The following is a 72,089-nucleotide window of genomic DNA, read 5'->3' on the forward strand; positions in this document are numbered from 1 at the left end:
TCTTTGGAACTGGTAGATTGGGAAAAGTGACCCTCAATCGAAATTTGAGAACTTTTTCAATGTGAATAATTGTGTAAACAGATGTAATAATAATTATATCAAAAGTAGGCGTGTTTAATCGATATATAAAAGTTGCACAACGATATTTTTGTGCAAGGGTGGTAGATAGATAGAGAGAGAGAGAGAGATAGATAGATAGATAGATAGATAGAGAGAGAGAGAGAGAGAGAGAGAGAGAGAGAGAGAGAGAGAGGGGGGTGAAAAATATTGACAATAGAGTTAGAAAGAAAAGAGAGGAACCGCCATAATGGAAGAAAGAAAAAGAAGAATGAAGGACCACTTTAAGGACTCGATGCAGGCATAACTCGTACCTCGTGCACTCTCGAAACAGAGTCCTCATATGTCGGAAACTGTCAAATGTAACAACAACGTGAGTAGCCACCCGTTGTGCACAATTATTGGGGGCAAGAAGTCCCATGCTAAGGCCTCAAGTATAGTATGTGAGGGGTTGTACCGCAAGTTTTTTTGACACTGCGAGTGTTAGATTTTTCTCGTTATTAAAGCACCACTTCTCATACATATATATATAGCGAGCGCGCACCCTCCTCGGTTCAATCAACTTCCCTTTGAATGCCGACATCGTTGTTCGATAATTAATGGTTCGTTTTGTGTGCACTTTAGCGTAAGACCAATCATAAAATAAAAACATGTCATCTACTTTTTTATTTGACGATTTATTTCTTTTAAATATGAGAGATTCTTTTTCAATCGCCCCAGCCCAAAAAGTCAATGTTCTGGGATTGGCTTCATACTTTGGTAAATTGTTGTCCTATATGATAGTAATAAATCCCTAAAATATAAACTAATTAAAAAAATATTTGTAGAAAGTAGAGGGGGTTGAAGTTTTGACGTTAAGGGTAACATTGTCATTTTCAAATCCGTTTAACTATGACAAAAGTTAATGGATTTTAATTTATCTATAATGAATTTTATTGCATTTTTCACGTACTTTTCAAAAATGTATACAAAATTTAAAAAAAAAATTTTTTGACCCCTTTTTTTCAAAATCAACCCTTATTTTTCGATTTTCACCCCTTCGGGAATTTTTTTTTGTTTTTTTTTTAATTTTCATTGGAAAGCTGAGGTTTTTTCCCATGAGCTATGTAAATATGAAAATGGGACAACAATAATTTTGTGAGAAACATAATATTAAATTAGGCGGTGCCTATCTAAATCCTCAAAGATGATCTCCAGGTACACCCCTTATCGGCACCGCCTACTTTAATATTCTGTTACTCACAAAATTATTGTTGTCCCATTTTCATATTTACATAGCTCATGGGAAAAAACCTCAGCTTTCCAATGAAAATAAAAAAAAAAAAAAAAAAATACCCGAAGGGGTGAAAATCGAAAAATAAGGGTTGATTTTGAAAAAAAAGGGGTTAAAAATTTTTTTTTTTTAATTTCGTATACATTTTTGAAAAGTACGTGAAAAATGCAATAAAATTCATTATAGATAAATTAAAATCCATTAACTTTTGTCATAGTTAAACGGATTTGAAAATGACAATGTTACCCTTAACGTCAAAACTTCAACCCCCTCTACTTTCTACAAATATTTTTTTAATTAGTTTATATTTTAGGGATTTATTACTATCATATAGGACAACAATTTACCAAAGTATGAAGCCAATCCCAGAACATTGACTTTTTGGGCTGGGGCGATTGAAAAAGAATCTCTCATATATATGGGTGATTCCACGTCAGATTTTAGTTCAAATTTTAAATTCGTCCAAAACTATTTTTTTTCATTCTTCATAGTAAAAAAACGTATACGTATTTTTTTTTTTTTTTTTTTGGTGCCCAAATTTTTGAGTTATGAATTTTCAAAATTTTGGTTTTTGAAAAGTAGACCTATTTTCAACGACCTACAACTTGAAAACTATTGAATTTAGAAAAATTTCATTAAGAGAAAAAAGTTTCGATTTGGTTTTTTTGTAACTGCTGAACCTCAACGAAAAAGAAAATCTCCGCGAACGACAAAATCTGGACGAATAACAAAAAATAAGTAAACAACTAAATCTCAACGAAAAACATAAACTGAATATATATAAGAAAATAATAATTATATTATCAGTATTATTATTTTAAAGTATTAATTGTAATAGATATGTTATAAAATAAAAAAAACAAATTAAAAACTAACTTTAAAAAAACACTCCTACTTAAACTAGCAAAATTCGGATTGTACGTCGCGCGCTCAACTTGCACGCAGAGTTTAAAAATTCATTTTCACCCATTAAACTCATCAGGCCCACTCCAAAACTTTGTGCAAACGTTTTTTATTATTTTCAGGTATCTAATGAAAAAAAAAATTTTTTAAAAAAAATGTCCAAATTGAAAAAAAATGAATTTGTTTATAAAAAATTATTATTTTTTTAATAAAAATTCAAAAATAATTTTTTTTTTGACATTATTAAAAAGTCGACAAAAAATCGAAACTTTTTTCTCTTAATGAAATTTTTCTAAATTAATAGTTTTCAAGTTGTAGGTCGTTGAAAATAGGTCTACTTTTCAAAAACTAAAATTTTGAAAATTCATAACTCAAAAATTTGGGCACCAAAAAAAAAAAAAAAAAATACGTATACGTTTTTTTACTATGAAGAATGAAAAAAAATAGTTTTGGACGAATTTAAAATTTGAACTAAAATCTGACGTGGAATCACCCATATATATCTGAAATGTTTTTTTTTACACCTTTGCCTTAAAAAATTTTTAAAAGCCTTTTTATACTATGTTCTAATTATAAATTGAATAGAAATTAACAATGAAATTTGGAAAATTTTGTTTAAATTTAAATAATTTTTTTTTAACTTTTTGACAATTGAATTAAATTTTAATTAATTTTCATGATAAAGTAGAAGGAAATTTTAATTATTCTCTTATAAGACTCCTCGATACCAGTTCCTTTTTTTTTATACTTTTCCCTTTCATAATTCCGGTTTGATGAATTTTTTTTTTTCATACCTGTAATTGAGTTTCACAATTCTTATTGAAAAATTTAAAGAAAGTAGTGAATAAATTAATTGCTTTATTCTCACCACTTTCAATATAAAGCGTCTCTCCATTGGATTTTAATAATTCAGGATTTGTTTAATTTCATTTTTTTTCATTAATCTTCATATATTCTTGAAAATATTGTACAAACGTTTTAATTAAAATCCTTTGTCTGCATCAATTTTTATTTTCTTTTATATATTTATAGAAAAATAATTATTAGATATTAATAATATTCTAAACTAGAAAATTTATAAATATAAAAATATTTAAAATATATTATTTAAATATTTAAATTATATATTCACGGAGAAAAAAGTTAGCTGATATAGCTTAATTTAAAATAATCGAGTTTCAAAATATTTATATGTATTTTTTTATGAAGTATCCCAAGCAGCACGGTATATTCCCTGAATATCCGTTGAATACCACAGTGGAATATTCTCATGATCTTCTAGGAAAATCAAAATGTCCCCATCATAGGAATATTCCATAGTGACATTCAGGGTTTATTCCAGTGACATTCAAGGTAATATTAAAGGAATATTCCAGTGATATTGAGGGAATATTCCACGGTTACATTGAATTTTTTTTTTAAATGTGTTTTTAATCTTCCTGGCTTATTCAAATAACATAATTTATAACATATTTCTATTATTTCAACACTTAAAAAAAAATTCAATATAACGGTGGAATATTTCCTCAATATCACTGGAATATTCCTTTAATATTACCTTAAATGTCACTGGAATATACCCTGAATGTCATTGTGGAATATTCCCATGATGCGGGCATTTTGATTTTCCTGGAAGATCATGGGAATATTCCACGATGGTAATCAAGGGATATTCAGGGTATATACCGTGCTGCTTGGGACTATGAATTTACAAAAGAAGAAATACATATCTTTGAAATTTTTCAAGTTATCCCAAAATTCCAACCTCAATCTCTCCTCGGGAAATAACTTTTTCACACTCTCCTTAGACCTCCAATGGTCCTTATTTTTTAAAGTCTTTCTTCTAATAACAAAAATTACGTAATTATAAAAAGAAATTTATTTTTAATATTTTCTTTTATTTTATATAAAAATTTTATTGTAATAATTAAATATTTAATTTTTATTTTTAGGTTAAGTGTACGAAACTGAATTCGTTATAATTACTTTCTAAGCGTTCATATATTTCTCCATGTCCAATTTTTGAATAAGCTGCACTAGTTCTTCATTAAGCATTTTTGAATAATAAATATTATTTACTTATTAATATATCATTGTATTTAACAAAACTTTTCCACGGTTAAGGTGTTTAGGTCCAAGAGGCTGGTCAATGCAAATATTTTTTTTTTCTAAAAGTTTAAATAAGAGAAAAATTTTATTATGTTAAATCAAAAATCATATTTTTAACTAATATTATTTATGTTAGAACGTAAATAATAAAAATTTTAATAAAAAAATAGTAATATTTTGACAAACATAGTGTTTGGCAGATACAGGTGTTACCAACATAATCATGAAAAGCTGATGCATAATCCTATGCGATCTGAATATGTAAAAGTTATTTTTATGAAAGAAAATTTAATGAATTAATTTAAAAATAATTAAATATATTATAAACAATAATTTATAATGTTAATAATGTTTAGAGGCCTTTTACAGTGTTTCTAGAAATGATATACATCCAAAGTAATAAATTAAACCATGTAAATTTTAATACAGACACACAAAATCTAAGCAAAATATATTTTTCAATAATAACGGATTCTCCAATGTAATTTTTTAGAATTCTTCTAAATTTTTCAAAATTACCACATTAATTCCATATAGGTTAATGTAGGACTCTATTTTATCATCAATTAATATTTTACATATATGATAATACAGGGATTTTTTTTAACTTTTTATCATAACCTCAAACACTTTTTTTCCTTTCACTTTTTCGAAATCTGCCATAACAGATATATTACCATGGAACACCATGAAACATTCATTATTCACCATGGATTCTTAAATTTGAATTTTTTTAAATTTTTAATTTTTCAATTTTTTAAATGAAATAAATTAATCAAACTAATAAATTAAAATAATGTGATCGAACAAGTGGTAAGTCATTTATTCTTTAAATTTTAATAATTTAATTTTCTAATTTAATAAATAACATTGAAATCTTTTTATTTATTACAGATTTTGTTTTACTTACGTGTTTGTCTTATGTTTGTTATACTTATACTTATTTGAAAAGTATTTATAAAATCCCATGTGAAAATTGCTCTAAGAGTTATATTGGAGAAACCCGTAGACATTTATCAGATAGAATTAATGAACATAAAAAAGATATCTCTCATAAATCAAAAAACACAGGTCTATCGTCTCACACTTACAATACAAAACATAATTTTGATTTTGAACACCCCAAGGTATTAGAAACAGAAGAAAATAATTATAAAAGAAAATTTCTAGAAACTGTAAAAGGCCTCTAAACATCATTAACAAATTTATAATAAAAACAGTTTGAAAGAAATTTAACACAATAATTTATTATCTTTCTTTTTTTTAAATTGTCAAACAATATGTTTATAAATACTTGTCTTTATTTGAATTTTCGCGCTATTCTGTATTATCCCCCCCCCACGTACTTTGCGTCACTCATGGCAATGAAAAATTTACAAGAAACTTTAATTTTTGGATAAGTAGTACTCTCGAACTAAACGGTAAATTTCACTCTCTTTGAAGTATTTTGTTCCTTGAACATTGAATTAATTTTGCTTTAATTTTGAGATGAATCCTTATTGTACATCAAAAGCTACAAAGTGATAAATATATATCAAGTTGTAAGTTTTTCGCTCGCTGCGGCCATAAGCACTATGCTAAGTATTAAGAAAAATAGTGAATTTCGGACGAGAATATCCCGAAAATCGTATTGTAAAAATTGTTTAGATTTAACAATAATGTGCATTAATATGTGATTTAATTTTGCTGAAATTTTCAAACGATTCTCTATCATCAGTGATTTTGATCTAACCATCTTAACTGTCCATTCCTTTTGACGCAAAGTAAAACTGGCGTCACTCCGCAATGTCGGCCGAATACAGGTTTTACACGCACGGAGTTGCTAATCCTTAACTCTTTGCGGCATAATGACACTCCTGAGTGTCACCTTTTTTCTTGCACTTTTTTGAATACTTCAGCCACTATTTTACACATTTCAGTAACAAAATGTATTTAAAAGGTATTTTAGAATATCTATTACAATATAACTACATTAAAAAAGTGTTTTTTATAAATAAAATAAATGTTATAAACAAATTAAGTTTAAAAATAGCGTTTTTTTTTACAATAAATGTAATTGTGACGAAACAACAATAGGAAATAACCTAACAATAATGTCTATAAAGTTTTCGGGGTCGCTGATTACGAATCTGGCATCAGATTTTCAAAATTCAAAATGGCGGATGACAAAATGAAAAATTGATCGGATTTCCTTGAAACTTATAACTCGTGGGTTTTTGGGGGCGCTGATTACGAATATGACGTTAGATTTTCAAAATTCAAAATGGCGGATCCAATATGGCGGATGAGAAAATGAAAAATTTATAGGAATGGCTTAAAACTTGTTACTTGGAGGGTTTTTGGGTCGCTCGTTACAAATATGATGTTGGATTATCAAAATTCAAAATGGCGAATGACAAAATGAAGAATTGATCGGATTTGCTTAAAACTTGTTATTCGGGGGTTTTTGAGGTCGCTGATTACGAATATGACGTTGGACTTTCAAAATTCAAAATGGCGGATGACAAAATGAAAAATTGATCGGATTTGCTTGAAACTTGTTACTACGGTGTTTTTGATGTCGCTGTTTATGAATATGACTTTGGATTTTTATAATTCAAAATGGCGCTTTTGTGTGTGTGTGTGTGTGTCTGTGATCAATTTGATCAATTTTAACAAAATTGTCCGCTATATTGGATCCGCCATTTTGAATTTTGAAAAACTGACATCGGATTCGTAATCAGCGACCTCGAAAACCCCTGAGTAACCAGTTTCGAGCGGATATGATCAATTTAAAAAAAATTGTCCGCCATATTGGATCCGCCATTTTGAATTTTGAAAAATTTTTAAAATCTGGCTTCGGATTCGTAATCAGCGACCCTCTATAATGCACTTGAAAGATAAATTCCTGTTAAAGAAAAATGTATACTTCAAAGGGTTAACTGTGGTAGCTAAGGATTAAAGCTAATACTTTTCATCAAATGTAGCAAATATCTATTAGCTGCTACAGCAAATAACCTGTTGTATCAACTAAATTGTTGGCACAATCAGTTTTCTCCGTGTCATGAATAATTCTAGTCATTGTTAAGAATTAAAAATATAATTTTATAAAATCAATAGTGTGTTTCTCCTCTTGTTGATTTATATATTTTGATTTAGTTTTAAAAATCACTGGATTGTTTTAATTATGATTCTAAATTTTAAATTTACTTCACAGTTTATAGATGTATAAATTGAAATCAGTCAGTTTTGTTGGTATTTCAATCCTGTCCTTTGAAATATGAAGATGAATAGGTTTTAAAAATAATTTCTGATGGTATAATAGTCATAAAATTAATTATAATTCTTTATAGAAATTCTATTGCAATTAATTTTCATGTCTGGTGAAAATGGTCTTTGTTTTTCTCTTTATTTAAAAAAAAATTAAATTCCATCTTACCTTCCTTGGCGCTATGGCTATTGTATTTGAAATTGTGCCTTTTTGCTGACGCTATAAATATTATAGGAAATAAAGTGCATCAATTGTTTCCAGTGTAGCAATTTAAAAGGGGGTTTGGCTCTTTCTCAAGCAATTTACGTCCAGGAACCGGCTGGTAAAACCACTAATGCCGCTTCCATTATAACATCACTTCCGATTTGGCATTCCCAAAGAGATATTCGACGCTCGACGCGCCGGTTTCAGCCCCCTGACCCCCTGCCTCATCTTTGTAGCATTTTCAGAGTGAGAGAGAGAGAGAGAGGGAGAGGGTTGCAAGTTGTGGGGTTCAAATATCTGCGTTGCAATTTCAAGACCTCGCGGCAAGAGACGCTCATTCATATTCATTGCATCAAAGTTGGCTATGGGTGTTCTGCGTATTTACGCTCTTTGATACGAAACTCCTGTAAAAAAGAAAGAAAAAAAAAAACTTTAGACGCTATCAATAACCCGCACACATCATATTCCGTATATTCATATAATACATCAATGCCTTTCATCGTTACACCTACCGGGAAAATATTATTTATACAAATATTTTTGCGCCTTTGAGTTTTATTTTTTTATCAATTGACTCTTGTATAATTTTTTTCTCTTAGCAAAACTGAATAATTTCAGGATATTTTCTATGTTAAAATATTTTGTGAATTTAATATATTGTCTTGTGAGATTGTTTTTGTAAAAATGTTATTTTTCGATACTTTTTTTTAGGAGAAAAAATATTGGCATATTAAATTTTCCGTTGGTTTAAAATAAAATCGTTACACGGAATCTTTTGGAGCGATATATTAAAGGCATAAAGAAATCTTATATTCTAAACTTTTTTACAAATATAATAAAAAGAATCTTAATATATAGTAATAATCATATAGTAATAATAATAATAACAATTTAATAAAGAAAAAAAGAAAAATTTAGATATTAATAAAGCCTTAATTGAAATAGAAAAAAAAAGAAACAGAAATTAATGCAAAAATCAATTCAATTTAACTAAGGTTGACAAATATGTATAATATAGAAAAACCCATTATTGGTTTTAAATAGAAAATCAAAAAATAATCTTTTAAATGTATATTGAGATGAAACCCATCTAACATTGTTTGGTAGCTTATTCCACATTCTCGCAATTCTCACAATAAAATTTTTTTGCATCTTACAAGTTCAATGAGAGTATAATAAATTACCAATAAAAAAAAATTGCCTTTTAGTCGCAACATTTAGGGAAGAGCGGGGTAAAGCCGCTAATGTAATGTCTATTTGTAAATATTTTCGTTATTACACCATAAATATACGTGATTTTTTTCTAATTAATTTAAAACTAATTAATAACAAATTTCAATAATAATTACATAATTTATTATAATTATTATTAATTTAATTTTATTATTTTTAAGAAGATGCAAAATAACGGCTTTGCCTTGTATGGCAAGGCAGCGACGTTTTTGCTTATATATTTTAAAGGAAGAAAATTATAGCCCTTAAAACTTACAGTAAATGGCTGAATATCATTGAAACATAAGTATTTAGTACATTTTTTTAAAAGAATTTTAGTTATTTTATAAAAAATAATCATTACATGTATTTTTAACCTCACATTTTGAATTCGATTCTTCACTGTCCTTTCTTAAAAAAGACAGTGCATGCAAAGCACATAAAAATGTGCTGTGTATGAAATATCTCAATGGTCGAAAAAATCAAATGTATGAAAAAATGAACTTTGCTTTCCAGAGCATCTAAATCAATATTCATTTTATGAAAATCACCTTAAATTATTGTTCCACATATATATTTTACATAACTTACTTAAAATTTTCTTTATTTCAATTAATTAACAAATTTTTAACTAAAATTTATTTTTAAATTATTCTTTATAAATTTAATGAAATTCTTCACAAATTAAATTATCTTAAACTATTTTCCGATTTTAAGTTTAATTAATTAAGTTTACAATTTAAAAAAAAATTAGCAAAAAAAAATTACCTACCAAAAATTTACCCCCATGAAGTTGGCGTCGACGCTCAGCGCCGAAAATTGTTTTTCACAGGACAAAAATGTGAAATTTTTTTTTTTTATTTTCGGTTCAAATAATGCCTTGAGAAATACTTTTCAACTTATTATGTGGAACCAAAAACTTTTTAAAAATGATTAGATATTTTTGGTATTAGATAATTTTCGACGCTGAGCGTCGATGCCAATTTCATATAGAGGTAAAAATTTGCATTTGAAATCTTCTAAAATTTTCCATCTAAAACTTTCTGAAATTCAATAATATCAACTATAACTCTTCCGAAATATAATTATTTTAAATTATTTTTATAATATTCTTAAAAAATTCAATTGTATGAAAGGAAAAATCAAAAATTTCGAAAAAAATGATTTATTCTCCCTAGCGCACACAATATTCAACCCAAATTGTTCATATTTGCTGTAAAACTGTATTTTTGCGTGAAAAATACAGGGATAAAATGTAAGCACGATTGGAGTTGATGATCAATTTTTATCAAATTTTTGAAGAAAAATGATAAATTTAAGAAAAAAATGTATTTTTCCGCAAAAAAGTTGATCTAAAGTGATTCAAATTTATATATTTTTACGTATTTTTACGTGTAGATTACAAAAAAAATATAGCGAGGATGATTGGAGTTGATCTTTCTGGGGCTGTCAAGAAAAAACTGATAATTTTAGAAAAAATCATGAATTTTCTCCCAATAAAGGAAAAAATTTTTTCTAAAGGGCTTCAAATTTACTATTTTTACGTATTTTTATGTGTAGATTATAGAAATAATTTAATAAACATGATTGAGTTTATTTCTTCAGTCGTTACAACTCTAAAACAAATAAAATCGGACAAGTGCGAGTTACACTCGCACTGAAATCGAGGGTTCCATACTCGAAGCGAACTTATTTGGTATAAAAACAAATGTTTAAAAAATATGTGTTGTATGACAACTAATATAAGTGATACGAAGAGGAACTATTTTCTTGAATTTTACAAAATTGTTCCTTTTTGTATCACTTATATTAGTTGTCATACAACACATATTTTTTAAACATTTGTTTTTATACCAAATATGTTCGCTTCGAGTACGGAACCCTCGATTTCAGTGCGAGTGTAACTCGCACTTGTCCGATTTTTTTTATTTATGTATCTAAAAAATAATTTAAAAATTTTAACAGTTTTTGAAAAATTGACTGAACGTGTTGATTTTTCTTCTTAATTTATGCCAATCAGGAGAGCAAATGAAAGAAAAAGTTTTCTGCTTTCCCGAAATATATTGGGTCTAAACTTGACAATTGCATCGACAAGTGGTAAAAATTATTTTTAGAATTGTTAATTTTAATTAATAAAATATTAAAATTCAAATAAAAATTACAAATATTATAATACAATAAAAAAAATCCAATAATTACATTTAAACAAAATTTTTCTTTCAGCACATTCCTCGCAATCTTCTTGTTCTCAAGGATTAATTGTTCCGGATATGAAAGAGCGATTAAAAAAAAAGTGGGCAATAATATTTTTCTCAAATATTAATACTTTTCAAAATAATTGATAATATTTTAACTGAAACAAATTTGCAACCTTAAAAATTTTTCAGTTACAATTTTGAAAAATCAAAAGTTGTGTTAAATAATTTTACCAAATAACACTTTTCAAAAATTTAATTAAACTTCGATTACTTATAAAATGTTTTAGTAGAATACAAGTTATTTTGTATTTTTTTTCAACAGTTGAAAATTAAAAACATAACGTTTTTAATAAAGTTTATCATTTTGTTTAAAAAATTTTCAAATTATGTCTGAAGTTCATTTTTTCAATTAAAATTTATTTATTATATACATTTGTTAATGTAAATTTTGTTGTACATTTCAAAAATTTAATTTTCTGATAATACTGGAGCCATCATACTGAGTGTCAATTTCATATGCGCACGGCTCTGTTCATGAGTACACATTCTAGTTGATGAACAATAAAACAACCCATCAAATATCCTTAAAAAAAAAGAGAAAATATTTTATAAAAATTAAAACATTTTTTGCATTAAAACGAATCGATTAACCTATATTAAGTTCATATTCTACTGAAATGTATAGAATTTGCGAATTAGAATTTTTTTGAATTTTTGAAATTTTAATTAATTCTTGTCAAAATTGTATTTTTGGAATTAAAACAAATCGATTGATGTATTTAAAGTTTACATTTTACCAATATTTATAAACTTGATTGCTATTTTTATTTTTAACAAAAAATTGAAATTTCGAATTTTTTTAAAACTAATAATATAAGTGTTGTTTATCATGATGAGAAAGCTATAAATGGTTATGAAATAAACAACTTGTTTTTTTTATTATTATAGTATAGTATAATAGTATCAGTAGAAAATAATTTATTATAAACCCCCATCAGAAAATGAAAATTTTTCTGGTTTATGTGAAAAAAGTGAATTTTTTTAAAAAAACTTACTCTAGTTCTTTCGGAGAATATTTCAATCCTATATTAGTAAATACTCTTGCATTTTCTAAAATATCATATGTAACATTTGCTGATTTATATAACTGTTCTCGACACCTTACTTCGTAATCCTTATCCATACAATTGCTAAGACTATTTTCGTACAATTCTACAAAAAAATGAGAGAATTTAATAATTACTTAATGATAAATAATTAATTTATAAATATTAATAAATAAAACTTACTAAGTCGAGTTGCAGTACATAATTTGTTTAAAATTTTACGAATTAAAACTTTAATATCGTCGTCTGTTAGGGAAATATCATCCTTAAGACAATTTTGTATAACTTTTAATCCACTTTGAATTATATTCGTGAGATTTAAATCTCCCATACAATTGTCGTCAGTCTTACTTAAAGCATCCTCAATTGATAATTCATGTTTTCCCAAATAAAAATTATATACGTCCTTATAAATTTCGTTTATTTCATTTAAATCTACGGCATTATTTTTACATTTTTCTCTTATTTCATTTCTTGATAATTTATAATAACTATCTAATTGAGCCTCTGTATTTGATATACAACCTGTAAAAATTTTATTTCCATTAATTACAAGAAATTAAATAAAAGTTTTTTTTTTGAATTTTATAGTAATAAATAAAAATATAATAAATTATAAAAATTTTATAGAAAATTTTTATAATATGTACATTAATTATAATAATTATTTGTAAAAAATTTTATTTTTTTTTTTTTAATACAAGCCACGGATTCTACGACTTTTTCTGACTTTTTATTTAAAAATACGAATTTTTTTCGAGTTATTTTAATAAATGCGACTTTTTTTACATTTTTTTAAAAATTTTTAACCAAAATACGTTTTTTTTAGTATACAATGCAGATCTTCTTCAAATCTTTTTTATTTCAATTATTTAAAAGATTTTTAACTCGAATTATTTACTAAATTAATTATTTTTAATAATTTTAATGAAATTCTTCACAAATTCAATTATCTCAAACTATTTTTTAATTATAATTCTTATAAAATTTAATAATTGTTTGTACTTTTTAAAAAAATTAGCAAATAAAATTACTAAAAATGTTTAATTCAAAATCACTGTCAATTTAATTATTTGCAAAAAGTTGAATTATTTTTAATGATTTTTATAATATTCTTCGAAAAATCAATTATCTGAAAGCATTTTTCAATTAAAAACTTTTGGAATTAAATTTTTGTAATGTGATTTCTAATAAAATCTTTAGCACCAGAAATCACTAAAAATTTCTCTTATTATAATTATTGTCTGAAATTTATCACAATCTTTTAAAATTCAATTATTTTTAAAAATTTCAATTGAAAAGCTTCCAAAATTTAATTATTTCTAAAATTTTCCATTTAAAATTTTTTGAAATTCAATTATTTCTAAAAATTTCAAACTATAACTCTTCCAAAATTATTATTATTTAAAAAAAAATTATTTGAAAATAAAAAAGAAATATTCGAAATAAATTTTCTTGATAATATTCTTATAGAATTATTCTCATTACAAAATTAATAAAATGAACTTAATATCTAATAACATTAGTAATTTGAAGTAAAATATTTATTAACCAGTTAAATTTTGTTAAAATAAAAAACATCGACTTTTTTTGTGCTTTAATGTCGATCCAAGGCCTGAAAATAGATTTTAGTAGGCGAGAAAAATTATTCTTTCCATTCAAAATGTTTTTTTTTTACTTATAATAATAATATAGAAAAAAAATAATAATAAATTAACTTACTCAGAAGCCCAGCAGAAAAAGTTGCGATTATAAAAATCATGTTCAACATAATTGTAGATACTTTGCAGTTCAACTATAACAAAATTAATATTTAGATTTCTTTTTATAATCGAACTGTCCCTATTTTTTATTCTTTTTGAGCCAATATATGACGTGTAGATGCAATTATTTATTTTAATTAAATAAACATTACGCATTTATAATATATTGTGAAATATCATATTTCAACAAATGACGTACAAGATATTTATAAATATAATTGTTAAAATTTTGTTTTTCATGACAATGATTAAATTTACATTTATATTTTTATTTCTGTGGAATTTGATAACTTAATCAGCCTTGAAAAAAAAATTTATGAAAAATTTAATAGTTATGCAAATAGGGAAATCGAGACTCATGTGAGTTTAACCTTGAGTTTAACACACGAACAAAGCGAGTGCGTCAAACTCATACGAGTCTCGATTTCTCCTATTTGCCCCATGCGCACGTTTCTTAATGTTACATTTTTTTTTTTAATTCAGATATTTATTTTCAATATCTGCGTATAAACTGTAAAAATTTAGTTTTTAGTTTTATGTAAATTTAACGTTTTCAAAGTTAGTTCCTTATGCGTCATTTTTTATTCTTCAGAAAATTGCTTTCATAGAGCACTTGAACAAATCTTTCCATACCTTGAAAGAAGAAAATATTTTAAATTATACAAATTTTTTTAATTTATATAAAAATAAGATTTCCTCGTTGTTTAAAAGTTGCAAAATTTTTTTATATGTACATAGAGAATTTTTTTTAGTTGCGTTTATTTGTGAAACAAATAAAATTTATTAGAATCAAAAATATAATTTTAATTGATTTAAATAAACAGCTGATTTGCGCTAAATAAACATTTATTGAATTTAAAAAAAAAAATTACATTTTTATATAATTCAATTGTTACTCGGGGGTTTTTGGGGTCTTTGATTATGAATCTGAAGTCAGTTTCTGAAAATTCAAAATGGCGGTTACAATATGGCGACTGAAAATTTTAAAAATCCACGAAATTTGCTTAAAACTTGTTACTCGGGGGTTTTCGGATCGCTGATTACGAATCCAATGTTAGTTTTTCAAAATTCAAAATGTGCATCCAATATGTGCTCATTGTAGTACAAAAGCTGACCAAAAGCGAACGTCCTGGATTTGTAAAACTCGCAATGTTCCACTCTGCCTATTACCAGCAAGAAATCGTCCGCCATATTGGATCCGCCATTTTGAATTTAAAAATTTTTTAACCTTCGCTTGACAAGATGTCCACTCAGGGTGGGCCGGACAAATTGAAATTGCCATATCTTCTAAAGTTTTGCCTTAATTGAATCGCGATTTTAAGTCACTGAACAAAATCTTAAGAACTTTCAAAAAATGTAAAAACAAATTTTTAAAAAAAATTTCTTCTTGATCATTTATAACTTTTATCAATGTATGTACGAAGATAACCGGGATGATTCAGATATTTTTTTAATTCTATTTTACAAAAAGACTTGAAATCATGCAGACTTTTCACTGTGAGTGTTTTATGATGTCAAATAATAGATATAAAAAATATTATATTGCATTTTTCATTTGTTTAAACAATTTATTGTTATTATTTACTAACTTTTTTTGTTCTGCACCTAGAAAGATGCAGTTTTTTTTTAATTTTGCAATTTATCAAGCCGAATATAATAAAAGATAGATTTGAAGTAAAATTATTAATTCAACAATTGTTTAAACAAATAAAGTTAATAAATAACAACAATAAATTGTTTAAACAATCGTTTGAAAACTAAATTCATATAAAATCTTCATGTTTATTATGTTGAGCTTGTTAAGTTGCAAAATTAGAAAAAAATTGCAACTTTCTTGGAACATTATAAAGAAAGTTAATAAATAGCAACAATTATTTGTTTAAACAATTGGTTAAATAGTAAATTCATATAAAATCTTTGTGTTATTATGTTGTGCTTGTTAAGTTGAAAAATTAGAAAAAAATTGCAATTTTCTAGGAATATTATGAAGAATGTTAATAAATAGCAATAATTATTTGTTTAAACAATTTATAATAATAGTTGTTGCAAATTGAATTATATATTTTATTTTATTTATAACCTTTGAATTAATAACTACGAAGAAAAGGTAACAAATTTATAAAATTCTTCTACTGTCGTATGTATATTTGAAAAAGTTATAAATTATTAATAATAAATTGTTTAAACAAATAAAAAATCAACAAAACATTAATAAAATATATTATTTGGTAACATATAACAATTTTGGAAAAAAACTAAATGATTCTAAGTTTTTATTGCAATATACAAAGAAGAAAACATTTGGCCCACCCTGGGTGGGATCTTGTCAACCGTGTATATAAAAAGTATCCAGTCCGGCGAAGGTTAAATCTGATCACAAATTCGTAATCAGCGACCCCGAAAACGTTGTAGACATCAGGTTTTGAAAAATGACGGCCTCATCCTTAATTGCGTGACTGAAAGGGTTAAAAAAACTGACATTTCTATATAATTCAATTTTAAACGTATAAGAAAATTTTATTGTTAATAAATATTTTTAAATTCTGAAGTAAATTTATAAATTTAAAAATAAAAAAAATAATAAAAAAATTTAAAAATTATTTTTAATTTGAAAGATTAATATATGAATATTGCATATGGGGCATTCCACGGGATATTTACATTAAAAATTTTTTTTTACCCGAATCATTTTTTTCGAAATCTATATGAAAAATAAGGATATACGTATTTTTTTATTTGATAAAAATGAAGGAAGTTATGATTTTTTGAAATTTAACGTCAACGATGGAAGTGTGTTTTTAGGACATTTTTTAATCTATTGTACTAATAAATTAAAAATTATGCTATTTTATGAAATTTGTTCAGTTTTTTAAAATTTTTTTAATGTTTTTATGAAAATTAAAAAAAACAAATGAATAATAATGGAAAAAGGTTATATTTGTAAAATAACTGCATAAATTCTGTGAGCCGTACTAAAACAATTGTAAATAGTAAATTAAAAAAAAAAAGGTACCACTTTCACAGATAGGGGAAAAAATTCTTCAGTCACCATAGGTTGTAATGCAAACAAAAAAATTAAAAATCGAAAGTGTCTCTTTTGAGAAAACTCACTTTTTAAGTTTAATTTCAACTTTTTTGGTACTTCTCTTATAGGTACGTTATTTTTGAGGAGATATTTAAAAAAATTTTTAAAAAATAAACAAATTTCATATATAGTATAATTTTTAATATATTAGTACAATAGATTAAAAAATGTCCCAAAAACACACTTCCATCGTTGACGTTAAATTTCAAAAAATCATAACTTCCTTCATTTTTATCAAATAAAAAAATACGTATATCCTTATTTTTCATATAGATTTCGAAAAAAATGATTCGGGTAAAAAAAAATTTTGAATGTAAAAATCCCATGTAATGCCCCATACGCAATATTCATATATTAATCTTTCAAATTAAAAATAATTTTTAAATTTTTTTATTATTTTTTTTATTTTTAAATTTATAAATTTACTTCAGAATTTAAAAATATTTATTAACAATAAAATTTTCTTATACGTTTAAAATTGAATTATATAGAAATGTCAGTGTTTTTAACCCTTTGAGTCACGCAATTAAGGATGAGGCCGACATTTTTCAAAATCTGATGTCTAGAACGTTTTCGGGGTCGCTGATTACGAATTTGAGGTCAGATTTAAAAAATTTTTTAATTCAAAATGGCGGATCCAATATGGCGGACGATTTCTTGCTGGTAATAGGCAGAGTGGAACATTGCGAGTTTTACAAATCCAGGACGTTCGCTTTTGGTCAGCTTTTGTACTACAATGAGCACATATTGGATGCACATTTTGAATTTTGAAAAACTAACATTGGATTCGTAATCAGCGATCCGAAAACCCCCGAGTAACAAGTTTTAAGCAAATTTCGTGGATTTTTAAAATTTTCAGTCGCCATATTGTAACCGCCATTTTGAATTTTCAGAAACTGACTTCAGATTTATAATCAAAGACCCCAAAAACCCCCGAGTAACAAGTTTTAAACGAATTGCATTAGATTTTCCAGAAGTCGTTTGCCATTTTGGATCCGCTATTTTGAATTTTTAAAAACTGATTTTAGATTCGTAATCAGCGACACAAAAAACCCCCGAGTAACAATTGAATTATATAAAAATGTAATTTTTTTTTTAAATTCAATAAATGTTTATTTAGCGCAAATCAGCTGTTTATTTAAATCAATTAAAATTATATTTTTGATTCTAATAAATTTTATTTGTTTCACAAATAAACGCAACTAAAAAAAATTCTGTATGTACATATAAAAAATTTTGCAACTTTTAAACAACGAGGAAATCTTATTTTTATATAAATTAAAAAAATTTGTATAATTTAAAATATTTTCTTCTTTCAAGTTATGGAAAGATTTGTTCAAGTGCTCTATGAAAGCAATTTTCTGAAGAATAAAAAATGACGCATAAGGAACTAACTTTGAAAACGTTAAATTTACATAAAACTAAAAACTAAATTTTTACAGTTTATACGCAGATATTGAAAATAAATATCTGAATTAAAAAAAAATGTAACATTAAGAAACGTGCGCATGGGGCAAATAGGAGAAATCGAGACTCGTATGAGTTTGACGCACTCGCTTTGTTCGTGTGTTAAACTCAAGGTTAAACTCACATGAGTCTCGATTTCCCTATTTGCATAACTATTAAATTTTTCATAAATTTTTTTTTCAAGGCTGATTAAGTTTTCAAATTCCACAGAAATAAAAATATAAATGTAAATTTAATCATTGTCATGAAAAACAAAATTTTAACAATTATATTTATAAATATCTTGTACGTCATTTGTTGAAATATGATATTTCACAATATATTATAAATGCGTAATGTTTATTTAATTAAAATAAATAATTGCATCTACACGTCATATATTGGCTCAGAAAGAATAAAAAATAGGGATAGTTCGATTATAAAAAGAAATCTAAATATTAATTTTGTTATAGTTGAACTGCAAAGTATCTACAATTATGTTGAACATGATTTTTATAATCGCAACTTTTTCTGCTGGGCTTCTGAGTAAGTTAATTTATTATTATTTTTTTTTCTATATTATTAATAATATTATAAGTAAAAAAAACATTTTCAATGGAAAGAATAATTTTTCTCGCCTTCTAAAATCTATTTTCAGGCCTCGGATCGATATTAAAGCACAAAAAAAGTCGATTTTTTTTATTTTAACAAAATTTAACTGGTTAATAAATATTTTAATTAGGGTCAGTCGGGGTAAATCCGAAAGGGGGGTAAATCCGAACGCTAATTATTTCAGCTTAATTAAAATTTTTAAAAATAAGTTCGATATGAGAATTTTTACCTCAGATCCTCTTGAAGAGATTCTAAGTATTATCCCATTTTTTGTTTGTTAATTAGCAACAGCATAAACAAAGATAACAAGTATTGCAAAAAAGATTGAAAATCAAAGATGACACTCTTTCAGTATTTTGTCTCGTATTTGAAGAAAAAGAAGCTAAAAATTCATTTTATTATTTATAATTGTTTGTTATGAATACTAGAACAGAAACTATATTTGATTTTTGCCTTCTGTAAAATTTTATTAATAATATCAGACCGTTCGTATTTACCCAAGAAAATTGGAAAACTGGGGTAAATCCGAACGGTATTTTTAATAATTTTTTTTTACATCAAAGCCACACAAAATTGTTTTTATTTGATTACACTATTATTTTAACATTATAAAAGTACATAGAAAAAAGTTTTTCTTTCTATACGTATCCTCGTTAGTAATTAATAAGCAGAAACTTAATCTCTGTTCTCTCGAAGGAGTGTTTCAATTTTTTTGCCAAATGGTTTGTTGAAAAAAGTTTTTCAGGATCTTAATAAAATTTGGTATTCTACGGTTTTTGGGGTCGCTAATTAGCAATTTGAAGTCAGTTTTTCAAAATTCAAAATGGCGGACGAGAATTAAAAAATTCATTGGATTCGCTCGAAAATTGTTACTCGGGGGGTTTCAGGGTTAGCAAATTTGATCATTTTTAAAAATAAGTTTAAGGAAAGTCCGCCATTTTGAATTTAAAAAATTTCACTTTTATTTTTGTATTTACATTCAATCACTCCAAAATACTTTCTGTACCAAGTTTTGCAAAAATCCGTTATGATTTGATAAAGTTATTGAAGGTTTTAATTGTGTAATGCATTTTAATTTTTAACCTGTTTGATTTTTGTATTTATATATGATGCATTATTACATAATAGGTTTATTATCGTATTTTTTTTTGAGTTTTTATATAAGTTTAACAATTGCAATACTTTAAATTTATTTTCCCTAAGATTTTTCTGAAATACAGTGGCGTTCGTATTTACCCCCATATTTTAGGAAAGTTGCAAAGTATCGAGGTAAATACGAACGCTAAGTTTCCTGCGATTGTAATTTATCAAAAAAATTTTCTACCCCATAAAATTGTTCTATGGAAGTAAAGTAACAACTTCATGCACCAGAATACCGGAAGTATTGTCTTTTAAAAGAAAAAACTTATGTTATTGTTGAAACTTACTAAAAGCGTTCGGATTTACCCAAGTTGACCCTATTAAATATTTTATTAATTTTGTAATGAGAATAATTCTATAAGAATATTATCAAGAAAATTTATTTCGAATATTTCTTTTTTATTTTCAAATAATTTTTTTTTAAATAATAATTTTGGAAGAGTTATAGTTTGAAATTTTTAGATATATTTGAATTTCAAAAGATTTTTTTAAATTTCAGACAATAATTAAATTTAACAGAGCTAAAAATAATTTATCAAATAATTTTAGATATAATTTTTTAAAAGTAATTGAATTTTCAAAGATTTACAATTTTGATTTTTGAAATTATTTGAACTTGAAGTGATTTTTAATTAAAATTTTTTTATTATTTCACTAAAAAAAATTTTAGAAATTGCAAACCAAAATACAATAATTTGAAAACTTTTTAAGTGAAAAATGGTTTCAGATAGCTGATTTTGCGAAGAATATTTTAAAAATCATTAAAAATAATTGAATTTCAGGAGAGTTATAATTGAAATTATTAAATTTCAAAAAATTTTAAATGGAAAATTTTAGAAGCTTTTCAATTTAATTTTTTAAAAAGAATTGAATTTTAGAAGATTGTGTTAAATTTCAGACAATAATTATAATAAGAGAAATTTTTAGTGATTTCTGTTGCTAAAGATTTTATTAGAAATCACATTACAAAAATTTAATTCCAAAAGTTTTTAATTGAAAAATGCTTTCAGATAATTGATTTTTCGAAGAATATTATAAAAATCATTAAATATAATTCAACCTTTTGCAAATAATTAAATTGACAGTGATTTTGAATTAAACATTTTTAGTAATTTTATTTGCTAATTTTTTAAAAAATTACAAACAATTATTAAATTTTATAAGAATTATAATTGAAAAATAGTTTGAGATAATTAAATTTGTGAAGAATTTCATTAAAATTATTAAAAATAATTAATTTAGTAAATAATTTTATTTAAAAATTTTTTAAATTAATTGAAATAAAAAAGATTTGAAGAAGATCTGCATTGCATACTAAAAAAAAAGTATTTTGGTTAAAAATTTTTAAAATAAGTCGAAAAAAAGTCGTATTTTTAAATAAAAAGTCAGAAAAAGTCGCAGAATCCGTGACTTGTATTAAAAAAAAAAAAAATAAAAAAAATAAAAGATTTACAAATAATTATTATAATTAATGTACATAGGTATTATGAAATTTTCTATAAAATTTTTATAATTTATTATATTTTTATTTATTACTATAAAATTCAAAAAAAAACTTTTATTTAATTTCTTGTTATTAATGGAAATAAAATTTTTACAGGTTGTATATCAAATACAGAGGCTCAATTAGATAGTTATTATAAATTATCAAGAAATGAAATAAGAGAAAAATGTAAAAATAATGCCGTAGATTTAAATGAAATAAACGAAATTTATAAGGACGTATATAATTTTCATTTGGGAAAACATGAATTATCAATTGAGGATGCTTTAAATAAGACTGACGACAATTGTATGGGAGATTTAAATCTCACGAATATAATTCAAAGTGGATTAAAAGTTATTCAAAATTGTCTTAAGGATGATATTTCCCTAACAGATGACGATATTAAAGTTTTAATTCGTAAAATTTTAAACAAATTATGTACTGCAACTCGACTTCGTAAGTTTTATTTATTAATATTTATAAATTAGTTATTTATCTTTATGTAAATTAGAAGGTTTCGTATGAATAAAACGATAACATTCGGACCATTGTTGTTTTAATAAAAGTTTACTCCAACGTTTCGAAATCTAAATGATTTCCTCTTCAGGGAGTCAAATAAGAAACATATGTCAAGTCATAGAAATAATGGTCAATTGCGGTGTCAAATTAATGAAAACAAAACCACCCTAACGTTGGAGAGAAACATAGAGTTTGGAGTTCAAATCCAAAATTGAATAATCAAATTCACAATCAATCCATTTTTTAAAAATTTTAATAACTGAACAGACACATTATAAATAAAACATATGATAAATAAATAAATAAATAAATAAATCACACAATCTATAAATAAACAATATAAAATGAAATAAATAAAATAAAATATTATTATTGTATTATTATATTATTATTGTTTATTTATAAATTGTGTGATTTATTTATTTATTTATTTATCATATGTTTTATTTATAATGTGTCTGTTCAGTTATTAAATTTTTTTTAAAAAATGGATTGATTGTGAATTTGATTATTCAATTTTGGATTTGAACTCCAAACTCTATGTTTCTCTCCAACGTTAGGGTGGTTTTGTTTTCATTAATTTGACACCGCAATTGACCATTATTTCTATGACTTGACATATGTTTCTTATTTGACTCCCTGAAGAGGAAATCATTTAGATATCGAAACGTTGGAGTAAACTTTTATTAAAACAACAATGGTCCTAATGTTATCGTTTTATTCATACGAAACCTTCTAATTAATATATTTCTCGGACGTTAAACTATTTAAATATCTTTATGTAATTATTAAATTATTAAATTCTCTCATTTTTTTGTAGAATTGTACGAAAATAGTCTTAGCAATTGTATGGATAAGGATTACGAAGAAAGGTGTGAAGAAGAGTTATTTAAATCAAAAAATGTTACACATGATACTTCAGAAAATGCAACATTATTTACTAAAATAGGATTGAATTATTCTCCGAAAGAACTAGAGTAAGTTTTTAAAAAAAAAATTCACTTTTTTTCTCATAAACCAGAAAAATTTTCATGTTTTGATGGTGGTTTATAATAAATTATTTTCTACTGATACTATTATCCTATACTATAATAATAAAAAAAACAAGTTGTTCATTTCATAACCATTTAGCTTTCTCATCATGATAAACAACACTTATATTATTAGTTTTAAAAAAATTCAAAATTTCAATTTTTCGTTAAAAATATAAAAATAGCAATCAAGTTTATAAATATTGGTAAAATGTAAACTTTAAATACATCAATCGATTTGTTTTGATGCCAAAAATACAATTTTGATAAGAATTAATTAAAATTTCTATAAAGGAAAAAGTTATTTTAAAAAATACAAAAAACGATTTTCTTTCAAAAATTCAAAAAAATTCTAATTCGCAAATTCTATACATTTCAGTAGAATATGAACTTAATATAGGTTAATCGATTCGTTTTAATGCAAAAAATAAGTTTTTGTAAAAAATGTTTTAATTTTTATAAAATATTTTCTCTCTTTTTTTGAAGGATATTTTATGGGTTGTTAGATTGTTCATCAACTAGAAAGTGTAATCATGAACAGAGACGTGCGCATTTGGAATTGGAACTCAGATTAATGGCTGCAGTATTAGTCAAAAATTAAATTTTTGAAATGTACTACAAAATTTACATTAACAAATGTATATATAATAAATAAATTTTAATTGAAAAAATGAACTTCAGACATAATTTGAAAAATTTTTAAACAAAATGATAAACTTTATTAAAAACGTTATGTTTTTAATTTTCAACTGTTGAAAAAAAAATACAAAATAACTTGTATTCTACTGAAACACTTTTTAAGTAATCAAAGTTTAATTAAATTTTTGAAAAGTGTTATTTGGTAAAATTATTTAACACAACTTTTGATTTTTCAAAATTGTAACTGAAAAATTTTTAAGGTTGCAAATTTGTTTCATTTAAAATATTATCAATTATTTTGAAAAGTATTAATATTTGAAAAAAATATTATTACAGACATTTTTTTTAATCGCTCTTTCATATCCAGAACAACTTTCAATTTGGTGATTATAAAAAAAAACTTATTTTAAAAAAAAATTACTTCAAAAATTTGGTTTTACTATAAAAGATGAATTTTGAATCTTAGAATATATATAAAATTAAATGTAAAAAATGTATTAAAAATAATTTAAAAAAAAATGTTAAAAAACTTTTAATATAAACGATTCTTTGTTTTAAATCATAATTTTAAATCAAGTTAAATTCAAACATTAATTTTGAAATAAACAAATATAATTACTCACCTATTAACTTCCTCTTGTATTATGTAAATAACCAACTTTACTTAATCTCAAGAGTGCTTGTTTTTGTGATATATTAACTTTTGCAAGTGGATCAATTTGAAAACCAAAATTTGAATCGAGTTTCAATACTTTTACCTCAATACCTTGGAATAAATAAATCAAATCTTGCACTCTAAAAAAAGTAATCTTGATTCTAGCGAATTCCTCTTATTTTGATGCATATTTTCCTCTTAAATATTGTATCAAAAGTAATAGTCTTCACTTGAGAGGATTTTCCTCTCGCATATAATTTGACAATTATGGTTATAAACTGATAAAGAAAAGCTATTATCATGCACTTAATTAAATATCTGTAATTAAATATTAAATTTAATTAATGATTTATAGTCAATTACTTATATTAATTAATAGATTTCTCTATTTATTTAACTTTAATTCAATGTTTTTGACATCAGAACCTCAAAAAAATTGTTTTGTTTTATTATTAGCCCTACTGAAAAGCCCTGTACAAGATCTTGTACAATTTCCTGTACAGGATCAGCAACTGAACTTGTACAAGTTCTGACCAGTTCCTGTACAGGAAAATGCATACGAATTTGGAACAAGTTCATGTGTAAGATGTTGTACAAGATCTGGTGCAAGATCTTGTACAAGAAAGATACTTGTACAAGAAAATGTACATGTTCTTGCACATGTTAATTCGTGTTTTTCTTTACTAAAAATTAAAAACTTCAAAGGCTGCGCAATAGTTTACATTAACCTTTACAGCTGCGCAATAGTTTTTAGCATGCATGAGTTACGAATCTTAGTGGTTAATAATTATCAAAATCTCAAATTTTATTAAAATAAAAAAAATTTACAACTATACATGTGCAAGAACATGAACGTGTTCATGTACAAGTACTTATACATGAAATTGTACAAGATCATGTACATTTTCTTGTACAAATATCTTTCTTGTACAAGATCTTGCACCAGATCTTGTACAAGATCTCACACATGAACTTGTTCCAAATTCGTATGCATTTTCCTGTACAGGAATTGGTCAGAACTTGTACAAGTTCAGTTGCTGATCCTGTACAGGAAATTGTACAAGATCTTATACAGGGATTTTTAGTAAGGAGTCACCAAAGAATAAAAATATTCTACATTCAAGTGGAATACTTTTGTTTTAAGAGGAAAAATTGAGAGGAAATTAGAAGAGGATTTTTCCTCTAAATATGAGATTACTTTTTTCAGGGTGTGAACTAAAATATCTTCAGAAATACAATCCTCATTGAAAATTCGACTTATATTTGACGTTAGACATCGAAAATTTGTATCTGCACTTCCCAATGGAACAATTAATCCTTGAGAACAAGAAGATTGTGAAGAATGTGCTGAAAATTTTTTTTTTTTTAAATACAATTATTGGATTTTTTTTATTGTATTATAATATTTGTAATTTATATTTGAATTTTAATATTTTATTAATTAAAATTAACAATTGTAAAAATAATTTTTACCACTTGTCGATGCAATTGGCAAGTTTAGACCCAATCTCATTTCGGGAGAGGAGAAAACTTTTTCTTTCATTTGCTCTCCTGATTGACATAAATTAAGAAGAAAAATCAACACGTTCAGTCGATTTTTCAAAAGCTGTTAAAATTTTAAAATTATTTTTTAGAATACATAAATAAAAAATATATAACACACCCTGAGCAGGCCGTGGATCGAATTTCAGGCGCAAAAAAAAGTCGATTTTTTTATTTTAATTCAATTTAGTTAATAAGTTAATTAGTTAATAAGTATTTTACTTTAAATAACTAATGTTAGGGTCAGTCGGGGTAAATCCGAACGGGGGGTAAATCCGAACGCTAATTATTTCAGCTTAATTAAAATTTTTAAAAATAAGTTCGATATGAGAATTTTTACCTCAGATCCTTTTGAAGAGATTCTAAGTATTATCCCATTTTTTGTTTGTTAATTAGCAACAGCATAAACAAAGATAACAAGTATTGCAAAAAAGATTGAAAATCAAAGATGACACTCTTTCAGTATTTTGTCTCGTATTTGAAGAAAAAGAAGCTAAAAATTCATTTTATTATTTATAATTGTTTGTTATGAATACTAAAACAAAAAATATTTTTGATTTTTGCCTTCTGTAAAATTTTATTAATAATATCAGACCGTTCGTATTTACCCAAGAAAATTGGAAAACTGGGGTAAATCCGAACGGTATTTTTAATAATTTTTTTTTACATCAAAGCCACACAAAATTGTTTTTATTTGATTACACTATTATTTTAACATTATAAAAGTACATAGAAAAACGTTTTTCTTTCTATATGTATCCTCGTTAGTAATTAATAAGCAGAAACTTAATCTCTGTTCTCTCGAAGGAGTGTTCCACTTTTTTTGCTAAATGGTTTGTTGAAAAAAGTTTTTCAGGATCTTAATAAAATTTGGTATTCTACGGTTTTTGGGGTCGCTAATTACCAATTTGAAGTCAGTTTTTCAAAATTCAAAATGGCGGACGAGAATTAAAAAATTCATTGGATTCGCTCGAAAATTGTTACTCGGGGGGTTTCAGGGTCGCTGATTACGAATTTGGAGTAAGCAAATTTGATCATTTTTAAAAATAAGTTTTAGGAAAGAACGCCATTTTGAATTTAAAAAATTTGACTTTTATTTTTGTATTTACATTCAATCACTCCAAAATACTTTCTGTACCAAGTTTTGCAAAAATCCGTTATGATTTGATAAAGTTATTGAAGGTTTTAATTGTGTAATGCATTTTAATTTTTAACCTGTTTGATTTTTGTATTTATATATGATGCATTATTACATAATAGGTTTATTATCGTATTTTTTTTTGAGTTTTTATATAAGTTTAACAATTGCAATACTTTAAATTTATTTTCCCTAAGATTTTTCTGAAATACAGTGGCGTTCGTATTTACCCCCATATTTTAGGAAAGTTGCAAAGTATCGAGGTAAATACGAACGCTAAGTTTCCTGCGATTGTAATTTATCAAAAAAATTTTCTACCCCATAAAATTGTTCTATGGAAGTAAAGTAACAACTTCATGCACCAGAATACCGGAAGTATTTTTTTTTTAAAGAAAAAACTTATGTTATTGTTGAAATTTACTAAAAGCGTTCGGATTTACCCCAGTTGACCCTATTAGATATTAAATCAATTTTATTAATTTCTCAATTTTAATTAAGTAGAACAAATTTATAAAACAAAAAATTCTGAAAATAATTCAATTTTAGAGTTTTTATTTGAAACTTTTTTAAATAATTGAATTTTTAAAGAAATATTAAAATTATTAAAAATAATTAAACTTTTTAAGAGTTATAGTTTTGAAATTTTTAGAAATAATTAAATTTTAAACAAGTTTTGTTAAATTTTACAAAATTGAAAATAATTCATCAAATCCCGTGTGGAAAAGTGATGTGGGCCCCCAGTGGGGGCCCTTATGGATCGCCCTCATGCCATAAGGGGCGCATATGGATGATCCTTGGTGGCCCCTCATGGAAAAGACGTGCTCATCGATGAGGGCGCCCTTATGGGCCCTCACGTTTGCCCTCATCTTGCCCTCAAGTTTGCCATAATGTTTTTTAATCAATAATATTAATAATAAAAGTTAATTAATAATAAATAAGCTTAAGTTATGAATAAATAATATATTTATTTAATAATTATTCAATTTTAAATTAAATTCTTACTCAAATTGAATTTATTAATTAACGTTCTAATTAATTAACTGTCGGATATAATTAAAAGTAATAATAAATAAATTAATTAAAAAATTAAAAAATATGTAATTTATGCATACTATTAACGGATATTTTCATTTATCAATTAATTCATACATAGAATTAATGATTAAACGCAAATCCCACACGGGATGATTTTAGATAACATTTTTTAAAAATAATTAAATCTTCAGAGATTTACTATTCAGATTTTTAAAATTAATTCAACTTCAAGTGATTTTTAATTAAAATTTTTGGTGATTTTTGTTGATAAAGAATTAATTAGAAATTGTAGACAAAAATTAAATTTAAAAATTTTTTAATTAAAAAATGCTTTCACACAATTGAATTTTTGAATAATATTATAAAAATAATTTAAAATAATTATATTTCGGAAGAGTTATAGTTGAAATTATTGAATTTCAGAAAGTTTTAGATAAAAAATTTTAGAAGGTTTCAAATTCAAATTTTTACCTCTATATGAAATTGGCATCGACGCTCAGCGTTGAAAATTATTTTTCAGAGGACCAAAAATATCTAATCATTTTTAAAAAGTTTTTGGTTCCACATAATAAGTTGAAAAGTATTTCACAAGGCATTATTTGAACCGAAAATTAAAAAAAAAAATTTCTTGTCCTGTGAAAAACAATTTTTGGCGCTGAGCGTCGACGCCAACTTCATAAGGGTAAATTTTTAGTATGTAATTTTATTTGCTAATTTTTTTTTAAATTGTAAACTTAATTAATTAAACTTGAAATCGAAAAATAGTTAAATAATTGAAGTAAAGAAAATTTTAAACACTTGCGACATGAAAAGTAGAAAATAAACCTTTGCGTTTTTCGCGAACTATGTTCATTAAACTTAAAATTTCTTTGCAATTGCAGCAAATTAAATTTTCGGAAAGTTTCTTTAATTCCACTATTCGTCGAACATTGAATTTGTCATTTATACTTTTTTTCATCAATTTGCCTTTTGCACCTCGGAATATATTATGTTTCATAATTTATTACAATTATTTTATTAAATATTTAATAATATTGTTTAAAAAAAATGCAAAAGACATGTAATTATACAGAAAGTTTTGAACATAAAAATAATAATCTGTTATATTTGTAAAATTTGTCTGAAAATAATAATAATAATAATTTGCAAACTTAAAAATTTTTCAGTTACAATTTTGAAAAATCAAAAGTTGTGTTAAATAATTTTACCAAATAACACTTTTCAAAAATTTAATTAAACTTCGATTACTTATAAAATGTTTTAGTAGAATACAAGTTATTTTGTATTTTTTTTCAACAGTTGAAAATTAAAAACATAACGTTTTTAATAAAGTTTATCATTTTGTTTAAAAATTTTTCAAATTATGTCTGAAGTTCATTTTTTCAATTAAAATTTATTTATTATATATACATTTGTTAATGTAAATTTTGTAGTACATTTCAAAAATTTAATTTTCTGATAATACTGGAGCCATCATACTGAGTGTCAATTTCATATGCGCACGGCTCTGTTCATGAGTACACATTCTAGTTGATGAACAATAAAACAACCCATCAAATATCCTTCAAAAAAAAGAGAAAATATTTTATAAAAATTAAAACATTTTTTACAAAAACTTATTTTTTGCATTAAAACGAATCGATTAACCTATATTAAGTTCATATTCTACTGAAATGTATAGAATTTGCGAATTAGAATTTTTTTGAATTTTTGAAATTTTAATTAATTCTTGTCAAAATTGTATTTATGGCATTAAAACAAATCGATTGATGTATTTAAAGTTTACATTTTACCAATATTTATAAACTTGATTGCTATTTTTATTTTTAACAAAAAATTGAAATTTCGAATTTTTTTAAAACTAATAATATAAGTGTTGTTTATCATGATGAGAAAGCTATAAATGGTTATGAAATAAACAACTTGTTTTTTTTATTATTATAGTATAGTATAATAGTATCAGTAGAAAATAATTTATTATAAACCCCCATCAGAAAATGAAAATTTTTCTGGTTTATGTGAAAAAAGTGAATTTTTTTAAAAAAACTTACTCTAGTTCTTTCGGAGAATATTTCAATCCTATATTAGTAAATACTCTTGCATTTTCTAAAATATCATATGTAACATTTGCTGATTTATATAACTGTTCTCGACACCTTACTTCGTAATCCTTATCCATACAATTGCTAAGACTATTTTCGTACAATTCTACAAAAAAATGAGAGAATTTAATAATTACTTAATGATAAATAATTAATTTATAAATATTAATAAATAAAACTTACTAAGTCGAGTTGCAGTACATAATTTGTTTAAAATTTTACGAATTAAAACTTTAATATCGTCGTCTGTTAGGGAAATATCATCCTTAAGACAATTTTGTATAACTTTTAATCCACTTTGAATTATATTCGTGAGATTTAAATCTCCCATACAATTGTCGTCAGTCTTACTTAAAGCATCCTCAATTGATAATTCATGTTTTCCCAAATAAAAATTATATACGTCCTTATAAATTTCGTTTATTTCATTTAAATCTACGGCATTATTTTTACATTTTTCTCTTATTTCATTTCTTGATAATTTATAATAACTATCTAATTGAGCCTCTGTATTTGATATACAACCTGTAAAAATTTTATTTCCATTAATTACAAGAAATTAAATAAAAGTTTTTTTTTTTTTAATTTTATAGTAATAAATAAAAATATAATAAATTATAAAAATTTTATAGAAAATTTCATAATATGTACATTAATTATAATAATTATTTGTAAAAAATGTTATTTTTTTTTTTTAATACAAGCCACGGATTCTACGACTTTTTCTGACTTTTTATTTAAAAATACGAATTTTTTTTCGAGTTATTTTAATAAATGCGACTTTTTTTACATTTTTTTAAAAAAATGTTAACCAAAATACGTTTTTTTTAGTATACAATGCAGATCTTCTTCAAATCTTTTTTATTTCAATTATTTAAAAAATTTTTAACTCGAATTATTTACTAAATTAATTATTTTTAATAATTTTAATGAAATTCTTCACAAATTCAATTATCTCAAACTATTTTTTAATTATAATTCTTATAAAATTTAATAATTGTTTGTAATTTTTAAAAAAATTAGCAAATAAAATTACTAAAAATGTTTAATTCAAAATCACTGTCAATTTAATTATTTGAAAAAAGTTGAATTATTTTTAATGATTTTTATAATATTCTTCGAAAAATCAATTATCTGAAAGCATTTTTCAATTAAAAACTTTTGGAATTAAATTTTTGTAATGTGATTTCTAATAAAATCTTTAGCACCAGAAATCACTAAAAATTTCTCTTATTATAATTATTGTCTGAAATTTAACACAATCTTTTAAAATTCAATTATTTTTAAAAATTTCAATTGAAAAGCTTCTAAAATTTAATTATTTCTAAAATTTTCCATTTAAAATTTTTTGAAATTCAATTATTTCTAAAAATTTCAAACTATAACTCTTCCAAAATTATTATTATTTAAAAAAAAATTATTTGAAAATAAAAAAGAAATATTAGAAATAAATTTTCTTGATAATATTCTTATAGAATTATTCTCATTACAAAATTAATAAATTGAACTTAATATCTAATAACATTAGTAATTTGAAGTAAAAGATTTATTAACCAGTTAAATTTTGTTAAAATAAAAAACATCGACTTTTTTGTGCTATAATGTCGATCCAAGGCCTGAAAATAGATTTTAGTAGGCGAGAAAAATTATTCTTTCCATTGAAAATGTTTTTTTTTACTTATAATAATAATATTAAAGAAATTGGTACTAGCAAAAAAAATTGCTCATATGAACTATGTTAAGAATAAAACTGAACTCAATTATTTAAAGTTTACTAAACTGCGATCTGATTGTAAAAATTTATCTACTTTATCTTATAATAATTATATTTCTAAAACTGAGAATTCAATTATTAGTAATCCAAAATTTTTTTGGAATTTTGTTAATTCTACTAGACAAAACCAATGTATACCAAATCACATGTTTTTAAGAAATGAATTTGGTGATACACCACTATCAATATCTAATCTTTTTGTTAAACATTTTAAATCAGTTTATATTACTTTTCCACCACAAGCATCTGATTTATTTTCTATTAATAATGTTGAGGTGAATCTGCAATCTATATCAATTACTAGAAATGATATATTTAAAAAGATAAAAGAACTAGATGTCAATAAAGGCCCGGGCCCGGATAAAATTCCTCCTTCTTTTATAAAGTCATGTGGTTATGCTCTTATAGAGCCTCTATATATATTATTTAATAAATCATTACAAACTTGTACTTTTCCTTTGGAATGGAAGAGGGGGATAATAACTCCTGTTTACAAGTCTGATAATAGAAATAATGTTCAAAATTATAGACCAATAACTTTATTAAGTGCCATATCTAAAATATTTGAAAGTTTAATTTTTGAATCATTATATGCTGCTGTGTCAAATATTATTATTGAAGAACAACATGGATTTGTAAGAGGACGTTCCACATTAACAAACCTTGGGGTGTTTACAAATTTTATAACTATTAACCTTGAATTGGGATATCAAGTTGACGTAATTTATGCGGATTTAACCAAGGCCTTCGATAGGGTTGATCATAGTATATTGTTGACTAAACTTAAGACAATGGGTCTATCAAATGATTTACTCTTATTTTTTGGAAGCTATCTCTCTGACAGGTGTCAAGTTGTTAGAGTAAACCATGTTTACTCTGATCCTTTTTTTGCTATCTCAGGTGTTCCACAGGGATCTAATCTTGGACCACTATTTTTTGTTTTATTTATGAATGATATAAAATCAATTTTCATGAACTCTTCCTTCCTTTTGTATGCTGATGACCTTAAATGCTATAAAGTCTTGAATTCTATAAATCCGTATGAAGATCATTTATCACTTCAAGGTGATCTTGATCGATTATCGGAATGGTGTGATCTAAATCATATGTCAATCAACATTAATAAAAGTCATGTTATTTCCTTCACCAAAAAAACAACATTGTTGTATCATTACACAGTTGGTAATGACGAATTACACAGGGAGAGAATAGTTCGTGACTTAGGTGTACTTTTTACTAGTGATTTCTCTTTCAATGAACATATCTCGGATGTGGTTTCAAGAGCTTTAAGGTCCCTGGGATTCATAACGAGAAATGCATCGGTTTTTCACAGCTTTGTAACACTGAGGGTTCTATACTTTACACTTGTCAGAACGATAATTGAATATGCCTGTATTATTTGGTCACCAATGTATGTATACCAGATTATTAGACTTGAGCGTATACAAAATAGATTTCTTAGATTTGCTGCAAGACAACTTGGTATTCCTTTTGATAGATACACGCATGATTATAATAACTTACGTTCAATATTAAATATCCCTTTGGTCTCCTCAAGGTTTCTTTATGCGGATATAAGTTTCTTGTACAGACTATTAAACGGAATTATTCAGTGTCCTTCTCTTCTGTCATTAATAAATTTGTCCGTTCCAGTAAGAACAACAAGGAATTACTTACTTTTTTCTGTAGCATTTCATAGAACAAACTATGGGAACAATGCTTTAATTGATAGACTTAGTAGAGAAGCTAATTCAATTTCTAACGAAATAGACCTATTTGACAATAATTTAACAAGATTCACCTCGGCATTATGTAGATTAATACTAAATAATAATTAAAATGCACCAACCTAGTTATAATTATATTTATATTTTTTATATACAAGTTTGTATCTATATTATAATAAGTACTATTGTACGAAAGGGCATGTCCCGTTAACTTAATAAATGAAATGAAATGAAATGAAATATAGAAAAAAAATAATAATAAATTAACTTACTCAGAAGCCCAGCAGAAAAAGTTGCGATTATAAAAATCATGTTCAACATAATATTGTAGATATACTTTGCAGTTCAACTATAACAAAATTAATATTTAGATTTCTTTTTATAATCGAACTATCCCTATTTTTTATTCTTTCTGAGCCAATATATGACGTGTAGATGCAATTATTTATTTTAACTAAATAAACATTACGCATTTATAATATATTGTGAAATATCATATTTCAACAAATGACGTACAAGATATTTATAAATATAATTGTTAAAATTTTGATTTTCATGACAATGATTAAATTTACATTTATATTTTTATTTCTGTGGAATTTGAAAACTTAATCAGCCTTGAAAAAAAAATTTATAAAAAATTTAATAGTTATGCAAATAGGGAAATCGAGACTCATGTGAGTTTAACCTTGAGTTTAACACACGAACAAAGCGAGTGCGTCAAACTCATACGAGTCTCGATTTCTCCTATTTGCGCCCATGCGCACGTTTCTTAATGTTACATTTTTTTTTAATTCAGATATTTATTTTCAATATCTGCGTATAAACTGTAAAAATTTAGTTTTTAGTTTTATGTAAATTTAACGTTTTCAAAGTTAGTTCCTTATGCGTCATTTTTTATTCTTCAGAAAATTGCTTTCATAGAGCACTTGAACAAATCTTTCCATACCTTGAAAGAAGAAAATATTTTAAATTATACAAATTTTTTTAATTTATACAAAAATAAGATTTCCTCGTTGTTTAAAACTTGCAAAATTTTTTATATGTACATAGAGAATTTTTTTTATTTGGGTTTATTTGTGAAACAAATAAAATTTATTAGAATCAAAAATATAATTTTAATTGATTTAAATAAACAGTTGATTTGCGCTAAATAAACATTTATTGAATTTAAAAAAAAAAATTACATTTTTTTATAATTCAATTGTTACTCGGGGGTTTTTGGTGTGTCGCTGATTACAAATCCAATGTTAGTTTTTCAAAATTCAAAATGTGGATTCAATATGTGCTCATTGTAGTACAAAAGCTGACCAAAAGCGAACGTCCTGGATTTGTAAAACTGAACAAATTTCATATATAGCATAATTTTTAATTTATTAGTACAATAGATTAAAAAATGTCCTAAAAACACACTTCCATCGTTGACGTTAAATTTCAAAAAATCATAACTTCCTTCATTTTTATCAAGTAAAAAAATAAAAAAATACGTATATCCTTATTTTTCATATAGATTTCGAAAAAAATGATTCAGGTAAAAAAAAATTTTAAATGTAAATATCCCGTGGAATGTTCCATATGCAATATTCATATATTAATCTTTCAAATTAAAAATAATTTTTAAATTTTTATATTATTTTTTTTATTTTTAAATTTATAAATTTACTTCAGAATTTAAAAATATTTATTAACAATAAAATTTTCTTATACGATTAAAAATGAATTATATAGAAATGTCAGTTTTTTTAACCCTTTGAGTCACGCAATTAAGGATGAGGCCGACATTTTTCAAAACCTGATGTCTAGAACGTTTTCGGGGTCGCTGATTACGAATTTGAGGTCAGATTTAAAAAATTTTTTAATTCAAAATGGCGGATCCAATATGGTGAACGATTTCTTGTTGGTAATAGGCAGAGCGGAACATTGCAAGTTTTACAAATCCAGGACGTTCGCTTTTGGTCAACTTTTGTACTACAATGAACACATATTGGATATACATTTTGAATTTTGAAAAACTAACATTGAATTCGTAATCAGCGACCCGAAAACCCCCGAGTAACAAGTTTAAAGCAAATTTCGTGGATTTTTAAAACTTACGGTCGCCATATTGTAACCGCCATTTTGAATTTTCAGAAACTGACTTCAGATTCATAATCAAAGACCCCAAAAACCCCCGAGTAACAAGTTTTAAACGAATTGCATTAGATTTTCCAGAAGTCGTCCGCCATTTTGGATCCGCTATTTTGAATTTTTAAAAACTGATTTTAGATTCGTAATCAGCGACACAAAAAACCCCCGAGTAACAATTGAATTATATAAAAATGTAATTTTTTTTTTAAATTTAATAAATGTTTATTTAGCGCAAATCAGCTGTTTATTTAAATCAATTAAAATTATATTTTTGATTCTAATAAATTTTATTTGTTTCACAAATAAACGCAACTAAAAAAAATTCTGTATGTACATATAAAAAATTTTGCAACTTTTAAACAACGAGGAAATTTTATTTTTATATAAATTAAAAAAATTTGTATAATTTAAAATATTTTCTTCTTTCAAGTTATGGAAAGATTTGTTCAAGTGCTCTATGAAAGCAATTTTCTGAAGAATAAAAAATGACGTATAAGGAACTAACTTTGAAAACGTTAAATTTACATAAAACTAAAAACTAAATTTTTACAGTTTATACGCAGATATTGAAAATAAATATCTGAATTAAAAAAAAATGTAACATTAAGAAACGTGCGCATGGGCGCAAATAGGAGAAATCGAGACTCGTATGAGTTTGACGCACTCGCTTTGTTCGTGTGTTAAACTCAAGGTTAAACTCACATGAGCCTCGATTTCCCTATTTGCATAACTATTAAATTTTTCATAAATTTTTTTTTCAAGGCTGATTAAGTTTTCAAATTCCACAGAAATAAAAATATAAATGTAAATTTAATCATTGTCATGAAAAACAAAATTTTAACAATTATATTTATAAATATCTTGTACGTCATTTGTTGAAATATGATATTTCACAATATATTATAAATGCGTAATGTTTATTTAATTAAAATAAATAATTGCATCTACACGTCATATATTGGCTCAGAAAGAATAAAAAATAGGGATAGTTCGATTATAAAAAGAAATCTAAATATTAATTTTGTTATAGTTGAACTGCAAAGTATCTACAATTATGTTGAACATGATTTTTATAATCGCAACTTTTTCTGCTGGGCTTCTGAGTAAGTTAATTTATTATTATTTTTTTCTATATTATTATTATAAGTAATCATTAAAAATAATTCAACTTTTTGCAAATAATTAAATTGACAGTGATTTTGAATTAAATATTTTTAGTAATTTTATTTGCTAATTTTTTTAAAAATTACAAACAATTATTAAATTTTATAAGAATTATAATTAAAAAATAGTTTGAGATAATTGAATTTGTGAAGAATTTCATTAAAATTATTAAAAATAATTAATTTAGTAAATAATTCGAGTTAAAAATTTTTTAAATAATTGAAATAAAAAAGATTTGAAGAAGATCTGCATTGTATACTAAAAAAAACGTATTTTGGTTAACATTTTTTTAAAAAAATGTAAAAAAAGTCGCATTTATTAAAATAACTCGAAAAAAAATTCGTATTTTTAAATAAAAAGTCAGAAAAAGTCGTAGAATCCGTGGCTTGTATTAAAAAAAAAAAATAACATTTTTTACAAATTATTATTATAATTAATGTACATATTATGAAATTTTCTATAAAATTTTTATAATTTATTATATTTTTATTTATTACTATAAAATTAAAAAAAAAAAAACTTTTATTTAATTTCTTGTAATTAATGGAAATAAAATTTTTACAGGTTGTATATCAAATACAGAGGCTCAATTAGATAGTTATTATAAATTATCAAGAAATGAAATAAGAGAAAAATGTAAAAATAATGCCGTAGATTTAAATGAAATAAACGAAATTTATAAGGACGTATATAATTTTTATTTGGGAAAACATGAATTATCAATTGAGGATGCTTTAAGTAAGACTGACGACAATTGTATGGGAGATTTAAATCTCACGAATATAATTCAAAGTGGATTAAAAGTTATACAAAATTGTCTTAAGGATGATATTTCCCTAACAGATGACGATATTAAAGTTTTAATTAGTAAAATTTTAAACAAATTATGTACTGCAACTCGACTTAGTAAGTTTTTTTTTTTAATATTTATAAATTAATTATTTATCATTAAGTAATTATTAAATTCTCTCATTTTTTTGTAGAATTGTACGAAAATAGTCTTAGCAATTGTATGGATAAGGATTACGAAGTAAGGTGTCGAGAACAGTTATATAAATCAGCAAATGTTACATATGATATTTTAGAAAATGCAAGAGTATTTACTAATATAGGATTGAAATATTCTCCGAAAGAACTAGAGTAAGTTTTTTTAAAAAAATTCACTTTTTTCACATAAACCAGAAAAATTTTCATTTTCTGATGGGGGTTTATAATAAATTATTTTCTACTGATACTATTATACTATACTATAATAATAAAAAAAACAAGTTGTTTATTTCATAACCATTTATAGCTTTCTCATCATGATAAACAACACTTATATTATTAGTTTTAAAAAAATTCGAAATTTCAATTTTTTGTTAAAAATAAAAATAGCAATCAAGTTTATAAATATTGGTAAAATGTAAACTTTAAATACATCAATCGATTTGTTTTAATGCCATAAATACAATTTTGACAAGAATTAATTAAAATTTCAAAAATTCAAAAAAATTCTAATTCGCAAATTCTATACATTTCAGTAGAATATGAACTTAATATAGGTTAATCGATTCGTTTTAATGCAAAAAATAAGTTTTTGTAAAAAATGTTTTAATTTTTATAAAATATTTTCTCTTTTTTTTGAAGGATATTTGATGGGTTGTTTTATTGTTCATCAACTAGAATGTGTACTCATGAACAGAGCCGTGCGCATATGAAATTGACACTCAGTATGATGGCTCCAGTATTATCAGAAAATTAAATTTTTGAAATGTACTACAAAATTTACATTAACAAATTTATATATAATAAATAAATTTTAATTGAAAAAATGAACTTCAGACATAATTTGAAAAATTTTTAAACAAAATGATAAACTTTATTAAAAACGTTATGTTTTTAATTTTCAACTGTTGAAAAAAAATACAAAATAACTTGTATTCTACTAAAACATTTTATAAGTAATCGAAGTTTAATTAAATTTTTGAAAAGTGTTATTTGGTAAAATTATTTAACACAACTTTTGATTTTTCAAAATTGTAACTGAAAAATTTTTAAGTTTGCAAATTATTATTATTATTATTTTCAGACAAATTTTACAAATATAACAGATTATTATTTTTATGTTCAAAACTTTCTGTATAATTACATGTCTTTTGCATTTTTTTTAAACAATATTATTAAATATTTAATAAAATAATTGTAATAAATTATGAAACATAATATATTCCGAGGTGCAAAAGGCAAATTGATGAAAAAAAGTATAAATGACAAATTCAATGTTCGACGAATAGTGGAATTAAAGAAACTTTCCGAAAATTTAATTTGCTGCAATTGCAAAGAAATTTTAAGTTTAATGAACATAGTTCGCGAAAAACGCAAAGGTTTATTTTCTACTTTTCATGTCGCAAGTGTTTAAAATTTTCTTTACTTCAATTATTTAACTATTTTTCGATTTCAAGTTTAATTAATTAAGTTTACAATTTAAAAAAAAATTAGCAAATAAAATTACATACTAAAAATTTACCCCCATGAAGTTGGCGTCGACGCTCAGCGCCAAAAATTGTTTTTCACAGGACAAGAAATTTTTTTTTTTAATTTTCGGTTCAAATAATGCCTTGTGAAATACTTTTCAACTTATTATGTGGAACCAAAAACTTTTTAAAAATGATTAGATATTTTTGGTCCTCTGAAAAATAATTTTCAACGCTGAGCGTCGATGCCAATTTCATATAGAGGTAAAAATTTGAATTTGAAACCTTCTAAAATTTTTTATCTAAAACTTTCTGAAATTCAATAATTTCAACTATAACTCTTCCGAAATATAATTATTTTAAATTATTTTTATAATATTATTGAAAAATTCAATTGTGTGAAAGCATTTTTTAATTAAAAAATTTTTAAATTCAATTTTTGTCTACAATTTCTAATTAATTCTTTATCAACAAAAATCACCAAAAATTTCAATTAAAAATCACTTGAAGTTGAATTAATTTTAAAAATCTGAATAGTAAATCTCTGAAGATTTAATTATTTTTAAAAAATGTTATCTAAAATCATCCCGTGTGGGATTTGCGTTTAATCATTAATTCTATGTATGAATTAATTGATAAATGAAAATATCCGTTAATAGTATGCATAAATTACATATTTTTTAATTTTTTAATTAATTTATTTATTATTACTTTTAATTATATCCGACAGTTAATTAATTAGAACGTTAATTAATAAATTCAATTTGAGTAAGAATTTAATTTAAAATTGAATAATTATTAAATAAATATATTATTTATTCATAACTTAAGCTTATTTATTATTAATTAACTTTTATTATTAATATTATTGATTAAAAAACATTATGGCAAACTTGAGGGCAAGATGAGGGCAAACGTGAGGGCCCATAAGGGCGCCCTCATCGATGAGCACGTCTTTTCCATGAGGGGCCACCAAGGATCATCCATATGCGCCCCTTATGGCATGAGGGCGATCCATAAGGGCCCCCACTGGGGGCCCACATCACTTTTCCACACGGGATTTGATGAATTATTTTCAATTTTGTAAAATTTAACAAAACTTGTTTAAAATTTAATTATTTCTAAAAATTTCAAAACTATAACTCTTAAAAAGTTTAATTATTTTTAATAATTTTAATATTTCTTTAAAAATTCAATTATTTAAAAAAGTTTCAAATAAAAACTCTAAAATTGAATTATTTTCAGAATTTTTTGTTTTATAAATTTGTTCTACTTAATTAAAATTGAGAAATTAATAAAATTGATTTAATATCTAATAACATTAGTTATTTAAAGTAAAATACTTATTAACTAATTAACTTATTAACTAAATTGAATTAAAATAAAAAAATCGACTTTTTTTTGCGCCTGAAATTCGATCCACGGCCTGCTCAGGGTGTGTTATATATTTTTTATTTATGTATTCTAAAAAATAATTTTAAAATTTTAACAGCTTTTGAAAAATCGACTGAACGTGTTGATTTTTCTTCTTAATTTATGTCAATCAGGAGAGCAAATGAAAGAAAAAGTTTTCTCCTCTCCCGAAATGAGATTGGGTCTAAACTTGCCAATTGCATCGACAAGTGGTAAAAATTATTTTTACAATTGTTAATTTTAATTAATAAAATATTAAAATTCAAATATAAATTACAAATATTATAATACAATAAAAAAAATCCAATAATTGTATTTAAAAAAAAAAAAATTTTCAGCACATTCTTCACAATCTTCTTGTTCTCAAGGATTAATTGTTCCATTGGGAAGTGCAGATACAAATTTTCGATGTCTAACGTCAAATATAAGTCGAATTTTCAATGAGGATTGTATTTCTGAAGATATTTTAGTTCACACCCTGAAAAAAGTAATCTCATATTTAGAGGAAAAATCCTCTTCTAATTTCCTCTCAATTTTTCCTCTTAAAACAAAAGTATTCCACTTGAATGTAGAATATTTTTATTCTTTGGTGACTCCTTACTAAAAATCCCTGTATAAGATCTTGTACAATTTCCTGTACAGGATCAGCAACTGAACTTGTACAAGTTCTGACCAATTCCTGTACAGGAAAATGCATACGAATTTGGAACAAGTTCATGTGTGAGATCTTGTACAAGATCTGGTGCAAGATCTTGTACAAGAAAGATATTTGTACAAGAAAATGTACATGATCTTGTACAATTTCATGTATAAGTACTTGTACATGAACACGTTCATGTTCTTGCACATGTATAGTTGTAAATTTTTTTTATTTTAATAAAATTTGAGATTTTGATAATTATTAACCACTAAGATTCGTAACTCATGCATGCTAAAAACTATTGCGCAGCTGTAAAGGTTAATGTAAACTATTGCGCAGCCTTTGAAGTTTTTAATTTTTAGTAAAGAAAAACACGAATTAACATGTGCAAGAACATGTACATTTTCTTGTACAAGTATCTTTCTTGTACAAGATCTTGCACCAGATCTTGTACAACATCTTACACATGAACTTGTTCCAAATTCGTATGCATTTTCCTGTACAGGAACTGGTCAGAACTTGTACAAGTTCAGTTGCTGATCCTGTACAGGAAATTGTACAAGATCTTGTACAGGGCTTTTCAGTAGGGCTAATAATAAAACAAAACAATTTTTTTGAGGTTCTGATGTCAAAAACATTGAATTAAAGTTAAATAAATAGAGAAATCTATTAATTAATATAAGTAATTGACTATAAATCATTAATTAAATTTAATATTTAATTACAGATATTTAATTAAGTGCATGATAATAGCTTTTCTTTATCAGTTTATAACCATAATTGTCAAATTATATGCGAGAGGAAAATCCTCTCAAGTGAAGACTATTACTTTTGATACAATATTTAAGAGGAAAATATGCATCAAAATAAGAGGAATTCGCTAGAATCAAGATTACTTTTTTTAGAGTGCAAGATTTGATTTATTTATTCCAAGGTATTGAGGTAAAAGTATTGAAACTCGATTCAAATTTTGGTTTTCAAATTGATCCACTTGCAAAAGTTAATATATCACAAAAACAAGCACTCTTGAGATTAAGTAAAGTTGGTTATTTACATAATACAAGAGGAAGTTAATAGGTGAGTAATTATATTTGTTTATTTCAAAATTAATGTTTGAATTTAACTTGATTTAAAATTATGATTTAAAACAAAGAATCGTTTATATTAAAAGTTTTTTAACATTTTTTTTTTTAATTATTTTTAATACATTTTTTACATTTAATTTTATATATATTCTAAGATTCAAAATTCATCTTTTATAGTAAAACCAAATTTTTGAAGTATTTTTTTTTTAAAATAAGTTTTTTTTTATAATCACCAAATTGAAAGTTGTTCTGGATATGAAAGAGCGATTAAAAAAAATGTCTGTAATAATATTTTTTTCAAATATTAATACTTTTCAAAATAATTGATAATATTTTAAATGAAACAAATTTGCAACCTTAAAAATTTTTCAGTTACAATTTTGAAAAATCAAAAGTTGTGTTAAATAATTTTACCAAATAACACTTTTCAAAAATTTAATTAAACTTTGATTACTTAAAAAGTGTTTCAGTAGAATACAAGTTATTTTGTATTTTTTTTTCAACAGTTGAAAATTAAAAACATAACGTTTTTAATAAAGTTTATCATTTTGTTTAAAAATTTTTCAAATTATGTCTGAAGTTCATTTTTTCAATTAAAATTTATTTATTATATATACATTTGTTAATGTAAATTTTGTAGTACATTTCAAAAATTTAATTTTTGACTAATACTGCAGCCATTAATCTGAGTTCCAATTCCAAATGCGCACGTCTCTGTTCATGATTACACTTTCTAGTTGATGAACAATCTAACAACCCATAAAATATCCTTCAAAAAAAGAGAGAAAATATTTTATAAAAATTAAAACATTTTTTACAAAAACTTATTTTTTGCATTAAAACGAATCGATTAACCTATATTAAGTTCATATTCTACTGAAATGTATAGAATTTGCGAATTAGAATTTTTTTGAATTTTTGAAAGAAAATCGTTTTTTGTATTTTTTAAAATAACTTTTTCCTTTATAGAAATTTTAATTAATTCTTATCAAAATTGTATTTTTGGCATCAAAACAAATCGATTGATGTATTTGAAGTTTACATTTTACCAATATTTATAAACTTGATTGCTATTTTTATATTTTTAACGAAAAATTGAAATTTTGAATTTTTTTAAAACTAATAATATAAGTGTTGTTTATCATGATGAGAAAGCTAAATGGTTATGAAATGAACAACTTGTTTTTTTTATTATTATAGTATAGGATAATAGTATCAGTAGAAAATAATTTAATATAAACCACCATCAAAACATGAAAATTTTTCTGGTTTATGAGAAAAAAAGTGAATTTTTTTTTTAAAAACTTACTCTAGTTCTTTCGGAGAATAATTCAATCCTATTTTAGTAAATAATGTTGCATTTTCTGAAGTATCATGTGTAACATTTTTTGATTTAAATAACTCTTCTTCACACCTTTCTTCGTAATCCTTATCCATACAATTGCTAAGACTATTTTCGTACAATTCTACAAAAAAATGAGAGAATTTAATAATTTAATAATTACATAAAGATATTTAAATAGTTTAACGTCCGAGAAATATATTAATTAGAAGGTTTCGTATGAATAAAACGATAACATTAGGACCATTGTTGTTTTAATAAAAGTTTACTCCAACGTTTCGATATCTAAATGATTTCCTCTTCAGGGAGTCAAATAAGAAACATATGTCAAGTCATAGAAATAATGGTCAATTGCGGTGTCAAATTAATGAAAACAAAACCACCCTAACGTTGGAGAGAAACATAGAGTTTGGAGTTCAAATCCAAAATTGAATAATCAAATTCACAATCAATCCATTTTTTAAAAAAAATTTAATAACTGAACAGACACATTATAAATAAAACATATGATAAATAAATAAATAAATAAATAAATCACACAATTTATAAATAAACAATAATAATATAATAATACAATAATAATATTTTATTTTATTTATTTCATTTTATATTGTTTATTTATAGATTGTGTGATTTATTTATTTATTTATTTATTTATCATATGTTTTATTTATAATGTGTCTGTTCAGTTATTAAATTTTTTTTAAAAAATGGATTGATTGTGAATTTGATTATTCAATTTTGGATTTGAACTCCAAACTCTATGTTTCTCTCCAACGTTAGGGTGGTTTTGTTTTCATTAATTTGACACCGCAATTGACCATTATTTCTATGACTTGACATATGTTTCTTATTTGACTCCCTGAAGAGGAAATCATTTAGATTTCGAAACGTTGGAGTAAACTTTTATTAAAACAACAATGGTCCGAATGTTATCGTTTTATTCATACGAAACCTTCTAATTTACATAAAGATAAATAACTAATTTATAAATATTAATAAATAAAACTTACGAAGTCGAGTTGCAGTACATAATTTGTTTAAAATTTTACGAATTAAAACTTTAATATCGTCATCTGTTAGGGAAATATCATCCTTAAGACAATTTTGAATAACTTTTAATCCACTTTGAATTATATTCGTGAGATTTAAATCTCCCATACAATTGTCGTCAGTCTTACTTAAAGCATCCTCAATTGATAATTCATGTTTTCCCAAATGAAAATTATATACGTCCTTATAAATTTCGTTTATTTCATTTAAATCTACGGCATTATTTTTACATTTTTCTCTTATTTCATTTCTTGATAATTTATAATAACTATCTAATTGAGCCTCTGTATTTGATATACAACCTGTAAAAATTTTATTTCCATTAATTACAAGAAATTAAATAAAAGTTTTTTTTTGAATTTTATAGTAATAAATAAAAATATAATAAATTATAAAAATTTTATAGAAAATTTCATAATACCTATGTACATTAATTATAATAATTATTTGTAAATCTTTTATTTTTTTTATTTTTTTTTTTTTTAATACAAGTCACGGATTTTGCGACTTTTTCTGACTTTTTATTTAAAAATACGACTTTTTTTCGACTTATTTTAAAAATTTTTAACCAAAATACTTTTTTTTTAGTATGCAATGCAGATCTTCTTCAAATCTTTTTTATTTCAATTAATTTAAAAAATTTTTAAATAAAATTATTTACTAAATTAATTATTTTTAATAATTTTAATGAAATTCTTCACAAATTTAATTATCTCAAACTATTTTTCAATTATAATTCTTATAAAATTTAATAATTGTTTGTAATTTTTTAAAAAATTAGCAAATAAAATTACTAAAAATGTTTAATTCAAAATCACTGTCAATTTAATTATTTGCAAAAGGTTGAATTATATTTAATGATTTTTATAATATTCTTCGAAAAATCAATTATCTGAAAGCATTTTTCAATTAAAAACTTTTGGAATTAAATTTTTGTAATGTGATTTCTAATAAAATCTTTAGCAACAGAAATCACTAAAAATTTCTCTTATTATAATTATTGTCTGAAATTTAACACAATCTTCTAAAATTCAATTCTTTTTAAAAAATTAAATTGAAAAGCTTCTAAAATTTTCCATTTAAAATTTTTTGAAATTTAATAATTTCAATTATAACTCTCCTGAAATTCAATTATTTTTAATGATTTTTAAAATATTCTTCGCAAAATCAGCTATCTGAAACCATTTTTCACTTAAAAAGTTTTCAAATTATTGTATTTTGGTTTGCAATTTCTAAAATTTTTTTTAGTGAAATAATAAAAAAATTTTAATTAAAAATCACTTCAAGTTCAAATAATTTCAAAAATCAAAATTGTAAATCTTTGAAAATTCAATTACTTTTAAAAAATTATATCTAAAATTATTTGATAAATTATTTTTAGCTCTGTTAAATTTAATTATTGTCTGAAATTTAAAAAAATCTTTTGAAATTCAAATATATCTAAAAATTTCAAACTATAACTCTTCCAAAATTATTATTTAAAAAAAAATTATTTGAAAATAAAAAAGAAATATTCGAAATAAATTTTCTTGATAATATTCTTATAGAATTATTCTCATTACAAAATTAATAAAATATTTAATAATTAAAATATTTATTAACCAGTTAAATTTTGTTAAAATAAAAAAAATCGACTTTTTTTGTGCTTTAATATCGATCCGAGGCCTGAAAATAGATTTTAGAAGGCGAGAAAAAATATTCTTTCCATTGAAAATGTTTTTTTTTACTTATAATATTATTAATAATATAGAAAAAAAAATAATAATAAATTAACTTACTCAGAAGCCCAGCAGAAAAAGTTGCGATTATAAAAATCATGTTCAACATAATTGTAGATACTTTGCAGTTCAACTATAACAAAATTAATATTTAGATTTCTTTTTATAATCGAACTGTCCCTATTTTTTATTCTTTCTGAGCCAATATATGACGTGTAGATGCAATTATTTATTTTAATTAAATAAACATTACGCATTTATAATATATTGTGAAATATCATATTTCAACAAATGACGTACAAGATATTTATAAATATAATTGTTAAAATTTTGTTTTTCATGACAATGATTAAATTTACATTTATATTTTTATTTCTGTGGAATTTGAAAACTTAATCAGCCTTGAAAAAAAAATTTATGAAAAATTTAATAGTTATGCAAATAGGGAAATCGAGACTCATGTGAGTTTAACCTTGAGTTTAACACACGAACAAAGCGAGTGCGTCAAACTCATACGAGTCTCGATTTCTCCTATTTGCCCCATGCGCACGTTTCTTAATGTTACATTTTTTTTAATTCAGATATTTATTTTCAATATCTGCGTATAAACTGTAAAAATTTAGTTTTTAGTTTTATGTAAATTTAACGTTTTCAAAGTTAGTTCCTTATGCGTCATTTTTTATTCTTCAGAAAATTGCTTTCATAGAGCACTTGAACAAATCTTTCCATAACTTGAAAGAAGAAAATATTTTAAATTATACAAATTTTTTTAATTTATATAAAAATAAGATTTCCTCGTTGTTTAAAAGTTGCAAAATTTTTTATATGTACATACAGAATTTTTTTTAGTTGCGTTTATTTGTGAAACAAATAAAATTTATTAGAATCAAAAATATAATTTTAATTGATTTAAATAAACAGCTGATTTGCGCTAAATAAACATTTATTGAATTTAAAAAAAAAATTACATTTTTATATAATTCAATTGTTACTCGGGGGTTTTTTGTGTCGCTGATTACGAATCTAAAATCAGTTTTTAAAAATTCAAAATAGCGGATCCAAAATGGCAAACGACTTCTGGAAAATCTAATGCAATTCGTTTAAAACTTGTTACTCGGGGGTTTTTGGGGTCTTTGATTATGAATCTGAAGTCAGTTTCTGAAAATTCAAAATGGCGGTTACAATATGGCGACTGAAAATTTTAAAAATCCACGAAATTTGCTTAAAACTTGTTACTCGGGGGTTTTCGGTTTGCTGATTACAAATCCAATGTTAGTTTTTCAAAATTCAAAATGTGGATCCAATATGTGCTCATTGTAGTACAAAAGCTGACCAAAAGCGAACGTCCTGGATTTGTAAAACTCGCAATGTTCCACTCTGCCTATTACCAGCAAGAAATCGTCCGCCATATTGGATCCGCCATTTTGAATTAAAAAATTTTTTAAATCTGACCTCAAATTCGTAATCAGCGACCCCGAAAACGTTCTAGACATCAGATTTTGAAAAATGTCGGCCTCATCCTTAATTGCGTGACTCAAAGGGTTAAAAAAACTGACATTTCTATATAATTCAATTTTAAACGTATAAGAAAATTTTATTGTTAATAAATATTTTTAAATTCTGAAGTAAATTTATAAATTTAAAAATAAAAAAAATAATAAAAAAATTTAAAAATTATTTTTAATTTGAAAGATTAATATATGAATATTGCGTATGGGGCATTACATGGGATTTTTACATTCAAAATTTTTTTTTTACCCGAATCATTTTTTTCGAAATCTATATGAAAAATAAGGATATACGTATTTTTTTATTTGATAAAAATGAAGGAAGTTATGATTTTTTGAATTTTAACGTCAACGATGGAAGTGTGTTTTTGGGACATTTTTTAATCTATTGTACTAATATATTAAAAATTATACTATATATGAAATTTGTTCATTTTTTAAAAATTTTTTTAAATATCTGCTCAAAAATAACGTACCTATAAGAGAAGTACCAAAAAAGTTGAAATTAAACTTAAAAAGTGAGTTTTCTCAAAAGAGACACTTTCGATTTTTAATTTTTTTGTTTGCATTACAACCTATGGTGACTGAAGAATTTTTTCCCCTATCTGTGAAAGTAGTACCTTTTTTTTTTTAATTTACTATTTACAATTGTTTTAGTACGGCTCACAGAATTTATGCAGTTATTTTACAAATATAACCTTTTTCCATTATTATTCATTTGTTTTTTTTAATTTTCATAAAAACATTAAAAAAATTTTAAAAAACTGAACAAATTTCATAAAATAGCATAATTTTTAATTTATTAGTACAATAGATTAAAAAATGTCCTAAAAACACACTTCCATCGTTGACGTTAAATTTCAAAAAATCATAACTTCCTTCATTTTTATCAAATAAAAAAATACGTATATCCTTATTTTTCATATAGATTTCGAAAAAAATGATTCGGGTAAAAAAAAATTTTTAATGTAAATATCCCGTGGAATGCCCCATATGCAATATTCATATATTAATCTTTCAAATTAAAAATAATTTTTAAATTTTTTTATTATTTTTTTTATTTTTAAATTTATAAATTTACTTCAGAATTTAAAAATATTTATTAACAATAAAATTTTCTTATACGTTTAAAATTGAATTATATAGAAATGTCAGTTTTTTAATAATCTATCTTTTATTATATTCGGCTTGATAAATTGCAAAATTAGAAAAAAACTGCATCTTTCTAGGTGCAGAACAAAAAAAGTTAGTAAATAATAACAATAAATTGTTTAAACAAATGAAAAATGCAATATAATATTTTTTATATCTATTATTTGACATCATAAAACACTCACAGTGAAAAGTCTGCATGATTTCAAGTCTTTTTGTAAAATAGAATTAAAAAAATATCTGAATCATCCCGGTTATCTTCGTACATACATTGATAAAAGTTATAAATGATCAAGAAGAAATTTTTTTTAAAAATTTGTTTTTACATTTTTTGAAAGTTCTTAAGATTTTGTTCAGTGACTTAAAATCGCGATTCAATTAAGGCAAAACTTTAGAAGATATGGCAATTTCAATTTGTCCGGCCCACCCTGAGTGGACATCTTGTCAAGCGAAGGTTAAAAAATTTTTAAATTCAAAATGGCGGATCCAATATGGCGGACGATTTCTTGCTGGTAATAGGCAGAGTGGAACATTGCGAGTTTTACAAATCCAGGACGTTCGCTTTTGGTCAGCTTTTGTACTACAATGAGCACATATTGGATGCACATTTTGAATTTTGAAAAACTAACATTGGATTCGTAATCAGCGATCCGAAAACCCCCGAGTAACAAGTTTTAAGCAAATTTCGTGGATTTTTAAAATTTTCAGTCGCCATATTGTAACCGCCATTTTGAATTTTCAGAAACTGACTTCAGATTCATAATCAAAGACCCCAAAAACCCCCGAGTAACAATTGAATTATATAAAAATGTAATTTTTTTTTTTAAATTCAATAAATGTTTATTTAGCGCAAATCAGCTGTTTATTTAAATCAATTAAAATTATGTTTTTGATTCTAATAAATTTTATTTGTTTCACAAATAAACGCAACTAAAAAAAATTCTCTATGTACATATAAAAAAATTTTGCAACTTTTAAACAACGAGGAAATCTTATTTTTATATAAATTAAAAAAATTTGTATAATTTAAAATATTTTCTTCTTTCAAGTTATGGAAAGATTTGTTCAAGTGCTCTATGAAAGCAATTTTCTGAAGAATAAAAAATGACGCATAAGGAACTAACTTTGAAAACGTTAAATTTACATAAAACTAAAAACTAAATTTTTACAGTTTATACGCAGATATTGAAAATAAATATCTGAATTAAAAAAAAATGTAACTTTAAGAAACGTGCGCATGGGCGCAAATAGGAGAAATCGAGACTCGTATGAGTTTGACGCACTCGCTTTGTTCGTGTGTTAAACTCAAGGTTAAACTCACATGAGTCTCGATTTCCCTATTTGCATAACTTTTAAATTTTTCATAAATTTTTTTTTCAAGGCTGATTAATTTTTCAAATTCCACAGAAATAAAAATATAAATGTAAATTTAATCATTGTCATGAAAATCAAAATTTTAACAATTATATTTATAAATATCTTGTACGTCATTTGTTGAAATATGATATTTCACAATATATTATAAATGCGTAATGTTTATTTAGTTAAAATAAATAATTGCATCTACACGTCATATATTGGCTCAGAAAGAATAAAAAATAGGGATAGTTCGATTATAAAAAGAAATCTAAATATTAATTTTGTTATAGTTGAACTGCAAAGTATCTACAATTATGTTGAACATGATTTTTATAATCGCAACTTTTTCTGCTGGGCTTCTGAGTAAGTTAATTTATTATTATTTTTTTTCTATATTATTATTATAAGTAAAAAAAAAACATTTTGAATGGAAAGAATAATTTTTCTCGCCTACTAAAATCTATTTTCAGGCCTTGGATCGCCATTAAAGCACAAAAAAAGTCGATTTCTTTTATTTTAACAAAATTTTACTGGTTAATAAATATTTTAATTATTAAATATTTTATTAATTTTGTAATGAGAATAATTCTATAAGAATATTATCAAGAAAATTTATTTCGAATATTTCTTTTTTATTTTCAAATAATTTTTTTTTAAATAATAATAATTTTGGAAGAGTTATAGTTAGAAATTTTTAGAAATAATTGAATTTCAAAAAATTTTAAATGGAAAATTTTAGAAATAATTAAATTTTGGAAGCTTTTCAATTGAAATTTTTAAAAATAATTGAATTTTAAAAGATTGTGATAAATTTCAGACAATTATTATAATAAGAGAAATTTTTAGTGATTTCTGGTGCTAAAGATTTTATTAGAAATCACATTACAAAAATTTAATTCCAAAAGTTTTTAATTGAAAAATGCTTTCAGATAATTGATTTTTCGAAGAATATTATAAAAATCATTAAAAATAATTCAACTTTTTGCAAATAATTAAATTGACAGTGATTTTGAATTAAACATTTTTAGTAATTTTATTTGCTAATTTTTTTAAAAAGTACAAACAATTATTAAATTTTATAAGAATTATAATTAAAAAATAGTTTGAGATAATTGAATTTGTGAAGAATTTCATTAAAATTATTAAAAATAATTAATTTAGTAAATAATTCGAGTTAAAAATCTTTTAAATAATTGAAATAAAAAAGATTTGAAGAAGATCTGCATTGTATACTAAAAAAAACGTATTTTGGTTAAAAATTTTTAAAAAAATGTAAAAAAAGTCGCATTTATTAAAATAACTCGAAAAAAATTCGTAGTTTTAAATAAAAAGTCAGAAAAAGTCGTAGAATCCGTGGCTTGTATTAAAAAAAAAATAAAATAAATAAAAGATTTACAAATAATTATTATAATTAATGTACTTATTATGAAATTTTCTATAAAATTTTTATAATTTATTATATTTTTATTTATTACTATAAAATTCAAAAAAAAACTTTTATTTAATTTCTTGTAATTAATGGAAATAAAATTTTTACAGGTTGTATATCAAATACAGAGGCTCAATTAGATAGTTATTATAAATTATCAAGAAATGAAATAAGAGAAAAATGTAAAAATAATGCCGTAGATTTAAATGAAATAAACGAAATTTATAAAGACGTATATAATTTTTATTTGGGAAAACATGAATTATCAATTGAGGATGCTTTAAGTAAGACTGACGACAATTGTATGGGAGATTTAAATCTCACGAATATAATTCAAAGTGGATTAAAAGTTATACAAAATTGTCTTAAGGATGATATTTCCCTAACAGATGACGATATTAAAGTTTTAATTCGTAAAATTTTAAACAAATTATGTACTGCAACTCGACTTAGTAAGTTTTATTTATTAATATTTATCGTTAAGTAATTATTAAATTCTCTCATTTTTTTGTAGAATTGTACGAAAATAGTCTTAGCAATTGTATGGATAAGGATTACGAAGTAAGGTGTCGAGAACAGTTATATAAATCAGCAAATGTTACATATGATATTTTAGAAAATGCAAGAGTATTTACTAATATAGGATTGAAATATTCTCCGAAAGAACTAGAGTAAGTTTTTAAAAAAAAACTCACTTTTTTTCACATAAACCAGAAAAATTTTCATTTTTTGATGGGGGTTTATAATAAATTATTTTCTACTGATACTATTATACTATACTATAATAATAAAAAAACAAGTTGTTCATTTCATAACCATTTAGCTTTCTCATCATGATAAACAACACTTATATTATTAGTTTTAAAAAAATTCAAAATTTCAATTTTTTGTTAAAAATAAAAATAGCAATCAAGTTTATAAATATTGGTAAAATGTAAACTTTAAATACATCAATCGATTTGTTTTAATGCCAAAAATACAATTTTGACAAGAATTAATTAAAATTTCAAAAATTCAAAAAAATTCTAATTCGCAAATTCTATACATTTCAGTAGAATATGAACTTAATATAGGTTAATCGATTCGTTTTAATGCAAAAGTAAGTGTTTGTAAAAAATGTTTTAATTTTTATAAAATATTTTCTCTTTTTTTTGAAGGATATTTGATGGGTTGTTTTATTGTTCATCAACTAGAATGTGTACTCATGAACAGAGCCGTGCGCATATGAAATTGACACTCAGTATGATGGCTCCAGTATTATCAGAAAATTAAATTTTTGAAATGTACAACAAAATTTACATTAACAAATGTATATAATAAATAAATTTTAATTGAAAAAATGAACTTCAGACATAATTTGAAAAATTTTTAAACAAAATGATAAACTTTATTAAAAACGTTATGTTTTTAATTTTCAGCCTTTGAAAAAAAATACAAAATAACTTTTTTTTTACTGAAACACTTTATAAGTAATCGAAGTTTAATTAAATTTTTGAAAAGTGTTACTTGGTAAAATTATTTAACACAACTTTTGATTTTTCAAAATTGTAACTGAATAATTTTTAAGGTTGCAAATTTGTTTCAGTTAAAATATTATCAATTATGTTGAAAAGTATTAATATTTGAAAAAAATATTATTGCCCACTTTTTTTTTAATCGCTCTTTCATATCCGGAACAATTAATCCTTGAGAACAAGAAGATTGCGAGGAATGTGTTGAAAAAAAATTTTTTTTTAATGCAATTATTGGATTTTTTTATTGTATTATAATATTTGTAATTTATATTTGAATTTTAATATTTTATTAATTAAAATTAACAATTGTAAAAAAAATTTTTACCACTTGTCGATGCAATTGGCAAGTTTAGACCCAATCTCATTTCGGGAAAGGAGAAAACTTTTTCTTTCATTTGCTCTCCTGATTGGCATTAATTAAGAAGAAAAATCAACACGTTCAGTCAATTTTTCAAAAACTGTTAAAATTTTTAAATTATTTTTTAGAATATATAAATAAAAAATATATAACACACCCTGAGCAGGCCGTGGATTGAATTTAAGTCGCAAAAAAAAGTTGTTTTATTGGATTTACATTCCAAAAAAAGTCGATTTTTTTATTTTAATTCAATTTAGTTATTAAGTATTTTACTTTAAATAACTAATGTTATTAGATATTAAATCAATTTTATTAATTCCTCAATTTTAATTAAGTGGAACAAATTTATAAAAAAAAAATTCTGAAAACAATTCAATTTTAGAGTTTTTATTTGAAACTTTTTTAAATAATTGAATTTTTAAAGAAATATTAAAATTATTAAAAATAATTAAACTTTAGAAGAGTTATAGTTTTGAAATTTTTAGAAATTATTAAATTTTAAACAAGTTTTGTTAAATTTTACAAAATTGAAAATAATTTATCAAATGATTTTAGATAACATTTTTTAAAAATAATTGAATCTTCAGAGATTTACAATTCACATTTTTTAAATTAATTCAACTTCAAATGATTTTTAATTGAAATTTTTGGTGATTTTTGTTGATAAAGAATTAATTAGAAATTGTAGACAAAAATTGAATTTAAAAATTTTTCAATTAAAAAATGCTTTCATACAATTGAATTTTCGAAGAATATTATAAAAATAATTTAAAATAATTATATTTCGGAAGAGTTATAGTTGAAATTATTGAATTTCAGAAAGTTTTAGATGGAAAATTTTAGAAGGTTTCAAATTCAAATTTTTACCTCTATGAAATTGGCATCGACGCTCAGCGTCGAAAATTATTTTTCACAGGACCAAAAATATCTAATCATTTTTAAAAAGTTTTTGGTTCCACATAATAAGTTGAAAAGTATTTCTGAAGGCATTATTTGAACCGAAAATTAAAAAAAAAAATTTCACATTTTTGTCCTGTGAAAAATAATTTTCGGCGCTGAGCGTCGACGCCAACTTCATGGGGGTAAATTTTTGGTATGTAATTTTATTTGCTAATTTTTTTTTAAATTGTAAACTTAATTAATTAAACTTAAAATCGAAAAATAGTTTAAGGTAATTTAATTTGTGAAGAATTTCATTAAATTTATAAGGAATAATTTAAAAAAAAATGTAGTTAATAGTTTGTTAAATAATTGAAGTAAAGAAAATTTTAAACACTTGCGACATGAAAAGTAGAAAATAAACCTTTGCGTTTTTCGCGAACTATGTTCATTAAACTTAAAATTTCTTTGCAATTGCAGCAAATTAAATTTTCGGAAAGTTTTTTTAATTCCACTATTCGTCGACCATTGAATTTGTCATTTATACTTTTTTTTATCAATTTGCCTTTTGCACCTCGGAATATATGTTTTCTACCCATTTTTTACGTGTGCACAACAAAAATTTTAGGTTAGAAAAGACATGCAGACTTACGTATGGAAAAGCGAAACATTACAGTGTTGCCAAATCTAACATTTTTCGAAGATCCATTCGTATAAGTATATACAAATGTATTGCATCTTTACATGTGTGTGTAAAAGTCAGTACAGTCAGATATAAAATTTTTGATAAAATGTGAGAAAGTACACTCTATGTCGATGAAGGGGCAAAACTTTTGAAAATGAATGCCGTCAATAGAAATACCTTAATTGCAATAAATATACACTTGCAAAGCATTTATTTGTTGTAAATGTTTGCAGCTGTTATAAATCAGAAACGAACATAACCTACATTTAGTTGAAATCACCTGATTGGGCCAAACAAAATAGCGCGCGATTTTTTAAAATAATTAAAGTTATTAAATTATAATAAAATATTTGTAATAAATTTAATTATTATAAAAATAATATTACCTTGAATAAAAAAGTCTTTTAATTTTTTTTTTTTTTTTTTTTTTTTTTTGGATACGACAGGGAAGGCAAAAATAAATCCTTTATGGAGACCCAATTTCTTGGATACTGTGGGACTGTAACGGTCTACTCTTGCAGCCGCTCTTACCACATTAAAAAAAAAAAAGTCCTTTCCCTGGATTACAGGACCATAACTTACCTACGGAACTACCTTTCGGCTTCAGTCTTCGTAGGTAAGGTCCTCTCACCGTCGCTCGCGAGACTCTTCCGTGCCGTTTTTCTACTGGCCTATTTATTTTTCGTTCGTGCGAGAGTCTTCTTGGCCTCCTCTAAGGCCGACCTGAAAACTCCGCACGCTCCCGTTCCGGCTACATGGCCAGTAACAGCCTTGTCGCCGAATCTCTCCTTACACAAGAAGCAACTAGCACTCTTCTTGCACTCCTTGGCCTTGTGATCGACTTCTCCGCATTTGAAACACGCAGTCGATCTGTCCACCTCCTTACAAACCTTTCCAAGGTGACCGTAACCTAGGCATCTATGGCATCTGACAATCATAAGGCGCCTCCTTATTCGACAAGACACAAAGCCAATCTTTATGTGTTCCTGGTCTTCCAGCCTCCTAGCTTCCTCCTGGCTAGTGACAACAACAGCGAGCTTCAACCCTCGCCTGTTAGGTCCCAGGACCGTCACCCTTCTGCCTTCAGCTGGTGTCCCCAGATTTGCCACCAGTGCTTCTCGAACCTCTTTTTCGCGGGTGAGGCCATCCAGGTCGCGGATTTCCAGTGTGACCCTTCGATCCGCCGTCTGCACCTCACCCAACTCTCCAACAATATCTCTCACCTCACTGGTAAATTTCGCCTCATCGGAGCTTCCGATCTTGAGGAGAAGGTCTCCCTTTTTAGTGGGTCTCACCTCGACCACTCTAGTCTGGCTGGCCTCCGGGTTCACCTCCTTGCGGAGTTTTCCCAGGACGTCGGCGTACGTCTTGCCTTTGGCGACTTTAACGATCATAGTCGTTCTCTTCGCCATTGGCTTGTCCTTACAGTTCTGATGAGACTTCCCCTTTCCCTTGCTTACAGCCTTCCCTTTAGGACCTTCGTCCTTCTTCCTCTTTACCTCCTTAGTGATCTCCGTACTGCTGGAGCTTCTCGTTCTCTTTTGGCTCTGCAAAACGACATTTCGCAATGTGTTTGCATGGCACTTTTCCCTTCTTTTTTTTCGTTCCTGTCGCGCCTCTTCCGAGTCGATCAGGCCTTCATGAAAGAGTTCATCCTCTTTCTTTGCTGCCGAATGCTTAGCCTTCAGCTCCTGCAAGGTTTCAGAAAGAATTCTCAAACCATCCTTAATTGTCATATTGACGTTTCTCTGAACCTCACATGACTTAAGCATCTTGGCGATTTCCTCTTCCATCCTATCGATGCATACTGCTTCTTCCTCCCGCAGTTTAATGCACCTGTCCCGATCTTTATTGCAGCTTACGATGTCGTCTGCCGAAGCGTTACTGAACACCGTATTGCAGCTGCCTACACTCGTCGTGCTACCTCTTCTAGATCCTGAACCTTCAGTTCTATCCACGATGATCTGTGGCACAATCAAAGCGTTTCCGCCCGCCTGCATCCAAGGGCCACTGGCCATCGCCCCCACGCTGTGCGCTTGACGATCGGAACCAGAGAGGGACTGGTTACCCCGCAGGTAGTTTCCGTCAGTTTTATCTTCGCTCATCATGTTTTCTTGATTTTCCTGGTTTTGGTTCGCCCCGGTTTCACCGGTACCCTCTATATCTAGAGGGCGTTCCATTATCCACCACCTAGGGAGGCGCCCGATGGGGGGACCAGAAACCCCGCACGGGAGTGTTTTTAATTTAAAAAAATAATTATTTAACAATTATTATTATTACTAGCAGTATTAAACGCGCGCAAGCGCGCCATATTGAGTATTTAATTGTTTGTTATGAAGAAATTAAAGGTTAATATTATCAATAATAATTTAAATTTATTATAATATTATTTTATATTAAATCATAATAATAAAAATTATTATTATATGTTATTAAATTATATATAAAATTGAATTATTTTCTAAATTTTCAATTTAAAATTCAATTCTTTACCAAGTTTTCAATTTAAAATGAAATAAAATTCAATTATTTTTTAAAATTTTTATTCAAAATTATTTATCGAAATTTTCAATTAAAAATGAACTTAAATTTAATTATTATAGAAAATTTCAATTAAAATTCAATTATTACCCGAAATTTTAATCCAAAACCAATGAAAATTCAATTATTTTCAAAATTTTCAATTCAAAATCAAGTAAAATTCAATTATTTTTTTAAATTTAAAATCAAATGAAATTTAATTATTTTCTAAAATTTCAATTCAAAATTAATTATCAAAATTTTAAATCCAAAATCAACTAAAAATGAATTATTATAATTAAAAATTACTTGAAGTTTAATTATAATTTCAAAAATCTCAATTTTAAATCTTTGAAAATTCAATTAAATTTAAAAAATGCTTTCCAAAAATTGTTTGATAAATTATTTTTGTTCTGTAAAATTTAATTATTGTTTGAAAATTAACAATATCTTTTGAAATTTAATTATTTCTAAAAATTTCAACTTTAACCCTTCGAAAAGTATTATTTAAAAAAAAATTTTTTTATTTAAAAATCTGTAAAATATTTTTGTTAAAATAAAAAAAATCGACTTTTTTACGGAATATAAATCGACTAAAACGACTTTTTTTGTGTCTTTAAGTTGATCCAAGGCCTGTGTTTTTATAATTAATATTTAATAGGTATTCATTGGCCCCTGGTACCTTAAAAATAAATTTATAAAAATAAATTGTGTCAAATTACTATCTTGTACGAAATTTCCTGGCGCATCTTTTTTCTCATCATAAAATTTTTTGTATTCGTATACCATTTTTCAATCAATATACAACTTTAAAAAAAAATTCGTTTCTAAACGTTGTGTACTTCAGCTTCGTGAATTGAATTTTTGAATTTGGAATTTTGAAGAAACTTATTCCGAAATTTGGAAACACAATTATACAACTTTGGCAAAAATAAATATTTATTTGAACCAAATTATTTTTATTTGAATTAAATAGGTATTTATTATTATTATTATTATTATTATTATTTTAATATTATTATTTTTATTTTATTTAATATTTTAGTATTTTTTTTAAACACTCGATTACTTAACTATTATCAAATAAATATTTATTTAAGCCAAATAATTTTTATTTGAATTATATACATTGTATTTGAACCAAATAATTTCTGTATTTAAAATAAATACCATTTAATCGATTCAAATAATAATTATTTGATTATTTGAAGACTTTCTTCAGACGAATTTCTAATTTTCTGAATTATTATTTTTAAAAAAATCCAATTAATCGAATTTCTATCATAGAAAATTGTTAATTAAATAAATTTTTATTTTACAGTTTTTTTTTAATTTCGTCGAATTTAAAATTTAAATAATTATTAGACGTCAATTCAATGACGTTCTTTAAACATTTTATCATTTCTCAATTTTTTTTAACTACTTAGTTTACATTTTCTAAAAAAAAATATGTTAACTATCTTTAGGTAAAATTTATTTAATAAGTGTTTATGAAATAAAATTTTTTTAATTTTGTATCTTATATTTATAATAAAAATTTCAGTTTCTGAAAAGGACGACTGTGTCGTTTAAACGTAAAGAATAGTTTTTTTTATTCATTTTAATTCTGACTCGGAGTGATCGATATATCATCATGTTTATTATTTAATGCTGCTGAGTGATAAATTCTAAATAATATTATTAAATAATTATTATTTGTTTGTATTTTTATTACAAAGAATGATTTAAAAAGAATTTTTATAATTTTTTTAATTTGTTATTTTATTTTTAATTTTATTTTTTATTATATAATTTATTTTAATTTTATTTTTCATTAGGTATTTAATATTTAATTTATTATTTTATTATTTGCACGAATCTAATAATTTTATAATTTTTAATAATTAAAATCACGAAAATACGACCGCACAAATGACAATGTCAAAAAAACATTGAAAAATTTTAACCAACACAAAATAATGTCAAACAACACATTTAAAAAAAACAAAAGACCTATAAAAAATACTAACTTCAGGTGTGGACAGAATGAACGAAAGATATTCACGATTATTATATGTAATTTTCAGACAAATTTTACAAATATAACGGATTATTATTTTTATGTTTAAAACTTTCTCTATATGAAACATATATTGAAAATTAAATTGAATTGACAAAGAATAGAAGCAACAGAGACGGCCAAAGGCCGTCGCAGGCGCTAGTTTCATTAAAAAATCTACTTTAACTTCTATTAAAATTAAAAAACAATTTAAATAATCGCACAAATATATAATGAAATATTAATGTCTATTTTATATTTACCACAAAATTTATAATTTTTTTAAAGTCAATAAAATCACAATTATAAAAAATAAATATTTATATTTAAAATATAAACAATAATAAGAAATCACAAAAATACATGTTTTGGTAGAAAAGAAGGTTAACATTTTTGTTGACATTTTATATGCTTGAAGTTAGAAAACCTTCATATCTAAAGGTAATGCAGATTTTCATTTTCAACTGTTTTTACAAAACATTTTTTAAACGGCTTTGCCCCCAATGACAAATATTTTTTATTTTTAAATTTTAAATTATTTAGATAAAAAAAATGAACTTAAATTTCATGTAGATCGTGTAGATAAATGTTTAATTTATTCAAACGTAAAGTTTTTAAGACCTAAGTGCTTGAAACCATTTTTTAAATTTGAATCTTCGATTAAAGAAATTTTCATCTCCTCCTTGCAAAAACTACTTTCATATTTCTTATTATAGTTAATATTTTCCAGTTTTTTCTTTTCTAATCAATTGCTTTAATCATATTAACAATAAATTGTAAACGAAAATTGTAATAGATTAGAAAGAAGGAAGATATTTTGAAAAACGCCTTTGCCCCACATAGCGGTTTTGCCCCGCTCTCCCCAAATAGTTTTGCTTTGACTCTAAACTGGGTGATATGCTCAGTCTTAGGTAAGTCATACACAAAACGGATGCAGGCATTCAATGCTCCTTCCAGCTTATTATTCAACTCATCAGTAATGTCATCATAAACAGGGCAGCAGTAATCATAAAAGGGGAGAATGAGAGATTTAACTAATAATATAAGCTAGTTGAAGAGGGATGGGAGTTTTTGTTTCCATTTAACTGTTGCAAAACCATAAATGTTTTACGCGAAATATTGTAAACATGTTCTTTCCATGATAATGTTCGGTTAATCATTAAACTAAGGTTCTTAACTGTTTCACTGTATGATATTGGGATCTGACATGGGGGCGGGGCCTAAAGCAATATGGCGTAAATTGGGTAACACTTTTAGTGAATTTACATGGGAATAACATGGGATGCAATAGAACAAAATCGTTTAAAAAATATTGCTTAATTTAATAAATGTATAAGTGAATTTTTTTAATACAAAATTACTATTTAAATTCCTATTTACAAACAAACTTAATTCTGCAGGAAGATTTCTCACGCGGTAAAAAATGTAGCTTCATTCATAATGATAAAATAATTAACAATGACAGCGGAACTACAATTGCAAGTGACACAAACAGTTATCCAAAACTAGTTACATTTTTCAACACCAGATGGCATGTGTACGAATGTCAGATCCCAATAGAAGTACCATCTATTTTAAGAGGAGGAGTAGACAGTTAAAGTTTCCATAGAGGAAGTAGTTGATAATTTAAATATCATGACATGAGTTTTTCTTGTATTTAAAGTAAGTGCATTATTTCTTGAACACATGACGACACAACCAATGTCTGATTAGACATTTTTTTTAGTCTAGTATACGCAAATATGCCTATATGAATGTAGAAATTTAGAAAATTAATGAATTATTTAAGTATGCTATAAACTAAAGCAGTAATGCGAATATTGAAAAGAGGACATAATATTCTTTTTAAGACTTCTGTCTGACACTGAAGTTAAAGTTGGAGTAGTTTACTTTAAAATGCACCCCTCTTAGCTCCCAAAGGGGAATGTCATTGTAGCTGTAGTTACAAAGAAACTGAAGTGACTGCAATGATATTCCGTTCCTCTACGGAGAGTCATATGCTACATTCTTGGAGCGAATTACTTGGAAAAAAAAGGAAAAACGTCATTAGCAAATCAAACGATTTTTGACCCCTATTTAAATATATCTTAAAATATTTTAAAGTATAACTCAAAGTTCGCTATAGCAGTAGAAGATTAGTAAAAAAAATCTAGTAAAAATAAGAGGAGTCTTTGCAATGTTGAAATTAGTTGTTATTTCATGTACATTTTATAAAACAAAAAAAAAATAATTTATATACAAATTTTAACCGACGTTGCCGTATATATATATATATATTTATATCCTTTATATATCCAAAATTCCAAAATAGTTTTGAAAGATATAATTCAAGTCGTATAATCCAATAAACTCGTGTAGGAAATGATGATGCTAAAGCTTATAAATTGAAATATTACAGAAAATACCGAAGGATAAGGAAATTCCAAGATTATATACAGGGGGAGTTGAAATTTCTTCTTTGGCAATACATCGACTTTACACGCGGGGCAATATCGATATTATGGTCGAATGTGTTTGTTATACATATATGTATGTATAAAGTTGGGGATGTATTTCTCGGTTTATATCGCGGGCCAATGAGATGTTTCACGACTGACGCCTTCTCGGTCGATGGTTTCTTGCAGGATATGACCCGAGGCAGTGCAACGATTGGATCTCGCACCACCGTTAACCACAGATAGCGCGATACGACGTATGTACACTTACTATGTTACACTTCGATGAGTATTTAGCCAGCCGAGATATCAGTATGTCTCATTGGATCCTCTACAAGACTTGACACTTATACATATATATATACATATAAATATACGTACATAGATAACTCAAAAATGGACCATAGACCTACATTTTTTTTAATTGGGTTTCTTCTAAGCATTTTTTTATCATATTAACTATTGTTTCAATGACAACCGTTTCCATAGCAACCGTTACCATAAAAACCGTTTCCATAGTAACCGTTTCCATAGCAACCATTTGCATAGCAACCATTTCCATAGCAACCGTTTCTATAGCAACCATTTGCATAGCAACCATTTCCATAGCATCCGTTTCTATAGCAACCGTTTCAATGCCAACCATTACCATAGCAATTCACAAATAATGTAATTATAAATTATTTATTATACACCCTAAAAAAAGTAATTTTCAATCTAGAGGATTCCTCTAAAATAAATGCATATTTTTCTCTTAATTTTGGTATCAAAATTATTATTCTTCATTTAAGAGGATTTTCCTCTTAAATTAAATGTCGACATCCAAACCTCGTAAAATTGTTTTTAATGTCAAAGCCATCAATAAAATATTTATAATTTCAATCAAATAATAAAATCTTTGCAGAAAATACATTTTTAAATTAAAATTAAGTAAAATTATAATAGTTCATTTCAATATAATAATAAAAATTGTTTTTTAATATAACATTAACAATGTCATGTTTTTGGTTAATTATCAACATTTTATATTGATAATTAAAATACAAAAAATAAGTTTTCATTAATCAGTTGTAATGATCAACGAGATTTTCAGCGCAAAAATAATTTTAAAACATGATGATATGTTTAAAAGTTAACATTTTTTATAGGACAGAAAAAAATTTCATATATGAAATTATTTAACGTTTTAAAACTTTTTTAAAAAAGTAAATAAAAAGATTTAAAAAATTCGAAAGATTCAAAAATGGGGTTATAGTATTTCTATTTACCTGAGTAGTAAAATTTCACAAGAAATATCCAAATTTTTTTAAATCTAAAAATAGCGTTAAAAATATTCATTTAATTTGAATTTAACTATATTTTCTGTATTTTTAATAAAGCAAATCCATTTTTTGTCCTTTTTGTTGACATTTTACCAGAAATATTAAAACTGAAAGGTTAAAAAACAACTTCACAACTATCATACCCAGGGAAAGGGATCAAACGATTACATTATTTTTTTCCGTTTCCTTTTTTTAAATCTTCTAAATTTAAAACGGAAAATCTTATTTAAAGAGGAAAATACAAAAGGAATCCTTTTGTCATTCTTCCATTAAAATGAAGAATAAAAATATTCTACATTTCAATTGAATAATCTTGTTTTAAGAGGAAATCTTTAGAGGATATTAGAAGAGGAATTTTCCTCTAAGTATAAGATTACTTTTTTTTGGGTGTATTATTTACATAATAACTGTTGGTCCGAATTTAAAAAGCCACGAAAAACCTAAATGTAGGAGCTTTGCGCCTGCTTCTTTTCCTGATTTTTTTTATTAATGACGCCATTGTCCTTCTTTGAATCTTTTTGTTTGTTAATTTTATTGAATAACAGATTTTGCCCAACAAACTATGTAATAATTTTAAAATTGTAATTTTCAGGTATTATAAATGCGTGAAGGCGATTTTGGAAATATATTTCTATCTACTACTCAATGTGTACAATACAAAGGTAACCTTAAGCCGAAGGTCATAATAATGTTGATTGAAAATGACAAAGATAATTAAATTAGTTGCAATTCGTATATTGACCTGTTTAGACGTGCTCAACGTGAATATAAATTTTTTAATTTGCGGACAAAAAAAGTTGAGAATATTTTTTTTTGTCACTTTAGTAAATTTTTTGTTCCGGGAGTGTACAAAATTCTTAAAATCGCGATCGCTTTAATTTTTTTTTATAAAAGTATTTTGTTTATTAATTTAAACGTGGTTTCGGGAGTGTTCGAAAAATTTTTAAATCGCATTTGTTTCCGGCTCAAATTATTGTCCAAAAAATATGATACATCTGCTGCTTGTTAAGGTAAGAGATATATTGAGTTAAATTGAGTATTTAATTAATTGTTATAAAGAAATTTAAGATTAATATTATCAATAATAATTTAATTTATTAGAATATTATTACATATTAAATAATAATAATGAAAATTATATGTTTACAGGCCTCGGATTATACGACTTTTTCCGACTTTTTTCAAAAATACGACTTTTATTGACTTATTTTAATAAAATGCGACATTTTTTTTTTACATTTGAAAAAAAATGTAAATAAACTATATTTTTTTAGTATAAAATGTAGATCTTCAGATCTTCTTCAATTCAATTATTTAACAAATTTTGAACTAAAATGGTTCTTCACTAAATTAATTATTTTTAATAATTTTAATGAAATACATCACAAATTCAATTAATATCAAAATTATTTTTCAATTAAAATTTTTATGAAATTTAACAATTGTTTATAATTTACAAAAAAAATATCACAATAAAATTGAATTATTTTTTAAAAATTTCAATTCAAAATAAACTAAAATTCAATTATTATTCGAAATTTTATTTCAATATCAATTAAAAATCCAATAATTATCCAAAATTTTCAATTTTAAATTTAATTATTTACCAAGTTTTCAATTTGAAATGAAATAAAATTCAATTATTTTCTAAAATATCTATTCAAAATTAATTATCCAAATTTTCAATCAAAAATGAACTTAAATTAAATTATTATCCAAAATTTCAATTTAAATTCAATTATTTCCCAAAAATTTTCAATTTAAAATCAAATAAAATTTCATTATTCTCAAAAATTTGAATTCAAAATTAATTAAATTTTCAATAATTTGAATTTAAAAGCATCTAAAATTTAATTATTTCTAAAATTTTCCATCGAAAAATTTTTTTTTTTGAAATTTAATAATTTGAATTATAACTCTAAGGAAATTCAATTATTTTTAACTATTTTAATAATATTCTTTGAAAATTCAACTATCTGAAACCATTTTTCAATTAAAAATGATTTTCAAATTATTGTATTTTGTCCGCATTTTCTAATAAATTTTTAGTGAAATCATCTAAAATTTTAATTAAAAATCACTTAAAGTTTCAATTAATTTCAAAAATCTTAATTTTAAATCTTTGAAAATTCAATTAAATTTAAAAAATGTTTTCCAAAAATTGTTTGATAAATTATTTTTAGTTCTGTAAAATTTAATAATTGTTTGAAAATTAACAATAACTTTTGAAATTTAATTATTTCTAAAAATTTCAACTTTAACCCTTCGAAAAGGATTATTATAAAAAAAATTTTTTTATTTAAAAATCTGTAAAATATTTTTGTTAAAATAAAAAACAAATCCACTTTTTTTGGAATATAAATCGACTAAAACGACTTTTCTTGTGTCTTTAAGTTGATTCGAGGCTTGTGTTTTTATAATTAATATTTAATAGGTATTCGTTGGTCCCTGGTACCTTAAAAATTAATTTTTAAAAATAAATTTTTTTCAAATTACTATTCTGTACGAAATTTCCTGGCGCATCTTTTTTCTCATAATAAATTTTTTGTATTTGTATACAATTTTTGAATCAATATACAACTTTAAAAAAAATTTCGTTGATAAACGTTGTGTACTTCAGCTTCGTGAATTGAATTTTCGAATTTGGAATTTTAAAGAAACTTATTCCGAAATTTGGAAACACAATTATACAACTTTGGCATAAATGAGAAAAAGAATTGTCAAAATTTGACACGTCATAAGATTACTATTCAAAAAAACACGTGAAATCAGAAAAAACCAACTTCAAGTTAGGACAGAAGGACAGACCAAGCATTTTATTATTATATAATTGCTTGAATTTTGTTGAAAAAAATTTTTATCGTCTTTTTTTGAAAAATAATATTAATATTTATAGTTTTTTGTAGTGATTTTAGGATTAGAATATTTATTAAAATAATAATTGCAAATGAAAAGACATCGACATCTCTCTTCCAAAAAGATATGGAAAAAAATTTTCCAAAAAATATTTGTATTATACAATAATGTGTAACAAAATAATCTGTTACACTACAAGTTTTCCTAGTGCTTTTAAAATAATTTTTATGCCAATAAATAGAACTAGAAAATGAAAATTGAATTTTCAGTTTACCAACATTTTGTGAATGTTGACAATTTTTTTTTAAATTGATCTTGTTTGATTAAATTTATTTCAACTCTAAATTATTTTAAAATCAAATAAAATAGTCTAATCGAATATATTGCACGCACAACTCAAAAAAAAAAAAATAATAATAATAATAATCAAAATCGTGTATAAGGGAAAATATTCTTCGACGTCACAGTCAACATGGGAATAAATAACTCAACATTCAGCAATTGAGTAAGTCGGTTTAATTTTATTCATATCGACGCCTGCGTTAATTTTGCGCGCCAACGGCCACGAACAATTGATTCAAAAATGCTTCTATAGAACGTAATACGATACTTACATATATATATATGTAAGTTAAAGATAGGGTGCATCGACGCCGCTCAATTCTAATCGTAACCTCAGGGCGGTTTATTACTGAAGCCAAAATCTCAAAGGGACCGTCCCTGACGCACAGTGTAAATACAATCGTATTGCGTTACTATCCAGCACGTAGGAATAATATACATCTATATAGATATAGAAAATATATATAATGTATACATATATAAAATCCGAACCAAGTAAACCCTTGGAAGCTTAATCAAACATGATGACGACCCTTCGTGAATTCGACATACGCTCGACGCCTCTTTGTTGTCCAAAGTGCCAATCGATTTTCACTCACTCTCTCTCTCTCTCGCTCGCTCGCTATTTCACGAGTCATCTTGACATATACAGGAATTATTGAGAAAATATCCTATAAAATTGGAAATCGAATGTCTCATCCACACAACGTACTCATGACAGAATTTAAATAAAAAAAAAAAAAAGTTTGACTATTTTATATATAATATATTTCAGGATTAAAGTGGAATTCAATTTTCAGTAACTGATGAAAAAATATTTATTGTTCACTGTCGATTAAAAAAAATAATACGAACAATATTCATAGAGCGCATACGGAATTATTATTAAAAAAGCAACATCAGTTATATTACGCCGTTTCTCATATATAATTATTGATGAGCAGAATGTATTTGTCAGGGGTAGGTCTGTTATTACTAATTTAACTATTTATACAGAACTATTATTCAGTAGGCTCGAAATGGATTGTCAAGCCAATGCTATTTATATAAATTTTGCTAAGACATTAAAAAATGTTTTATTTCTACTTCAAATCGTTTACGGTTTAATATTGTCATTTAATAACTTATTTTGTACTTATTACTATTATTTTTTAATAAGAAATATACGTTTGAAATTAAATAAAAATAATAAAAGCATAAACAGTTAAGAGTAAAAAAAGGCGCTAGAAAATTATTACTTAGGAGTTTTCGAGGTCGCTGCTTACGAATCGAATGTCAGATTTTGAAAATTTTTAAAATTCATAATAGCGGATAAAATTTCATAAATTTTGAAAATCTGACAATGGATTCGTAATCAGCGACCCCAAAAACCCCCGTGTAACGATTTTCAAGCCGATCCGGTAAATTTTTAAAAATCTTGTCCGCCATATTGGATCCGACATTTTGAATTTTTAAAAACTGACATCGAATTCGTGTTCAACGATCCAAAATATCCCAACCCCATGTTGTTCTGTTTTTTTTTGACAATTTGCAACCAAATTTGATTAATTTTTAAAAAAATTTTTATATTGGTAATTTTGAAGCGCTTTTTCTCCAATTTCGATTTTTACGGTTTTTTTAAATTGTCGAGCAATATTGAAAAAAAATCTTATTGACCGATTAAAGTGAACCAAAGTTTATTCTTTTCAGTATGATATTCTCTTCTATTTGAAGAACCAAAATCGTTTCAAAAGAACCTATTTTAACAAATTTTACAAAAGGTTAAAGTGATTTTTTTTCTAAAAATTCAATTTAAAAAAAAAATCTTGAATAAAAACTAAAATAAAACGTTTTTTACGGGATTTTCTTGGTTCATATAAAAACTACACATCTGAAAATTGGAAATTTTTTTTTTAATTTCTTCATGAATTACGAGTTACGTCTTGTTTGACAATTATGGATAGTAAAAAATCAAGGTGTTCTAAGAAAAGAGTGGCTATCTTTTCAGCAATTCATTTAATTATGTTGAATAAAATTTTTTTTAAACTTTTACAATATATTTAAAAATGTATCATAAGTTTTACTTGCCTATAGTTTGTTTACTCTTAAAAAAAATCACAAAAAATACCTTTTTTAGGCCTTTTAATTCAGGATACCCCCTTAATGAAATTAATGAAGTAATTAAAAATTTTGTCCCGCTAAAAACGAATATAAAGTCAGAATTGCTCCATCACCTTCTGATTTTTTTTAATCGAAAAAAAACCACCCTCAATCGGACAAATTCAAACTTAGGAGATAAAAAAATTAAATAACAGATTTTTTTTAAAAAAAGAATCTTACGCTTACGTATTTTTGCTCCACTAACTAAAAAACAAAGTCAGAACTTATCCAGCACCCTCTGAATTTTTTTAAAATTGTAAAAACCACCCTTAATCGGACAGAATCAAACTTTTGAGAAAGCAATTGTAATAAAAGGTCATTTGTTAGAATGAACTCATTTTTAGGATTTTATCCTTATCTTCATGTATTTCTAGTTCTAGATTTTTGTGGAGATCTTTATTAATTTTTTATTTCAATTCTCGGAGGGTTGTTCTTGGGTAATAGATAGTTATTTGAAATATTATTTTGGGATATTATATAAGATCCATAAATTTTTCTATAAATTGGTACGTATTAATAAATTTATTTTGTCATATCATAAAAATTAAACTGAGGGTGTTTTCTAACTTATAATGTTGGACGCTAGGTGACTAACTTCATGGTGACTCTATTTGTATCTCGCTAGAGATGTTGATATGTTTTTGAGTTAGTGGAGCGAAAATAGGGTAAGATGTAAGATTCTGTTTATTAAAAAAAATTTGTTATTTAATTTTTTTTATCTCCTAAGTTTGAATTTGTCCGATTAAGGATAGATTTTTCGTTTTAAATAAAAAAATCAGAGGGTGATGGAGCAATACTGACTTCATATTCAATTTCAGCGGGTCAAAATACTATAGAAAAGGTATGTCTAGTTCAAGAAACAGACAACTTTTTATTGTCTGCCTGTTTTATATGGTCTTCATATATTAGGATTATCTTATCACCCAATTAGAAAGCGTGCAAAATCAGTTATTACATTTTGCTGTTTAAGGTGTTGGTATTATCTTTGACTTTTTTCTCACGATTACAGTAACCTTAAAATGGCATTTGCTATTCCGACAATTAAACAAAGACTTCTTTTTGCGGATTTGTTGCGCATTCAGATATACTAGGATATTAATAATAATAATAATAATAATAATAATAATAATAATAATAATAATAATAATAATGCGGCATAGTAATGCATATTTTTAACTCACATTTTATTAATTGCATTTATAATTTAGGTACTGATGTATCTAATAGTACTAATTCTTCATACTCGAATTAGGTTTATCTGACCCTGATAAGTTTTTCCCTAATAGGATACTGGTCGGAAACAGTGTATCAGCCTTTTCGGGCACTAGTCAGTTTCTCTAAGAAGCGCCACATCAGAAGTAGGGAAAAATAATAGCAAAAGTTTTAATTACACAGCCCCACAAAAAAAAAAAAATGTCGTGCGCGGCAGACCAGACTAGTCATTTCCCATGTATTTTGACGCGCTGAACACGAATCCGAAGTCCGTTTTGCTCCATCACGTCAGGATTTTTTTCTAACCTCCAAAAACCTGTCGGATTTTGAGAGGTAGGCTATTTTTTTTAAAAATTGATGGATTTACTTCAAAATTGGTATCTAGGGGTTTTTTGGGTCGCTGATGACGAATTTGAAGTTAGATTTTCAAAATTCAAAATGGCGGCTCCAATATGGCGGACGAATTTTGTAAAAGTTGATGGATTTACTTCAAACTTGGTACCTAGGGGTTTTTTGGGTCGCTGATTACGAATCTGAAGTTAGATTTTCAAAATTTAAAATGGCGGCTCCAATATGGCGGACGATATCGACCCTTCAAAGGTGATAATTCCGCCCTTACACACGAAACTAGGAGCAATTAAACAGTTTGTCAAAGCCTTAGATAAAAAAGGAAACTGTTTCAAATACCTGGAACAAAAGTTTCCAGAAATCTCTGATGCGAAACTAAAAGAAGGGGTTTTCGACGGACCACGTATTCGCAAATTGTTAAAAGATGAGCAATTTATCACCAAGATGAATAAAAAGGAGAAAGCCGCATAACTTAGTTTTAAAGCAGTTGTCGAAAATTTTCTGGGTAATCACAAGAGTGAAAATTGGGAGCAAATAGTTAGTGATATGATTAAAAACTTTGGTAAGTTAGGATGCTTAATGAGCATAAAGTTGCATTACTTAGACTCGCATCGGGATCAATTCCCTGAAAATTTGGGAGATTACAGTGAAGAACAAGAAGAACGATTCCATCAAGATCTTAAAGAATTTAAGCGTCGTTATCAAGGAAGATGGGATGTAAATATGATGGCCGACTACTGTTGGATGCTGAAAAGGGATATTGTACCTGGAGGCACCAATTTGAAATGAAAACCATTACACAAATCCTTTGAGGACAAAAGAGTGCGCTACCATAAAAAGACGTGAATACCTTACTTATGTATATAAGAATTTTCATTTCTAGTTTTGAAAATCTAACTTCAGATTCGTAATCAGCGACCCAAAAAACCCTTAGGTACCAAGTTTGAAGTAAATCCATCAACTTTTACAAAATTCGTCCGCCATATTGG

The 72,089-nt window shown here is 24.9% G+C and overlaps 2 protein-coding genes across 10 annotated transcripts; one reads left to right on the forward strand and one right to left on the reverse strand.

Annotated features, from left to right (window-relative positions):
- Positions 1-11,602: 11,602 nt before the first annotated feature.
- Positions 11,603-47,198, reverse strand: LOC127280775 (uncharacterized). 5 transcript variants are annotated; one of them, XM_051304025.1, is made up of 4 exons: positions 47,065-47,181; positions 12,496-12,837; positions 12,262-12,418; positions 11,603-11,789 (listed from the first exon to the last, which is right to left on the reverse strand). In XM_051304025.1, the coding sequence occupies exons 1-4, from the start codon at positions 47,111-47,113 to the stop codon at positions 11,675-11,677; spliced, it is 663 nt and encodes a 220-aa protein (XP_051159982.1). In that variant the 5' UTR covers positions 47,114-47,181; the 3' UTR covers positions 11,603-11,674. The 5 variants fall into 5 exon arrangements, with proteins under 5 accessions (XP_051159982.1, XP_051159983.1, XP_051159981.1 ...); XM_051304026.1 differs by lacking the exon at positions 47,065-47,181 and adding an exon at positions 14,035-14,146; XM_051304024.1 differs by lacking the exons at positions 11,603-11,789; positions 12,262-12,418; positions 12,496-12,837 and adding exons at positions 29,777-29,965; positions 30,455-30,611; positions 30,689-31,030 and having other exon boundaries at positions 47,065-47,195.
- On the forward strand, positions 19,017-53,796 carry LOC127280776 (uncharacterized). Of its 5 annotated transcripts, none has more exons than XM_051304031.1 (4): positions 19,017-19,152; positions 21,959-22,300; positions 23,184-23,340; positions 23,881-24,069. In XM_051304031.1, exons 1-4 carry the CDS (start codon positions 19,104-19,106, stop codon positions 23,993-23,995), a joined length of 663 nt encoding a protein of 220 aa, XP_051159988.1. In that variant the 5' UTR covers positions 19,017-19,103; the 3' UTR covers positions 23,996-24,069. The 5 variants fall into 5 exon arrangements, with proteins under 5 accessions (XP_051159988.1, XP_051159989.1, XP_051159985.1 ...); XM_051304032.1 differs by lacking the exons at positions 21,959-22,300; positions 23,184-23,340; positions 23,881-24,069 and adding exons at positions 52,563-52,904; positions 52,967-53,123; positions 53,610-53,796 and having other exon boundaries at positions 19,051-19,152; XM_051304028.1 differs by lacking the exons at positions 19,017-19,152; positions 21,959-22,300; positions 23,184-23,340; positions 23,881-24,069 and adding exons at positions 37,094-37,236; positions 37,862-38,203; positions 38,281-38,437; positions 38,927-39,115.
- The last annotated feature ends 18,293 nt before the right edge of the window (positions 53,797-72,089 follow it).

The sequence above is a fragment of the Leptopilina boulardi genome, unplaced genomic scaffold, assembly GCF_019393585.1.
Source record: "Leptopilina boulardi isolate dan_hultmark-lab unplaced genomic scaffold, ZJU_Lbou_2.1 LbouV2_25, whole genome shotgun sequence".
In the NCBI taxonomy this organism is placed as follows: domain Eukaryota; kingdom Metazoa; phylum Arthropoda; class Insecta; order Hymenoptera; family Figitidae; genus Leptopilina; species Leptopilina boulardi.

What these genes read in the sequence shown, in the direction of transcription:
- LOC127280776 (XM_051304031.1), top strand. Translation starts at nt 19,104, where the DNA reads ATGTTGAACATGATTTTTATAATCGCAACTTTTTCTGCTGGGCTTCTG. An exon ending in ATGTACTGCAACTCGACTTC is followed by an intron (nt 22,301 to 23,183) that starts GTAAGTTTTATT and finishes ATTTTTTTGTAG; the next exon opens with AATTGTACGAAAATAGTCTT. An exon ending in TATTCTCCGAAAGAACTAGA is followed by an intron (nt 23,341 to 23,880) that starts GTAAGTTTTTAA and finishes CTTTTTTTGAAG; the next exon opens with GATATTTTATGGGTTGTTAG.
- LOC127280775 (XM_051304025.1), bottom strand. Translation starts at nt 47,113, where the DNA reads ATGTTGAACATGATTTTTATAATCGCAACTTTTTCTGCTGGGCTTCTG. An exon ending in ATGTACTGCAACTCGACTTA is followed by an intron (nt 12,419 to 12,495) that starts GTAAGTTTTATT and finishes ATTTTTTTGTAG; the next exon opens with AATTGTACGAAAATAGTCTT. An exon ending in TATTCTCCGAAAGAACTAGA is followed by an intron (nt 11,790 to 12,261) that starts GTAAGTTTTTTT and finishes TTTTTTTTTAAG; the next exon opens with GATATTTGATGGGTTGTTTT.